The sequence below is a fragment of the Phyllopteryx taeniolatus genome, chromosome 13 (assembly GCF_024500385.1).
Source record: "Phyllopteryx taeniolatus isolate TA_2022b chromosome 13, UOR_Ptae_1.2, whole genome shotgun sequence".
Taxonomy (NCBI): Eukaryota; Metazoa; Chordata; class Actinopteri; order Syngnathiformes; family Syngnathidae; genus Phyllopteryx; species Phyllopteryx taeniolatus.
This window is the reverse complement of record NC_084514.1, coordinates 24,639,286-24,711,374: the sequence shown is the minus strand read 5'-3', so window position 1 is coordinate 24,711,374 and position 72,089 is coordinate 24,639,286. Positions and strand designations below refer to the sequence as shown.

Below are 72,089 nucleotides of genomic sequence, written 5' to 3'. Positions count from 1 at the left end.
TTGTAGAAATAAAACGTTCGTCTTTAAGAAATCCACAGTCAACTCTAAAATCGCTGAAAAAGAACAAGCTCTGTGTACAGTGATGAATGTACTTGATGATTGAACCAAAAGATGATGCCATGATAATGGCATGCCAAAGGAAAAAAGAGAAAGAAAGGAGGATGAAATTGAAAAAATAATTTTAAAAAATGAGTAAAGAAAAAAAAAACACCATTTGCGCAGGCACCACAAACTTCCTCACTTTACCCAGAACTAACATTACTTCACTTTATAAAAAGATGGATAGACAAAAAGACTTCTGAAAACAGTGAGACAGAACAAATGCAGAAAACCTTGCTAAAACTGCATCGAGGCGCTGCCAGAAAAAAATTGTCAGAAAAAAAAACAAAAAACAGGCACTATCTGTCATGGCACCTCAGCAACTGTCGCACGACCCGACGTGGGCCACTTTGCTACCCGAGCAGCAGACTAGAGGGGGGTCAGAGGTGGTTTCAGGGGTCACTGCCGGGGCGCGAACTCCATAAGATGCTTTGCATGTGGAAAAACTGGACACGTTGCACGTGTCTGTCAAGGCCCCTGCTGAAGCACAGAGTAACTACAGTTGTTACGCCTGTGGACAAGAGGGACACACTGCCAACTGTTGTCCCAACCTGCTGCCCAGAGGACGTGGAGAAACAATAGGACGAGGCAGGGGAAATGTGTACCTTTTTCTGCCCCTGTACCAGTGAACCTTGCTGATCAAGTATTTATGCATGAGTTACTGATGCATCGGACTTGCCCTGTGAACCTACTCGGAAGAGACATTTTACAGAAATGTAATGCTGCCATTGTCTGTGCAGTACAAGGCCTTGACATTGACATTGTGTTTCCAGATGGAACCATGCTGCCAGCCAAAGGAGACCTGCGTACACATGTCCTGGCAAAAAACTGTGACTCCTGTTGCTGTCATCTATTGGGGACTGCTCGACACGTGTCAAATAAATAACAGCGTGCTGCAAGCATTTGCGGCGTGGAAGCCGTGGATTGTGTCCTTGAGGGCATTCCTCCCACCCCCTGACCCTCCACATTGTACCTTGTTCTATGATAGAGAACACGATTTCATTTATCAACAAGAATTTTTGAAAAACTATCAGACACTCATGGTATTTTACCAACTGATAGAATAGTGGTGGGACGAGAGGGTGTTGCGGCAGTGGTTCACCTGACATCAGATTTATTGCTTTGGTTCAAAATGCCATTTTCTGCGCCTCACATTTCATTGGCACTTAAACGAGAAGGATAAAGAAATCTGTCGGCTGAACTCAATTGGACACATGATGAGAAAGAACTATTCATACAAATTAAACAAGAATTAAGTCAAGCCATTGCTTTGGCACTTCCTAACTATAAACTACCGTTTCATTTGGACATCTCTAACAAAACTTATACTGCCGCTGCAGTATTGTACCAACTAGTATGGGGCGAAAGAAAGGTACTACTACACACGAGTGTTTTGTTAGAACCAACAGTAGCACGTGCATCTGACTGGGAGAGGTATGCAGCAGCAGCTGCGGCTCTTATTGAAAAATGCGCACATGGTGCTTATGCACCCGCTCTGCGTACACACCACACACCCCACAACCGCTTTCAACAACTCACGACTATTTACCTTTTCAAACAAGCAAAAAATGAAATAAATTATCATTGTTAGAACAACCGCATATTCAGTTTACACCTGTCAATACTAACATGGTCGACGGTGTAACTGAAGGAATGCATTGGTGTGAGGAGAAGGCTTGAAAAGACAAAACATGTGAGGAAGAAAGTTGTTTACGGATGGTTGTTGTTATAGGAAAAGCAATGGGGAACTAGTGACTGGATGCGCTGTAATTGAAGTTGTAGTGAACGAAAGCAGTCGTTGAACGTATGAATACAACTTTAAAATAAAAATTAGCGAAATGCTGTGCACAGTCAAATATGTTATGGTTGAGAGCGCTCCCAATTGTGCTCATGTCCATCAGAGCATCTGTAAATAGTACACACAAACTCAGCCCTCTCGAAATATACCATGGTTTTTCTTTTTCTTTTCCTGGTCCAGGTTCTGGCTCATCTTTTGAGTCGCTTTCTTCCTTGTCACGACTGTCTTACTTTGATCAATTAAGAGGTGTTCTGTCCAGCTTTGCAGGCATCCAGTCGGACGGCGATAATCCACTTGCATCTGTTTGGCTTCGAGTGATAAAGAGGAAGTGGTCTGAACCAAGGTGGACGGGACCGTTCACCGTGACTGCGAGGACTTCACACGCCTACCATCTTCCTTGTCACGACTGTCTTACTTTGATCAATTAAGAGGTGTTCTGTCCAGCTTTGCAGGCATCCAGTCGGACGGCGATAATCCACTTGCATCTGTTTGGCTTCGAGTGATAAAGAGGAAGTGGTCTGAACCAAGGTGGACGGGACCGTTCACCGTGACTGCGAGGACTTCACACGCCTACCATCTTGAAGGAAAAGGGACTACCTAGTTCCACAGGTCACAATGTCGTGTTGCCAAACCACCTTGATTGTTTCAATAGTGTTGGATTTATTGCCTCGGCAAACAGGGGGAATTTAGTAGACCAACAATTCATATAGCAGGAGAAAGGGTACCAAGCAAATGTGGAATATCATTCCAAATTACAATTAATCACAAGAAAGGAACGAAGAATGCTTATGTTTTTGATTTATGCGAAGTGATTAATTGTGGAGGCTATAACAGCTCGTATAGAGGAACAGACATCTACTTATGTTTCGACCAGACGGTACAGACTCGATGCACGCAGAATTTGCCATATAGTCACACATGGTGTCAGACATTGGGACAAACCACCCATTTTACCGGCAGGTGGACCCCACAAAAATTGGTGGACAAAGGCATTAAGGGCCAGAAAAACCATAATCCAATAATCGATAGAATAAAATTCCAAAGAAATTATGATTCAACATAAAGCCCTATTATGCTAAGCATCAATGGTCAGGTAATTGGACAAACACAACGTTCATATTTAGTGATAGGAGCGGATGTTTCTGGAAGAGATCCACGTGGTCTCATTCACATCAATGTATTTGAGCAAGAACAAACCGCTAACAACCAATCAAGTTCCAAGGCTGTCGCAAACCCTCCTGTTGTACAAATACTTAACCACCCACCTAGCATAGTGGAAATTTTCAACACAGACAAAATTACATCAAATCAAATTTTAGCTGAAGCCACAGGATACACACACCAGAGCTGTGGATAGCCTACTTACAAGAAACGGCCCGGCTTGGCAATTTTGGGGATTGTATATTGTGTGCAGTCGCACGACCCACTGTATATTCAGCTCCAGGACCAATTATGGATATTGATTCACTAAATTGCATGATTGAAATATATAAAATAAACCATAATGCCCCCTCCTTGAGCCGTCACCTTGTCGTGGTGGAGGGGTTTGTGTGTCCCAGTGATCCTAGGAGCTAAGTTGTCTGGGGCTTTATGCCCCTGGCAGGGTCACCCTTGACAAACAGGTCCTAGGTGAGGGACCAGACAAAGCACGGCTCAAAGACCCCTAATGATGACGACAAACAATGGACTTTGTTTTCCCTTGCCCGGACGCGGGCCACCGGGGCCCCCCACTGGAGCCAGGCCTGGTGGTGGGGCTCGAAGGCGAGCGCCTGGTGGCCGGGCCTGCACCCATGGGGCCCGGCCGGGCACAGCCCGAAAGGGTAACGTGGGTCCCCCTTCCCATGGGCTCACCACCTGTGGGAGGGGCCATAGGGGTCGGGTGCAGTGTGAGCTGGGCGGTGGCCGAAGGCGGGGACCTTGGCGATCCGATCCCCGGCTACAGAAGCTGGCTCTAGGGATGTGGAATGTCACCTCTCTGGCAGGGAAGGAGCCCGAGCTGGTGTGTGAGGTCGAGAAGTTCCGACTCGATATAGTCGGACTCGCCTCCACACACACCTGGGGTTCTGGTACCAGTCCTCTCGAGAGGGGTTGGACTCTCTTCCACTCTGGAGTTGCCCATGGTGAGAGGCGCCGAGCAGGTGTGGGTATACTTATTGCCCCCCGGCTCGGCGCCTGTACGTTGGGGTTCACCCCGGTGGACGAGAGGGTAGCCTCCCTCCGCCTTCGGGTGGGGGGACGGGTCCTGACTGTTGTTTGTGCCTATGCACCAAACAGCAGTTCAGAGTACCCACCCTTTTTGGAGTCCTTGGAGGGGGTGCTGGAGAGCGCTCCCGCTGGGGACTCCATTGTTCTGTTGGGGGACTTCAATGCACACGTGGGCAATGACAGTGAGACCTGGAAGGGCGCGATTGGGAGGAATGGCCCCCCCAATCAGAACCCAAGCGGTGTTCTGTTATTGGACTTCTGTGCTCGTCACGGATTGTCCATAACGAACACCATGTTCAAGCATAAGGGTGTCCACACGTGCACTTGGCACCAGGACACCCTAGGTCGCAGTTCGATGATCGACTTTGTGGTCGTGTCATCGGACTTGCGGCCGCATGTCTTGGACACTCGGGTGAAGAGAGGGGCGGAGCTGTCAACTGATCACCACCTGGTGGTGAGTTGGCTCCGATGGTGGGGGAAGATGCCGGTCCGACGTGGCAGGCCCAAACGTATTGTGAGGGTCTGCTGGGAACGTCTGGCAGAATCCCCTGTCAGAAGGAGTTTCAACTCCCACCTCCGACAGAACTTTGCTCATGTTCCGGGGGAGGCGGGGGACATCGAGTCCGAGTGGACCATGTTCCGCGCCTCCATTGCTGAGGCGGCCGACCGGAGCTGTGGCCGTAAGGTGGTCGGTGCCTGTCGTGGCGGCAATCCCCGAACCCGTTGGTGGACACCAACGGTGAGGGATGCCGTCAAGCTGAAGAAGGAGTCCTATCGGGCCTTTTTGGCCTGTGGGACTCCTGAGGCAGCTGATGGGTACCGGCTGGCCAAGCGGAATGCAGCTCTGGTGGTCGCTGAAGCAAAAACCCGGACATGGGAGGAGTTCGGTGAGGCCATGGAGAAAGACTTCCGGACGGCTTCGAGGAAATTCTGGTCCACCATCCGACGTCTCAGGAGAGGAAAGCAGTGCACCACCAACACTGTGTATAGTGGGGATGGGGCGCTGCTGACCTCGACTCGGGACGTTGTGAGTCGGTGGGGAGAATACTTCGAAGACCTCCTCAATTCCACCGACACGCCTTCCCATGGGGAAGCAGAGTGTGGGTTCTCTGAGGCGGGCTCTCCTATCTCTGGGTTTGAGGTCACCGAGGTAGTTAAAAAGGTCCTCGGTGGCAGGGCCCCGGGGGTGGATGAGATTCGCCCGGAGTTCCTAAAGGCTCTGGATGTTGTGGGGCTGTCCTGGTTGACACGCCTCTGCAACATCGCGTGGACATCGGGGACGGTGCCTCTGGATTGGCAGACTGGGGTGGTGGTCCCCCTTTTTAAGAAGGGGGACCAGAGGGTGTGTTCCAACTACAGGGGGATCACACTGCTCAGCCTCCCTGGTAAGGTCTATTCAGGGGTGCTGGAGAGGAGGGTCCGTCGGGAAGTCGAATCTCAGATTCAGGAGGAGCAGTGTGGTTTTCGTCCTGGCCGTGGAACAGTGGACCAGCTCTACACCCTCGGCAGGGTCCTCGAGGGTGCATGGGAGTTCGCCCAACCAGTCTACATGTGTTTTGTGGACTTGGAGAAGGCGTTCGACCGTGTCCCTCGGGGAGTCCTGTGGAGAGTGCTTCGGGAGTATGGGGTACCGAACCCCCTGATACGGGCTGTTCGGTCCCTGTACGACCGGAATCAGAGTTTGGTCCGCATATCCGGCAGTAAGTCGGACTCGTTCCCGGTGAGGGTTGGACTCCGCCAAGGCTGCCCTTTGTCGCCGATTCTGTTCATAACTTTTATGGACAGAATTTCTAGGCACAGCCGAGGCGTAGAGGGGGTCCGGTTTGGTGGCCTCAGTATTGCATCTCTGCTTTTTGCAGATGATGTGGTTCTGTTGGCTTCATCAAGCCATGACCTCCAACTCTCATTGGAGCAGTTCGCAGCCGAGTGTGAAGCGGCTGGGATGAGAATCAGCACCTCCAAATCTGAGACCATGGTCTTCAGTCGGGAAAGGGTGGCATGCCATCTCCAGGTCGGGGATGAGATCCTGCCCCAAGTGGAGGAATTCAAGTATCTTGGGGTCTTGTTCACGAGTGAGGGAAGAATGGAACGGGAGATCGACAGGCGGATCGGTGCAGCGTCTGCAGTGATGCGGACTTTGTATCGGTCCGTTGTGGTAAAGAAAGAGCTAAGCCGAAAGGCGAAGCTCTCAATTTACCGGTCGATCTTCGTTCCTACCCTCACCTATGGTCATGAGCTGTGGGTCGTGACCGAAAGAACAAGATCCCGGATACAAGCGGCCGAAATGAGTTTCCTCCGCAGGGTGTCCGGGCTCTCCCTTAGAGATAGGGTGAGAAGCTCGGTCATCCGGGAGGATCTCAGAGTAGAGCCGCTACTCCTCCGCATTGAGAGGAGCCAGATGAGGTGGCTGGGGCATCTGATTCGGATGCCTCCCGGACGCCTCCCTGGTGAGGTGTTCCGGGCATGTCCCACCAGGAGGAGACCCCGGGGACGACCCAGGACGCGCTGGAGAGACTACATCCTTCGGCTGGCCTGGGAACGCCTCTGGATCCCCCCGGAAGAGCTGGATGAAGTGGCTGGGGAGAGGGTAGTCTGGGCGTCCCTGCTGAAGCTACTGCCCCCGCGACCCGACCCGGATAAGCGGTAGAGAATGGATGGATGAACCATAATGCTTGCTCTCAATGAGCCAAGTATGAGAATATGTGACCAAAATTACCTAAAAGTACAGTACCACTCATGGCCCATTATGCAGAAGGAAATTACACTTGTTTAAAGCATGACAGAATTAACCAGACCAAAACTGAATATGTGGGGGTATTTCCATTTTGTCATAATATAATAGATGTCACTACATGGGGAAATGTTACAGTACTGAGCAAAAGATGTTTAGGTGATTTGCCATAAATGTGTGAAATTAATGTAGTCAGAGCTGTATTACCTAACAAATGGAAAGGGACATGTACAATGATTTCATATGTTGCGTCAACCACGATAATTTTCACCAAGGATCGAATAACGAGACCAAAAACAGAAACTAATGTGAGGTCAAAGAGATCAATCAGCAATAATTGGTCAGAGGACAGAACCACATACATAGATGGTATTGGAGTGCCCAGAGGAGTTCCAAATGAATACAAACTGATTGATCAAATTGCAGCAGGATTTGAAAATATGGCCATCATCTCTGCCGTAACTCCAAACAAGAATGTGGAAAGGATCAACTTTGTTTATTACCATTTGCAAAGAGCAGTAAATGCCATTGAAGGCTTTGCTGAACAATTGGCCCCCACTTCTCTAATGGCAATTCAAAACCGCATGGCCCTTGACATGATCCTTGCCGAAAAGAATGGTGTTTGTGCAATGTTTGGTCCACAATGTTGTACTTTTATTCCCAACAACACAGCCCCGGATGGAAAAGTAACGAGAGCCCTACATGGGTTACAAACTTTGGCTGCTGAAATGGTAGATTCAACAGGCGTTTCCAACCCCCTGGAAGATTGGGCTACGGCGTGGTTTGGAAAATGGAAACACCTTGTAATGACATTTATAATTGCTATTGTTACTGCTGTTACTTTGTTTTTGCTTTTCGGGTGCTGTATTATTCCATGTATGATGACACTGTGTGTCAAGATGGTCTCGGGAGTGGTGGAAAAGAATATGAACCAGCCGGAATCACAGATGTTGATGACCTCCGAAGAAGCTACTACTCCTGAAGTTCTGCTCATAAAAGACGACGTCGTGTCCAGATGGATGAATTATTGATTAAGAATATACAGTGTCTTTTCTCTTAGCATGTTACGGGACTTGTCTTTTTCCCTCCTCAAATCAATATATGGGTAGGTTTTTGGCCTGTCTCAAGAGTAATACTGCCTTATGAAGAAAGCTTAGCTCATGACTATGTTGTTTATATGTACTCTGATAGCCTTCTACATCGAGTAGTACTGCCTAGGGTCTGTTACATAGTTCCACTATGTAAACAGGGGAATTGTTGGATTGTTCTATTTCGTACTCATGAAGCTATGTTCCATTCTCTAACAATTAAGTTCCGTTTCCAAAACACTAGGGAATACATGATTACGTTTTGTTATCCATGAGAATATGTAGTTTAGATTACTGAGGAATGAATGGTTTTAGTATGACTCCCCCATTTTTGGCTTGCTGTGGTTACAACGCCCAAGGGCAGAGATACCTTCTGCCAGTCATATCGAAACCTTCTGCTGAACAGTCAAAACGAAACCTTCTGACGTGTATAAAAGGAGTTAGCTCAAATAAATGAGGTGTGTCATTCAGTGAACCTGCACTCCGGTGTACAGTTGATTGAATGAACCCTGAGACTCAGAACTCCGGTGTCTTATTTTTTCCTCTCTTTTTGGAAAAAGAAAACGAACACGCAAGGACGATTGAAGGTTCCATGATCTATTGAACATTGACATTTTATTACGTCCTTAACACTGCTTATCTATTTTTGCATGAGGTGGCCTGAGTTGCAAACACAAATCATCCAAGTCTGAAATATCCGTAAAAGCGGTAACTTAACCTAATTCTTGTCTCTCCAACTCACATGCTACAGTAGACCCCTTTGGCAGACTGTGTATTCTTCTTTTGTCCCAGAAAGCCACTAATTTGGCTTCCTGTGTAGTCAATCGGGTCGTGTTCCCAAGACCGATCACACATTATTAGGGGCCCCGAGCGGGGCCACGAACCACAGGTTGATGACCCACAATATGAACCGCTACAGACCCTCTGATTATCTATGTTACCGGCGCTTGAACAGCAGGCTCAGGCTGCAGAGGTTTTCGTGGGGGTTGGAGGGGCTGAGGGGTTGCAGCCAGCCTGAAGACTTTTTTTTTTTTTTTGTTTTTTTCCTGCGGCACGGTATGCGACTGGTTAGAGCGTCTGCGTCACAGTTCTGAGGACCGGGGTTCAATCCCCGGCCCCGCCTGTGTGGAGTTTGCCTGTTCTCCCAATGCCTGCATGGGTTTTCTCCCGGGACTCCGGTTTCCTCCCACATCCCAAAAAACATGCATGGTAGGTTAATTGAAGACTCTAAATTGCCTGTAGGTGTGAATGTGAGTGTGAATGGTTGTTTGTTTATATGTTCCCTGCGATTGGCTGGCAACCAGTTCAGGCTGTACCCCGCCTCCTGCCCATTGCTCCAGCACTCCCGTGACCCTTGTGAGGATAAGCGGCCCAGAAAAAGGATGGATGGATGTTTTTTTCCTTCACCTGATTCTCTTTTTTTTCTAATTGGGTGGTGGCCCTTATTTTAATAAAATCTACTCTGATATTTTGCCATTTTGTCAACACAAGCTCGTAAACACATTTTTTTGTTCTTTTTCCATTTTTTTCCACAATTCCTGCTCTCGTGCCGCAAAAACATCACAGATTCTAACTGAAACCTGTAATATATTAGTTATCTCATCATTTTTAGGCAAGAAGTCAGCGTCCTGACATTTTTCCAACATCCTTTTCATCTTTTGAATGGCCTTTGACTTTTCTTTATCATCTCCGGAGATATTTTCCTCGAATTACGGCCACATTGCTTTAACTTGTTCTCCCACAATAATTTCATTATTCCCCAGATTCTCAAAACTAATCCTCATCTTTTCACCTTTCCACACAAACTTCATTATAACAAACAATATCACAATCGACAACAATACGTTTGTTATTATTATTATTTTTCATGCGGTTTGTTCTTGCTGCTGTTACTTATTTTTAGTTTGAATTTTTGGGATTTCACAAAGAGTTTTAATACTTTTATCCTGGTCGATCTGGCGGTTTACTATCACCACCCCGATGCCGTGGCGCAAAGTATTGTCGAACACCAGAGGAGCCCAGATTCGACCCCCACGCAATAAATATAATGTGAGGTTGTCGCTACCACCCTGCACGAAAGCACAATAATCTGCACCGAAAGGACCTCCTATTTGGACCGACTCGGGACAGATGGCTAGCCCACTGCCCGTTTGTCCCCCCGGCACGAGGTCCCAGACCTCTAAGGTTGTTGTTGGCCTACAATCAACCTCTCAAATTTTGTGTCCCAGACACCGAGTCCCCGACTTGACGGCTCCCCGATTCGTACGTGCGATTTCTTCTACTAATAAATGCAATCTATATTGAGCTCCGGACTACCTTAACGGAATTCAGCCACACTCCTCATTTCACAATACCCCAATTTCGCTTAACAACAAATCAGGAGAATTTGAATAAACAGGCTTCTCCTTATCTTTTATGGGCCAGCCGGGATTTTTAGTGAAGTAGAGAAGAGGAGCTAGACGACCTGATCCCAGGACACGCCTTATCACTGGAAAATAACGTTGGGATGTCACCAATTTGTTGGAAGTGTGCGTCTATTCCTTACCCTTATTGAACAACTCTCTCCACAACTTCCCGCTGCGTGTTTGTTGCTTTTCCAATGAAAGATAACCAAAGAATTGACACGAATAGAGAGTGGCTGGATCCAAGCGCAGTCGGAGGCAGATGTGAAAGGATGAATAGTTTATTGATGAACGTTAATGGCGGTGGTCCGATGTGGGTTGGCAGGCGGCGGTGTGGACAGGTGGAAGGCAGTGGTGAGCACAGGCGGCTGGCTTGGCGGCAGGAATTACGTGGATCAGGAACACGGGGGGAAAACACAATGGAACAAGGAGACACAGGAGTCAAAAAAGGAACGAGGAACAGGGTGATTTACAGGAAGTAAATGGGCCGTGGTACCACTGAAAGTAGGTGGAGACAGGCTTAAGCAACGAGATGTGGAAGGTTGGGTACATTTTCAAGGACAGTGGAAGCTTAACAGGACGGAAGTGGGATGATGATTGATGATTTTGGTAATCAGGAAAGGACCAGTGAAACAGGGACTGAGCTTACGGGATTCAGTCTGAAGTGGAAGATCGTGAGAAGAAAGCCAGACAGACTGGCCCACCTTCTATTCGGGCGTCGGGGAGCGATGACGGTCCGCGAGCTGTTTGTTGCGTGGTACGGACTGGGTCAATGCCGCACGGACGTCATTCCATACAGCCTGGATCCGCTGGAGATGATCCTTGACTGCGGGGACTGCCACTGCCCGCTCCTGCTCCTTGAACAATGGCGGTTGGTAACCATAGCAAGCCATGAATGGGGACATACTGGTAGCGGAACTGGGCGTTGTGGGCGTACTCAATCCACGGGAGGAATGAGCTCCAGGAGGAGGGGTTGCGTGCGGCAACCCAACGGAGGCCTGATTCCAGGGATTGGTTTGCCCGCTCCGTCTGGCCGTTGATCTGTGGATGATATCCCAATGACAAACTGGCTGCTGCGCCCACCGCTTTACAGAATTCCGTCCACACCAGGGATGAGAACTGAGGACCTCTGTCAGAGACAATATTGATGGGAATACCGTGGAGTCTAAAGACATGCTGGACAAGGAGGTCAGTAGTTTCGAAGGCGGATGGTAGCTTGGGGAGAGGTATGTAATGGACAGATTTGGAAAAACGATCGACAATGGTGAGAATGACAGAGTTACCTTCAGAAGGAGGTAGACCGGTAACGAAGTCCAGAGCAATATGGGACCAAGGGCGGCTAGGGATAGGCAATTGACGCAGCATCCCAGCTGGGGGCAGGTGTGAAGGCTTCCCTTGGGCACAGACGGAGCAGGCTTGGACGAACTCCTGGGTGTCTTGAACAAGGCTGGGCCACCAGAAATGCTGCTGGATGAACTGAATGGTGCCAGGATGACAGGTGAGTTTGGAGGTATGACCCCACTGAAGAATGTCAGAGCGTGCAGAATCTGGTACGAACAGGCGGTTTGGAGGCCCAGTCTTGGGATCCGGGTGAGCTTTTTGGGCCTCCTTAACCACCAGTTTGATTTGCCAAGTGGCAGCACCAATGAAGCACGAGGAAGGAAGAATGGGTTCCAGTTTGTTGGGGGTGAATAAAGTCGAGACAGGGCATCAGGTTTGCCGTTTTTGGAGCCAGGGCGGAAGGAGAGATTGAAATTAAACCTGCTCTAGAAGAGAGCCCAGCGAGCTTGTCGGGGGTTAAGGCGTTTGGCGGAACGGAAGTAAGCGAGATTCTTGTGGTCGGTCCAAATGATAAATGGTTGTTCAGTCCCCTCCAACCAGTGCCTCCACTCTTCCAAGGCCCACATAATGGCCAGTAGCTCTCGGTTGCCGACATCGTAGTTCCTCTCAGCAGGGGACAGACGACGAGTAATAAAGGCACAGGGGTGCAATTTCTGGGTCGTGGGGTCCCGCTGCGAGAGGACAGCCCCTGCCCCCGTGTCCGAGGCGTCAACCTCGACCACGAACTGGAGGGAGGGGGGGGGTGAAGAATGGGCGCACTGGTGAACAGGGTCTTGAGTCGGTTGAACGCTTGGGATGCTGCCGGGGTCCAACGAAAGAGGGAGCTGGCGGATGTGAGGCTAGTGAGGGGAATAGCGACCTTGCTGTAATCACGGATAAACCGACGGTAGAAATTGGCGAAACCAAGGAAACGTTGTAGTTCTTTGCGGGTGGTGGGAGTGGGCCAGTTAACGACTGCTTGGATCTTTGCAGGGTCGGGTTGTAGTTGACCTTTGGAGATGACGTAGCCCAGGAAGTGTACGGAGGAGAGGTGGAATTCTCACTTTTCAGGTTTAACATATAGCCGATTTTCAAGGGGACGCTGAATGACTTGGCGTACATGGAAGCGCTGTTCTTCAGGGGAGCGGGAGAAAATTAGGATGTCATCAGAATAAGAATAAGAATCTTTATTTGCCAAGTACGTCCAAAAAACACACAAGGAATTTGTCTCCGGTAATTGGAGACGCTCTAGTACGACAACAGACAATTGACAGAGAACACATTTGAGACATAAAGACATTGACAAAACCAGTCACTGAGCAATAAAGGGTTGCTAGTTATCTGGTAATGCCGGTACAATGTTTTATTTAAAAAAATGTTGACAATTGTGCAAAAAGATGCAGAGCCCTCTAGCACTTAGAGCAGTTCAAATGAGTATTATAGCAATAGTCCGGTGCAATGACCATTGTGCAAAGGGTGCCGAGACTTCAAGCGAGTAGTGCGATAACCTTGGACAATGTTGATTGTGCAAATGTTGCAGATACTCAAGCAGTGTGCAAATGGAGCAGATGCTACTCTGGCATGAGTGGCCAGTATTGGTCAACAACAGATATGCAAATAGTGCAGCGTGGCGAGACTACTACAGTGAGTGCACGAGTAATATATAATTGGCCCGACAGAAATGTGACAGCAAACGCAGACAAAAATAATTGGCAGCATGTTGCAATGGAATTGTAGGTTAGCTGTTTAAGAAGTTGATTGCAAGAGGGAAGGTATACTGGGTTCTGGTTTGTCAGGGCTGGTGGGGGGAGTATACTCAAGGTATACAAATACGAACCGGTTGAGCATGTCACGGAGGATGTCAGTAATAAATGTCTGGAAAACTGCAGGAGCGTTGGTTAAACCGAATGGCATGACCAGATACTCGAAGTGTCCGAAAGGGGTATTGAAGGATCCATTCGTCCCCCTCTCGGATACGGATGAGGTGGTAGGCGTTCCGTAGATCCAATTTGGTGAATACCTGGGTGTCACAGAGGGGTTCAAACGAGGGGTCGATGAGGGGAAGAGGAGATTTATTCTTCACGGGATCATTGAGAACACGGAAGTCAATACATTGGCGTAGAGTGGTGTCTTTCTTTGCAATAAAAAAGAAGCCGGCTCCAACTGGAGAAGAGGAAGGTCGAATGAGTCCGGAAGCCAGAGAGTCATGGATATCGTCCTCCATAGCCCTCTTCTCAGGTCGGGAAAGGTTGTAGAGACAGCTGGAGGGAAGAGGGCCCCCCGGCAGCAGATTAATAGCACATTCATACGGGTGGTGGGGGGGTAGAGAAATGGACAGGTCTTTACGAAATACGATCCAGCCATCCGGGGCTGTGACCTTCTTCGGAGACGGAAACAGTTTGAGAGGAATTTGGAGCTGGTGAATTATGGCTTCATGAATGAAATTATCATCGGCAGCGGAATCAATCAGGGCAGGGATGGGGGTGTTAAGAGCCGAAACTATAATGAAAGCGGGAACGGTCATGCGAGAAGGAGAGCTTGATGGAAGGGAGGTTTGGCTCACCACAACGCTCTCAGGTTGCGGTGAGCTTGGTCTTTTGGCCAGAGGGGACATGAGGAAATAAAGTGACCGGGTTGACCGCAGTAGATACACAGCCACTGGGCGATACGACGCTGACGCTCATGTGGATCTAACCGTAAATTAGCAACTTGCATGGGCTCTGCAGTGGCTACGGGGAGTGACGGAAAGGCGGAACACTGTGCGGGAAGCGGGTGTGAAGCTGACGGCGCAGCGTTCGGAGTGGGAGGGTTTTTGCGCGAGCGAACCCCCCTCGCTCGTGTACGCTCTCGCAGTCTGTTATCCAGGCGGATGGAAAGGTCGATAAGATCCTCGAGAGAGGAGGGCTCGTCCCAGACTGATAGCCCATCCTTAAGTTGCTCGGAAAGGCCATTGGAAAAAATCCCCCGAAGTGCCGCGTCATCCCACCCACATTTACCCGCCAATATCCGGAACTCTACAGAATATTCCGCTGCAGAATTAGCACCCTGCGTGAGCGTGAGGAGATGACGGGTGGCTTCTTTTCCTCGAATGGGGTGATCGAACACTTTACGAAGTTCCTCGGAAAAGGAATTGAATGAGTGGAGTACCGGGGAGGAGTTTAGCCATAAGGAAGTGGACCATTTAGCTGCTTTGCGGAGGAGTAGGTTAGCGTCATACGCTACTTTGGATTGTTGATAACTGTATGGTTGAAGGTTGAAAATGATTGAGCAACTGAGTAGAAACTGGCTACATGCACCTAGGTCCCCGGAGTTGGGCTCGGACGGCGGAACATGAGGTTCTTTTTACATGAGGCATGGTGGCACTGAGGCTGCGGGCTCAGAAGGCATACTTACAGGTGGAGGGTTAGCTAGCATCGTCGAAGAAAGGAGGGATAGCTGTTGTGTGAGGGAGTGTAGGGATTCCGTGAGTTCTTGGAGAGTCTTTTCTTGTTTTCCTATGTGGGCTCCTTGGAGAGTGAGTGCGTTCATCAGTGCCTCCGGAGTTGCTGGGTCCATAATGGCCGAAGTATTTTGACACAAATAGAGAGTGGCTGGATCCAAGAGCAGTCGGAGGCAGATGTGAAAGGATGAATAGTTTATTGATGAAAGGTAATGGCGGTGTCCTAGGTGGGTTGGCAGGCGGCGGGGTGGACAGGTGGCAGGCAGTGGTGAGGACAGGCGGCTGGTTTGGTGGCAGGAATTACGTGGATCAGGAACACGGGGGGAAAACACACTGGAACAAGGAGACACAGGAGTCAAAAAGGGAACGAGGAATAGGGTGACTTACGGGAGGGAAATGGGCCGTGGTACAACTGAAAGTAACTGCAATACTTCGGCGAGGATTTCCTGGCACAGGCAGGTTTATATACCGGTGGTGATAAGGCTGATTGGAGACAGGTGCTGAAAACAGAGAAGGGAGGGGAGAGAGAGAGAATGCAAAGCGCCCTCCCGGCTACAATAATGGAACTGCAGGCAGTATATGACAAGAATGAACTCACAATCATTGCAATTTGATCCGTATTTATGTCCAGAACTCAACAAGATTACAAGATCACAGACACACACACGGAACTCTGAGGCCGTTTTCCCCTGTCCGAAAGTCCCGTCACAAGTAGACAAGTAGAACTCAGGCGATTGACATCACCCACATTGACAACAATGTCACCTCGGTTACTGCATGACTTTCGGCATCGCCTACCTGCTCTAGCGAAGGACTCAAAACTTGCAGGGTCTTCTGAACCAGTGCTCAAATGCGCGACCCAAAATCTTGGCACCTTCCCTTTCCTTGACTGATGACTCGGGTTCTACACCTGACTGCTGTGCCCCCTATGTGCTAAGTTGATGCCAGCTACCTCTTTCTTTCTCCTCCGTAGAGCCGTGTTGAGTTTCTCCTTTTGTTTTTTGTTTTTTTTCCTTTTACTGAGAACTCTACACCTCGTTAATGTTTACCCTTAGTTTAGCTTCTCCCCAGTAATTTGGGGGAATTACTGATCTCACTGCCATCCCAATATACACACCAACGCACATCTATCCACACACGTTATGAGGTGGGGGGGGGGGGGGGTATTGGGGGTGGGGGGTGATATGCACTAATATTGTACTTTGTTAACTGCATTGTTGTGTGTGTTCCTCTCAACCTGTGCCATCTTCCAAAGAGATGTTGCCTAGATCCGCCATCGAGCCGGATCAAGCCGACGAAGGGGGGATATGTAACGGACATGGCACCGTGCCCCCCAAAACTCCAGACCAAGCGGCATCGCTGTCGCCGCTCCCCTGCCCAGGGAGACGACCACGAGGATGCCAGATTTAACTTCACACAGGGACACTAAATGAATTACAGACCGTCCCAAGTAGCATCAAAGATGAGACACAGACACTGGTTTTGCTGGACGCTAAATTAATTAACTTCCAGCCTGAAGAGCCTCAACAACAAAGACTCCTCTTTCCCGCTGTCTTTATAGACATTTGTCCATCCGAGCTGGGACAATGGACGGCGCACTAGCGACACCCACAGGTAGTGGAAAGACCTGCAACCCCGGATTAACTAATTACAGTCTTCACTGGAGTTGAATGTGATATAAGAGGTGGGGGTGGGGTGGGACCACCTCCTTTGCAGCTGGCCATAAAAGGCCGGAGCCCCTGCTCTTTTTCCGTCCAACCAACCTGCCGGAGACTGGCCCAGCCAGGACGCCCCATCTCGCACCACAGGGTGGCGAGGACACATCGGACCCTTCCCCACCGCAGGGCATCCTGCCAGCGCTCCGAGCTACCCTTTTTGGGCGCTCGGGCAAGCTCTGTGGGGACGGAAGCGGATAGCACACGTCCGCGCCGAACGTCTGACGAGCAGCAACACCCGGGCTCCGGCCGTCCTGCCTGGGAACCTTTTGTGCTCCCTTTTTTTCCCTTCCTCCTTTCCGCCAAATCCAACTATTCCCCCGGGTGGACTGGACCGGCCAAATATTTGGAAGCTCGACCCGTCTGCCTCACTTGTGTTCAACACACAGTCCAACATGCTGTTACTAAAAGTACAGATTAGTGCATATTTGGGTTTAAATGAATAAGAACAGGAACCCCCAACTATATGCATTTGTCACTACCCTCTCATTCCAACCTGACATCACAAGTCAGTCTCCTTTGCCAATGTTCGTCTGTCCTTTGTTTTGTTGTTGTTTCCTGCATTGTTTCCCTTTGTAGATTCCCCATGTTAGATCTCATAACATCTTCTATAAAAATTGACTATGGGCGTCAGTTGTGTGTGTTTGGGTTCGAGAAAAAAAAAAAACCTCTGGCTGTCTAGAACTCTTATCTAATTCTTGTAGCCACCTTAAAATTACGAGACTGAGGAAAAAAGGTTTGCCGTCACTTTGTCCTGTTTTATACATCTAAAAAGTGACGTGGTTCCCCTTTTCTCAATAAAATAGTTGATTTTAACGATTAAACTTAAACGCTAAACCGTAAGTAACGCAGGTGTCACTTCCGACTTATTCGTTTCTCCTAAATTGATTGCATTTTTATCTAACTCATATACGCTACAACTAACAATAATAGTGTGTTAGTATTCTGTGGTTGAATTTAAGAAATGCGCCACATTTCCTGCTTTAAGGCAGGCACTTAGGCCTCTAGCGGACACGTCATGAAAAGATGACACCCAGCACCCCAGTCTCTGGCGAGGCTCGCTCTTCCCGCGGAGTGGCGACACTCAACTTCACATACAGATGCTAAGTGAATCACCAGCCATGATCATCAAAAGCAACACACAGACATTTGCTTTGGCATGCCGACGCTAAGTGAATTACCAGCACCCGGAACAAAGGTTCCTAGTTCGCACCAAAACGCTAAATTAATTAACTTCCACCACCAGCCAGCCCGGAGGATTTCATCAACAAAGGCATCTCCACCCTGCTGTGTACCGGATCACTTGGCCAGTCAAGCCGGACAATGGACGGTGTGCTCGCGACGGAACGCCACTGCAGACGCGGGTTCATTAAACACAGTCTTTACCGGACTTGGCTGGGAGTTAATATTTTAAGAACTTTACATGAACGCCACTAGTGACTGTATTTCTGCAAAATTGAATGTCTGATGTCGAATCTGTTGTCAACTGAACCAGATGAAATGTTTCACTCCACACCACACAAATGCCACCGTGCAAATATTACAGGGTTCTCACCAAATCACATAACACTTGAAACATTCGTTACAGGAATTAAAGAGGATGGGCGTGGGACAATGCAAAGCGGGAAAATGGTCTCATTATCTTAAATCCAATAATTAATATTTGATTCCACTGGTTTTAAACCACAAAACAATCCCAAAATGGAAAATTAACACTCAGAGGCGGCCCAGCTCCCCTTTTGGTCCCGAAGGTGGTGTGAAAGGAAGGAGGGAGGGGGTAAACCAACCCCTTTTTGTCTCGCTCCGGCCGTAAAAGGGCCGGAGCTGTGCTCTGGGTCAGCTCTTGTCTCAATTTGCCGAAGACTGGCCCAGGCAGGACGCCCACCTCACCACGAGGTGGCGAAGACACTTTGGACCATCCCTGACTGCAGAGCATACTGCAAGCGCTTCGTGCTATGCTTTTGGGGGGCCTGAGCTAAAAAAATATAGTGAATATAATCTGGATCATAATTGAATATTATTACCCTTTTGTGTTAACTGTGAAAGGAACACTATCACATAGAAGTGCTTCGTTCTTATTGAATGTATTATTTCGATTACCTGATTCCCAAAGAGCAGAGGAGATCCTGGCAGAAACGATTGTACAAGACCTGCAACCTCTTTCCGTGGTGGAGTATGACGGCTTCGGGAATTTTGTGAGGACACTCGACCCCGGACACAAAATTCAAAATACAAAGTCTTTAATGGATGTTGTGCCACAATAGCAAACAATAGCCACAGAGGCATATTTAACAGTCACATGCTACATCGTCAATGAAAACTGGCAAAAGCTGGCATACATGCTAGAAAGGTGCTCTTCCTGGACAACACACGAAAGACAATATTTGTGCACAATTAACCAGAATCGCAGAAGAATGGGGTATCAGTGCCAGCTGCGAGGATGTTTTCAAAAGCAGCGCAGTTAAAAAGTCACAGAAGAAGCGCATTAAAAGCAAAAAATATAAGCGCAATACTGTTCTTAAACAAAACTTTTGTTCTGCACTTGAATGATTCCTTGAAAAAGAACTCAATAATTCTGTGAACGACACCTCAGTACGATTTTCTGATTATTGTGGACAAGCACACACACAATGCCTACTGTACCCGTTAGTACCTAACACTATATTACAATTATAAATACCGTATGCGTATAACACCACTAGAAATGCATTTTGATTTTTCACAGTGCAAAGGCAGCTCTGCTTTCGCAGAGCATAAAAAAATTGAGATAGACTCTTGTTGTTCCTCCCCACGGAAATCTTTAGTAAAAGGCAAAAGATTTATACCAGGGGTGCCCAAACTTTTTGGCTCAGGAAAACATTGGCAAACTGTTGGTGGACAAATGTTCTCCACCATTTTCATCACAGTCTTTCATAAATTCACCCTCAGTAAAAGGTTTGCAGTGCTTGGCAATCAGCGTTAGGCAGACGCAGTTGTTTCTAAACTCAGTGAAAAAATATTCAGACTTCCATTTGTCCTGGAAACGTCGGCCCTCGCTATCAACTTTCCTTTTCTTACTTCTAGTTGCCATTTTAGAAATGGGCAAAAAACAGATCATGCGCAAAACGACCCCGTGAGAGTTCAGCCACAAGTTTACTGCCATCCTGTGGTGAAATATAAAATTGCGCGTGTATTTTGTACTGCCGGGCCACATATTATTGGTTTTATGACAGAGGCTTCGGGCCAGTGGAAATATGAACACAGGCCGGATTTGGCCCAGGGGCCGGACTTTGGGCATGTCTGATCGAGATTGTCTACTGTTTTGACGCACAGCATTGTGGGAATTTGAGAATACAGTCTCTTACGTCTACGTCATAGGGACGCAAAGCAATTTATATAGCGCATTTCATACACAAGGTAACTCAATGTGCTTTACATGAGTGAAAGCAATTCAAAACAAAGAAACAAAACAGCTTATAAACATTTAAAACAAAGAGAAAAATGAAAACACAACTAAAACTGCGTACAGTGCAAGAAATATCATTTAAAAGAGGAAATGCTCTAAAAAGCATGAGAAGAAAAAGAAGAGTTTTTAACTGGACTTAAAAGCATGCACAGTGGGCATTAGCATTTCATTCATGTGTTCAGGACCTTAACCATTTAGTGATTTATAGACCAGTAACAGAACTTTAAAATCTATTCTACAGCCGACTGGGAGCCAGTGGAAATACTTTAGAATTGGAGTAATATGCTAATGCTAATATGATAATTATGAAGACGAGACACGCAAGCTCGCTGTAACAGCGCGGCTAACCAACGTGCCTACTGAAGGCCCTCGCACGTGATATAATGATGTTTTTATTATTATTATATTAACATCTCAAGAGAGTTAGCCGCAGGATTTGAATCCACATTTTGTTGGTGGTGTACTATAAATAAAAACACAGATAGACTTAATTACATACATTACAATGTGCAACGCTTAGGAAATTGGACACAAAGCAGATTTTAAGCAGTACATGGTCAACTGGCCGCCACCTCTCTGATGGCTTTCCAAAATCGCATAGCTTTAGATATGCTCCTGGCAGAAAAAGGAGGCGTATGCTCCATGTTTGGCGAACAATGTTGCACTTTTATTCCTAATAACACAGCTTCTGATGACAGCCTAACCTCTGCAATTGATGGGCTCAGAACATTAAACAAAAAAAATGAAAGAACATTCAGGGGTAGATACTTCTATTTGGGACAATTGGATGAGTGTTTTTGGACGGTATAAGGCTCTGCTATCTTCTATTTTTATTTCTATTGCTGTGTTTGCTGCTTTTCTCACAACATGTGGATGTTGTTGCATTCCTTGCTTGCGCTCTCTTAGCCAGCGACTCATTACTGCAGCTATCAAAAAAAGAGAAGTTAATAACCCCGCCCAGATGATGCCACTCCTGTCTACAGGGGAATCCCCTGAGATGCTCGATGACCCCGCAGGCATATTTTTGTAATCGTACATTCTCTTACATACTATTTAACATATCCTGGTGTCGGACTCTTTCGAGTCCGAAAGGGGGCTTGAAGGCCCTCGCACGTGATATAATGATGTCATGCTCATACATAGACTTATTTGTGCACTGTTATGTTGTGTAACCTAACCTCAGTAGCAAAATGTTCTGATAACTGTGAAACTACATGTCAGCCGCAGTACAGGATGTTTTGTGCCAAGAAGAGATATTGCTGTGACCTTGGATCCACCCTGCTCACGCTTTAAACACCGCCCTGAACACTGTATATAATCTCGCACTGAATGCTAAAAAAGTGCACATTTGAGCTCATTTGAGCAGCTGCAGCCTTTGCCTGTAGAACATTTGTGCCCAGAATATTCTGCAATAAAAGATCTTAAAGAAGTTCATTTCCAGTCTCTGATTCTGACCAACACTCTCAGCATCCGAAATTCAACGAACACGCGAAGGACTGGCGGAGAAAAGCCTCCTTCAACACTACTTAGTGGCCATATTGGGGAAGTTGACGTTCCCATTGCTTATCTTTTTCTTCAAGAATAATAATAACAATAACAGATTAAACCTATTGCGCTTTTCAGGACACTCAAATCCGCTTTACACTGATTAGATAACAATAACATTAAGGTGGGTGAATGTGTTGAGTGAACGTGAGCCTCAGGGATGGATCATTAACTGAAGAAGAAAGCACTTGAATGACTGTGAAAAAGAACTGAACGTGAACGAATGTTTTTGATGAACACTTTTGAGTGATTCAGTACACTCAAACACTCATCACGATTGGTAACATAGTACCATGCTTAATTACCACACAACTACATCGCTATTGAACACACTCTTCTTTTTCGTGAACCAACAATCAGGGGCGAGCACGAACGCAGTCCCCCACTACCAGAAATTATGCAGTGGAGATTCCCACATTTGGGGAATTCGCAGAAGTCAGCACAACTGGAGTGCAATGGCTTAGCCTCACCCTGTGTGAACCACGTTCTTGATCATGGTGTCTCTCCTGCCAGGTAAGTATCAGTTGGACTCGGCGCGAGCAAGCAAGTCATTCACGCGTACGCTATGTCAGGCTACGGTGTCGTCATGAGCACGTGAACAACCATACACACAACGGGCAAGCCGGAACATATGCAAGATGAAACGCTAATGTGTGCTCATACATGAACAAATATGCTTCTTATTTGAGAATTTCTGTTTAAATTGAGACAGTAAATGGATACCCATAATGCACAGCGGCATCGAGACACGATAAAATAACTTGAAAGTGGGGTCATTCACACCCAGAAACATATAATCCACCCATTCGGGTTTAAGAGAGACCAATGATTTGACTAATTAAAAAAATCGAATGTAAACATAATTAGAAGTATTTCTCGATGAAATAATGCATTCGTCTAGTCGAACGCCAGACACGAAAAAGACCCGGTTACAATGATGCGTCTCAAACGCTACCTTCCATCTACTGACGCCGATTGCGCATGACACAGATACAATCGGATGTTTTTTTACGCAGCAGGTGAAGAAAAGCCTTCTCCAGTGGTTCTCAACTGTTGTCACCCGCATGTTCCTAATGTTGCAAAGTCGTGACCTACTTGTACATGTAGAGTATATTATATTTGTAAATGCCCTTTCAGATGAGTTTGCTGTACCGCCAAAGTCCTATTGGCTGCCAAGACGTCCACCAGCCACACTGGGCTGCTCTGTATTTGTTTACCGAGTAAACTAGCGGCGAGAGAACAAGGAAGCGACATTTCTTGTCACTTTTCAACTATGCTCCATGTGGGAACTTAATACGCCTGCGTACTGTACCGAAAATCAGAATAACAATGCACGTAAGTTTTTGATAGTTGTCTGCGACCCATTGAATCCCGAGAGCGACCAACCCCCGAAATTAGATTCATTGGTTTTATAATGAAGTCATTGTCCAATAGCGACACTTATTGAGCCTTTCCGTAAGAACGCTGAGATCTCCCAGGTGACCTGAACATCACTTTGGAATACGAGCGGTCAAATTCGGTAAAATGAACAAATTATATGACAAAATTGCATTTTCGCCATCAACAACTGAAACAAAATGTTAATACAGACTCCTCTAAGTTGTCAATCTCCTTCGAGTGACCAGTCATAAGATTTTAAGGAAGCAAAATTGGATATGATGTCATTCACATCAACAGGTAAAACTAATTGCGAAACATGGGGCCTACTCGTGACCATGCATTTCCTTAAGACTATTATACTTAAGTATGACAACCAAACTAAATTTGTTTACGAATATGGATTTTCTTTTTCTATTGTTGTGTGTTGTTACTTGACAATGGCTGATTATAGTTAAGTACCTCACAAGGGTTGGTTTTGCTTTCACTCTGTGGTTTTTTGCATTAATTCTTGGGCAGGGCCTGCTTACTGTTTTGGGGTATACGTTGAAACGTTTAATGGAAAATATTCAAGGATTTTGACGTTTCTGGCATGCTTTTATTCGATTATTAACGCTTACGACATGAGGAACAGCAACGTTGTGGAACTAAATTAGTGGAAGGGGTGTAATTCGCCTCCTCTGCGACGATGGCGCTAGAGTCCTAATGTCAGTTCCCAAAGCAGAACACAGGAAGTATTGGAGCGAGGAAGAGCCATTGATTTCAAAATGTTGAGCAAACAGTTATTCAGCTCGTGGCCAGAACATTATACCAAAAACCTTTTTATATTCTAAATAACTCATTATTTTCTTCGGTTGTTTAAGACTTAATACACGGCTAAAGATATGTCCGCATTCTATTGGATCGACGTGGACCACGTGACCAAGGAACATGAGCATCTGACAACATTCTTTCAATATAAACGTTGAAAAACAACACAGTTGACATTCGTTTCATAATTGTTGTTTAGCGAGTCCATATGTGACTCATCTGTGATTATCCTGTCGATATGTGCCACCATAACTTTGGCTTGTAGGCTGGAGAATGAGGTCGTCTTTTCGGGCGTTATGTTGGCATCGCTTCTCGACCTTTTGGTTAAGATCAAGTGAAGTATCTGTTCTTATTAGTTTTATATCTGCTACGTTCCCTATACTATATATTAAATGGATTTTTGGAATTGGGAGATGGAATTGGGGCTTGCTCCGTCCACTCCACGCATCGACCTGGTATTACAGTACCTCCAGGAACAGTGCACCCCCACAAGATTGTCCAAATAATCCAAAACTCAACCAAACAATCAAATGACATGAGATGTGTCACGTTCCCACAGAACGGCAACTCAGAGTATCTATACAGGTTTACATTGTCTTTTTGCGTGACAGGATGAGAATATTGGAGAATGTCAAATGTAGGTGGATTTTTTTTATTTGTGTGAAAAAAGAAATGGTCAAATTGTTTGAATTGAAGACCATCTGTTAAAATGGCATGGCTTCGTTGTGACCAAAGTAGTTCACTCTTGTTTCTCTTCTGATCGTATAAATCTTTTGCCTTTTACTAAAGATTTCCGTGGGGAGGAACGACAAGAGTCTATCTCAATTTTTTGATGCTCTGCGAAAGTGGACCTTTCTCTTGTTGTGAAAAGTCCAATTTATTGTCTGAATACATAGATCTGTTTCACTCCTGATTTTGTGTTTAATACATTAATCTGATTACTGTAAAGTGTCTTCAAGCGGTTTGAGAAGTGCTGTGTAAACTTAATGGCAGTTGTGTTGTTATTAATTAAAAGGTTTTAATAATTGCATTAGAGACACCGGGGAATATGTCTGTATGCATGCATACATTTATTATGAATTTACATTTATTTTAAATGTGTGGTTGTGGCTACTAATGTTGCAAAGTCTCGACTCACTTTCAAATAAATTGAAAAGAGTAAATTATTTTGTTTCAAAGTAGACTTGACGCCGATCTCATCGGTGTTATCGTTATCGGCCGATAATTAGCATTTTATGATGACCGGCTTTCATGTCATAAGTCGACGATCCGATCAATGACGACATCGATCGGCTCCGCATTTAACTCCGCGTCTTGGTCGCGTATGAATCCAAAAGCTAGTTTATTTTTAGCCTTGTCACGTGTCTTGTTGCGCAGTCCTGTAACTATCTGACGGCCAATAAAGTTTTTTAATCTTGTCGGTGAAAAAACACGTCGTCGGTGTGTAATGTTGATTTGACCTAAACTTATGTCAGTGGCCAATCCTTGAATGCCCCCTAGAGGTCATTGGTGTTTTAACTTTTGTCTAAAATGCGAGATAATCATTTGAGCTGGGATGGGCTCCTGCACGCCCGCGACCCTTGTGAGGATAAGCTGTACAGAAAATGGATGGCTGGATGAATACAGTATACAGTACACAAGTATATACAATAAATGAACAAGTCATGTAAATAGACACATTGCTCCATCTTGTAATCAGATCGGTGATCGGTTATCGTTTATTTTTAAGCTTGATCGGCCCCAAAAATCCTGATCATGTAAAGCCTATTTAAAAGCAGCCTCTGAAAACATGAACAGTGTATTATATTTTTAAATGATGTTTCAAATGAGTTTGCTGTACCGCCAAAGTCATACTGTTTGCCATGACGTCCACCAGGCAGGCTCTATTTGTTTACAGAGTAAACAAGCGGCTGGAGAACAAGGAAGCGACATTTTGCGTCACTTTCTACTGTGCTCCATGTGGGAACTGAATATCCCTCCGTACTGTGCCCAAAATCAGACTAAGAAAACATGTAAATTGTTTTGTGCCTGGTTGATTCAAGTGTTACATGTGATGGAAAACAACCAACCCAAAACTTAAGTTATTTTAAACTATTTGTGAGGAGCACCGTTCCTGGAGATACTGTAATACCAGGTTGATGCGGTCGCATTGACCGGTGACACGTTCTCTGTTTCTGCCTCTCCGATGGTGTTTGATTAGACAAGATAACGGCCAGTCATCATAAAAGACGGGATGCGGTGGTATCGGAATACATGTCGTGTAGTGTTGCCACTGTCTGCCCGAGATACGACAAGATTTGATGGCTGTTGTCTGACATAGTGCAATCAGGAAAGACCAAATTTGTCTTGTCGTCTGATCCAGGCAATAAACAAACTCGCATGTTGGTGGATTCTTTTCATGAACTTTGGTAATTTGCTGTTTTAGGACTCAGGCTATTATTTAAGCCATGCAGTACAATTGTGATATCACACAGGTAGCAAAATTCATTCATGAAGCTGTGTTTGCTTCATCATTATTTTTGACCAATGATCAGGGGAGTGCGCGAACGCAGTCCCCCACTACCAGAAATTATGCAGTCAAGATTCCCACATTTGGGGAATTCACAGGAGTCAGCACAACCGGAGTGCAATTGCTGAGCCTCACCCTGGGTGAACCACCTACTACATCACTATTGAACACACTCTTCTTTGTCATTAACCAATGATCAGGGGAGAGAACGAACGCAGTCCACTACTACCAGAAATTATGCAGTCGAGATTCCCACATTTGGGGAATACGCAGGAGTCAGCACAACCGATTTTGATCATGGTGTCTCTCCTGCCAGGTAAGTATGAGTTGGACTTGGCGCGAGCACGGAAGTCATTCACGCGCATGCTATGTCAAGCGACGGTGTCATCATGAGCACGTGAACAACCATACACACAACCGGCAAGCCGGAACATACGCTAGATGAAACGCTACTGTGTGCTAATACATGAAGAAATATGCTTTGAGAATTTCAGTTTAAATTGAAACAGTAAATTGATACCCATAATGCACAGTGGCATCGAGACACGATAAAATAACTTGAAAGTGGGGTCATTCACACCCAGAAACATATAAACCAACCATTCGGGGTACACCCTGAACTGGTTACCAGCCAATCGCAGGGGACATACAAACAAACAACCATTCACACTCACATTCACACCACCGTGCTGCCATGATTTAACTAATTAAAGAAAATCGAATGTAAACATAATTAGACGACTTGACGAAAATAATGCATTCGTCGAGTCGAATGTCACACACTGATGACACTTTCGGGTACAACAGTTTGATGTGCGTCTCAAAACGCTACTGCCACCTACTGTGACCTATTGCGCATGACAACCTTGGCGAACACTCAAGCAGGCGAGAGTGGTCTTAACAGTGGTTCTCAACTGTCACCCGTATGTTCCTAATGTTGAAAAGTCGCGACCCACTTTCCTATAAGTTGAGAATAATAAATTCTTATTCTTCTTCTTTTCCTTTGGGCTTGTCCCTTTAGGGGTCGCCACAGCGCGTCATCCTTTTCCATGTAAGCCTATCTCCTGCATCCTCCTCTCAAACACCAACTGCCATCATGTCTTCCCTCACGACATCCATCAACCTTCTCTTTGGTCTTCCTCTAGCTCTCTTGCCTGGCAGCTCCATCCTCATCATCCTTCTACCAATATACTCACTATTTCTTGTCTGGACGTGTCCAAACCATCCAAATCTGCTCTCTCTAACTTTGTCTCCAAAACATCGAACCTCTGCTGTCCCTCTGATGAGCTCATTTCTAATTTTATCCAAACTGGTCACTCCGAGAGCGAACCTCAACATCTTCATTTCCGCCACCTCCAGCTCTGCTTCCTGTTGTCTCTTCAGTGCCACGGTATCTAATCTGTACATCATGGCTGGCCTCACCACAGTTTTATAAACTTTGCTCTTCATCCTAGCAGAGACTTTTCTGTCACATAACACACCTGACACCTTCCTCCACCCGTTCCAACCTGCTTGGGCCCGTTTCTTCACTTCCTGACCAAACTCACCATTGCTCTGGACGGTTGACCCCAAGTATCTAAAGTCCTCCACCCTTGCTATCTCTTCTCCCTGTAGCCTCACTCTTCCCCCACCACCCGTCTCATTCATGCACATATATTCTGTCTTACTTCGGCTAATCTTCATTCCTCTGCTTTCCAGTGCATGCCTCCATCTTTCTAACTGTTCTTCCACCTGCTCCCTCCTTTCACTGCAGATCACAATGTCATCTGCGAACATCATGGTCCACGGGGATTCCAGTCTAACCTCATCTGTCAGCCTATCCCTCACCACTGCAAACAGGAAAGGGCTCATGGCTGATCCCTGATGCAGTCCCACCTCCACCTTAAATTCGTCCGTCACACCTACAGCACACCTCACCGCTGTTCGGCTGCCCTCGTACATGTCCTGTATTATTCTAACATACTTCTCTGCCACTCCAGACTTCCGCATGCAGTACCACAGTTCCTCTCTGGGTACTCTGTCATAGGCTTCTCTAGATCTACAAAGGCACAACGTAACTCCTTCTGACCTTCTCTGTACTTTTCCATCAACATCCTCAAGGCAAATAATGCATCTGTGGTACTCTTTCTATGCATGAAACCAAACTGTTGCTCGCAAATACTCACTTCTGTCCTGAGTCTAGCCTCCACTACTCTTTCCCATAACTTCATTGTGTGGCTCATCAACTTTATTCCTCTATCGTTCCCACAGCTCTGCACATCACCCTTGTTCTTGAAAATGGGCACCAGCACACTTTTCCTCCATTCCTCAGGCATCTTCTCACGCGCTAGAATTCTATTGAACAAGCTGGTCAAAAAACTCCACAGCCACCTCTCCTAGATGCTTCAATACCTCCACAGGAATGTCATCAGGACCAACTGCCTTTCCATTTTTCATTCTCTTTAATTAATGCCTTTCGAACTTCCCCTTTACTAATCATTGCCACTTCCTGGTCCACCACACTTGCCTCTTCTACTCTCCCTTCTCTCTCATTTTCCTCATTCATCAACTCCTCGAAGTATTCTTTCCAACTAGCTAGCACACTGCTGGCACCAGTCAAAGTCAACATATTTCCATCTCTATCCTTAATCACCCTAACCTGCTGCACATCCTTCCCATCTCTATCCCTCTTTCTGGTCAGCCTGTAAAAGATCCTTTTCTTCTTCTTTAGTGTCCAACCTGCCATACATGTCATCATATGCCTCTTGTTTGGCCTTTGCCACCTCTACCTTTGCCCTGTGTCGCATCTCAATGTATTCTTTTCGCCTCTCTTCGGTCCTCTCAGTGTCCCACTTTTTCTTTGCTAACCTTTTTCCTTGTGTGATTTCCTGTACTGTGAGGTTACACCACCAAGTCTCCTTCTCTCGTTTCCTGCCAGAAGATAAACCAAGTACTCTCCTACCTGCCTCTCTGATCACCTTGGCTGCAGTGGTCCAGTCTTCTGGAAGCTCCTCCAGTCCACAGAGAGCCTGTCTCGCCTCTTCCCAAAAAGCTGCACAACACTCGTCCTGTCTCAACTTCCACCACATGGTTCTCTGCTCTGCCTTTGTCTTCCTCATCTTCCTCCCCACCACCAGAGTTATCTTACACACCACCATCCTATGCTGTCTAGCCACACTCTCCCCTACCACTACGTTACAGTCGGTAACGTCCTTCAGATTACATCGTCTCCACAAAATGTAATCCACCTGCGTGGTTCTACCTCTGCTCTTGTAGGTCACCCTATGTTCCTGCCTCTTCTGGAAAAAAGTGTTCACTACAGCCATTTGCATCCTTTTTGCAAAGTCTACCACCATCTGTCCCTCCAATTTCCTTTCCTGGATGCCGTAGTTACCCATCACTTCTTCATCACCTGTCATGGGTGTGTGCTCCGGTTTTTGTCTTCCCCTGTTTCATACACATGTGCTCCTGAGAGCATCTTCACCACCTGCGCCTCGTTCAGCCTAATTACTCCTTGCATTTAACCTCGTGTCTCATTCTTTCTCATCACCAGTTCGTTGTACCTTGTCGTCGCGTTCCAGCATTCCTTATTTCCACGTCAAAGACTGACAGTAAGACCAGACCGTGTTCCGATTATTGACCTCGCCTTTTTGCCTCATGTTTTTGGATACTGTTGCCTTTTTTGGATTGCCTGCCTGTGTACCGACCTCTGTCCATATATTAAACCTCTCTGTTTGAAACTGTCCATTTGTTTTGGAGTCGTGCATTTTTGGGTACTATCCTCTGTTACGTTCATGACAGAACAAACTAGCCATAACATGGACCCAGCAGACTCTGACCCGGTGCGCAAAGCCCTTCAAGCGCAGGGTCATCGCCTCTCGAAGCAGGCTGAACAGCTTGCTGCCCTCCACCTTCATCTAGAGGGACTGTCAGAGCATCAGGACAATATCAGAATCAGAATCATCTTTATTTGCCAAGTATATCCAAAAAACACACAAGGAATTTGTCTCCAGTAGTTGGAGCCGCTCTCGTACGACAACAGACAGTCTATTGACATAGAACACTTTTGAGACATAAAGACATAGACAAAAAAAAAAAAAACAGTCACTGAGCAGTAAAGGGTTAAGAGTTATCTGGTAATGCCGGTACATTTTTTTTTTTGACAATTGTGCAAAAAGATGCAGAGTCCTCTAGCACTTAGAATGACTAATATTTCAATAGTCCGGTGCAATGACCATTGTGCAAAGGGTGCCGAGACTTCAAGGAGTGTATGCGGTTTAAAGTGACGAGACGTGTGATAATCTGGGACAATGTTGGTTGTGCAAATGTTGCAGATACTCCTCAATCAGTGTGGAAATGGAGCAGATGCTACTCTGGCATGAGTGGCCAGTATTGGTCAACAACAAATATGCAAATAGTGCAGCGTGGTGAGACAACTACAGTGAGTGTACGAGTAATGTATAATTGGCCCCACAGAAATGTGACAACGAACTCAAGTCAAAAAATTGCGAGCATGTTGTAATGGAATTGTAGGTTAGGTGTTTAAGAAGTTGATTGCAAGAGGGAAGAAGCTGTTGGAATGTCTGCTAGTTCTAGTTTGCATTGATCAGTAGCGCCTACCTGAGGGAAGGAGCTGGAAGAGGTGGTGACCGGGATGCGCAGGGTCCGAGAGGATTTTGCACGCTCTTGTCTTAGTTCTGGCAGTGTGCAAGTCCTCAAGGGTAGGTAGGGAGGTACCGACAATCCTTTCGGCAGTTTTGATTGTCCGTTGCAGTTGGAGTTTGTCCTTTTTTGTAGCAGCACCAAACCCGACTGTGATGGAAGAACACAGGACTGATTCGATGACTGCTGTGTAGAACTGCCTCAGCAGCTCCGGTGGCAGGCCGTGCTTTCTCAGAAGCCGCTGGAAGTACATCCTCTGCTGGGACGGAGTTGATGTTGATCGCCCACTTCAGGTTCTGAGAGACTGCAATTCCCAGGAACTTGAAGGTATCGACGGTTGACACAAGGCAGCTGGACAACCTGAGGGGCAGGTGTGGCGAAGGATGCCTCCTGAAGTCCACGCCCCAGTGCTGATGCTGCGTGTGGATGAGGTGGCCTCCCCCAGCCAGACCTGCTGTGTCCTGCCCGTCAGAAAGCTGTAAATCCACTGGCAGATGGCAGGTGAGACGCTGAGCTGGAGAAGCTTGGATGAAAGGAGTGCAGGGATGATGGTGTTGAACGCTGAGCTGAAGTCCACGATCAGGATCCTCGCGTAGGTCCCTGCACTGTCGAGGTGTTCTCGGATGAAATGCAGTCCCATGTTGACTGCATCTTCCGCAGACCTGTTCGCTTGGTAGGCAAACTGCAGGGGGTCCAGCAGGGGACCTGTGACACTCTTGAGGTGGTCCAGCACGAGATGTTCAAAGGACTTCATGACCACAGATGTCAAAGCAACAGGCCTGTAGTCATTTAGACCCGAGATTGCAGGTTTCTTGGGGACTGGAATGATGGTGGAGCGTTTGAAACAGGATGGTACTTCGCACAGTTCCAGAGATCTATTGAAGATCTGTGTAAAGACTGGAGTGAGCTGGTCCGCGCAGACTTTGAGGCAGGATGGGGACACATGGTCTGTGCCTGCCGCTTTTGTTAATCTTTTGTTGTTTGAAGATGCGTCTCACATCCTGGATGGATGGATGGTTAACGCAGAAGTCAGAGGTGTGATTGTGGTCTGTGATGTGGCTGGCTGGGTGGGTGTGAAAGTGTCCTTTTCAAATCTGCGGTAGAAGGTATTCAAGTCGTTGGCCAGTGTGCTATTGTTCTCAGCTTGGGGGGATCGTCGCTTGTAATTAGTCAGCGATTGGAATGCATGCCAGACTGATTTAGTCGTTAGCGCTAAACTGTTTTTCCAACTTTGCTGCATAGTTCCTCTTTGCCATGTTAATTTCTTTAGTCAGCTGGTTTCTAGCTCGATTATACAGGGCCCTGTACGTGGTTGAGTTTAGCTTTGTTAAAGTCCACGAGAATAATGAGGGGTGAGTCCGGGTGTTTTTTTTCAATTTCGTTGACTTGTTCGGCGAGCATTAGCAGCGACTCCAAATGCGGGCTGCAGTGTGTGCTGTGCTCCGTGACGTCCGTACACCATTTTTCGTTGATATAGAAGCATATCCCGCCCCCCTTTGTTTTCCCCGATGATTCCATGTCGCGATCTGCTCGATGAATATCGAAGCCGGGAAGCATGACGGCGCCATGGGGTACAGCGTCGCAAAGCCAGGTCTCCGTTACGCACATGGCGGCGGAACGTCCGAAGTCTTTACTGATCTTTAACAGAAGATGAAGCTCGTCCATTTTGTTGGGTAGGGAGCGTACATTCGCGAGGTGGATCGACGGGAACGCCAATCTGTGTCTACTCTTGCGGAGTTTCACCTGAATTCCCTCTGTGGCGCCGTTTCCGTCTCCATGCGTTGAAAACCGCGGACGCCGCCCCGGTAAGTATCTCGGGGAAAAAACTGAGCGGATTTGCGAAAGTTGGTGAAAGTGAGTCGTGTAATGTCTCCAAAGACGAACGAAAAACACAAAAACAAAAACAATACTAGAAAGCGCGTTTTACCGAGGCGACCAGACTGGTAGGCGCCATCTTGGTTTTTTGGGGATGAGACCGGTGGCCTCACAGTTTGAAGTGCGAAGGAATATGCTTCAGAAGAAGGAACCAGCTGGCGCAGCACCCGATGCCGCCACTGTACCATCGTTTCCAGGTGAAGCAGTCACCGTGCAGCCACCTGCCACCTACGCTGCTGTCTGCCCACAGCTCTCTCGACCGAAAAGGTTCTCTGGAGATTCTGGCACTATTAAACCGTTTATCACTCAGTGCGAACGCCACTTTGAGCTGCAGGCAGCTGCCTTCCCCACCGAGCGGGCAAAGATCGCTTTCGTCATTTCCCACCTGACTGGTCGTGCGGAGGCGTGGCCTACTGCTGAATGGAGCCGCAATTCCGCTGCGTGTCATTCATGGGCTTTGTTCGTAAATACTATGGAGAAAATTTTTCAGTTTTCCACACCAGATTGTGAGGCAGCTCGCTCCCTTGTCACCTTACAACAAGGGAAGCCCAGGGTGTCAGATTACGCGATTGAGTTTCGCATTCCAGCAGCTGAGAGTCAGTGGAATAATAGGGCGCTACTCGATGCATTCATCCAAAGAATTCCATACCGGATCGGTCGTGGCCCGGGTTAACAACATCCGCCACCGCGCCGTCAACCTGCAGGGCGCTGTTGGAAATTCAGCTACTGTGGATCGAAGTCAAAGAAGAAGAAGAGGTGGAAAGCGGGTTCTTCGGCAGAAAGAGAAGAGGAAAACACAGAGCCTAGAACTGAATGTGGGGACTTTGAATGTTGGGACTATGACAGGAAAATCTCGGGAGTTGGTTGACATGATGATTAGGAGAAAGGTTGATATATTGTGTGTCCAGGAGACCAGGTGGAAAGGCAGTAAGGCTAGAAGTTTAGGGGCAGGGTTTAAATTATTTTACCATGGTGTAGATGGGAAGAGAAATGGAGTCGGGGTTATTTTAAAAGAAGAGTTGGCTAAGAATGTCTTGGAGGTGAAAAGAGTATCAGATCGAGTGATGAGGCTGAAATTTGAAATTGAGGGTGTTATGTGTAATGTGAATAGTGGCTATGCCCCACAGGTAGGATGTGACCTAGAGGTGAAAGAGAAATTCTGGAAGGAGCTAGATGATGTAGTTCTGAGCATCCCAGACAGAGAGAGAGTCGTAATTGGTGCAGATTGTAATGGAAATGTTGGTGAATGTAATAAGGGTGATGAAGAAGTGATGGGTAAGTACGGTATCCAGGAAAGGAACTTGGAGGGACAGATGGTGGTAGACTTTGCAACAAGGATGCAAATGGCTGTAGTGAACACTTTTTTCCAGAAGAGGCACGAACATAGGGTGACCTACAAGAGCAGAGGTAGAAGCACACAGGTGGATTACATCTTGTGCAGACGATGTAATCTGAAGGAGGTTACCAACTGTAAGGTAGTGGTAGGGGAGAGTGTGGCTAGACAGCATAGGATGGTGGTGTGTAAAATGACTCTGGTGGTGGGGAGGAAAATTAGGAAGACAAAGGCAGAGAAGAGAACCATGTGGTGGAAGCTGAGACAGGACGAGTGTTGTGCAGCTTTTCGGGAAGAGGTGATACAGGCTCTCGGTGGACGGGAAGAGCTTCCAGAAGACTGGACCACTGCAGCCAAGGTGATCAGAGAAGCAGGCAGGAGAGTACTTGGTGTATCTTCTGGCAGGAAAGGAGAGAAGGAGACTTGGTGGTGGAACCTCACAGTACAGGAAATCATACAAGGAAAACGGTTAGCTAAGAAGAAGTGGGACACTGAGAGGACCGAGGAGAGGCGAAAGGAATACATTGAGATGCGACACAGGGCAAAGGTAGAGGTGGCAAAGGCAAAACAAGAGGCATATGATGACATGTATGGCAGGTTGGACACTAAAGAAGGAGAAAAGGATCTATACAGGCTGGCCAGACAGAGGGATAGAGATGGGAAGGATGTGCAGCAGGTTAGGGTGATTAAGGATAGAGATGGAAATATGTTGACTGGTGCCAGCAGTGTGCTAGGTAGATGGAAAGAATACTTCGAGGAGTTGATGAATGAGGAAAATGATAGAGAAGGGAGAGTAGAAGAGGCAAGTGTGGTGGACCAGGAAGTGGCAATGATTAGTAAGGGGGAAATTAGAAAGGCATTAAAGAGAATGAAAAATGGAAAGGCAGTTGGTCCTGATGACATTCCATTTTTGACCAGCTTGTTCAATAGAATTCTAGTGCGTGAGAAGATGCCTGAGGAATGGAGGAAAAGTGTACTGGTGCCCATTTTTAAGAACAAAGGTGATGTGCAGAGCTGTGGCAACTATAGAGGAATAAAGTTGATGAGCCACACAATGAAGTTATGGGAAAGAGTAGTGGAGGCTAGACTCAGGACAGAAGTGAGTATTTGCGAGCAACAGTATGGTTTCATGCCTAGAAAGAGTACCACAGATGCATTATTTGCCTTGAGGATGTTGATGGAAAAGTACAGAGAAGGTCAGAAGGAGCTACATTGTGTCTTTGTAGATCTAGAGAAAGCCTATGACAGAGTACCCAGAGAGGAACTGTGGTACTGCATGCGGAAGTCTGGAGTGGCAGAGAAGTATGTTAGAATAATACAGGACATGTACGAGGGCAGCAGAACAGCGGTGAGGTGTGCTGTCGGTGTGACAGAAGAATTTAAGGTGGACGTGGGACTGCATCAGGGATCAGCCCTGAGCCCCTTCCTTTTTGCAGTGGTGATGGATAGGCTGACAGATGAGGTTAGACTGGAATCCCCGTGGACCATGATGTTTGCAGATGACATTGTGATCTGCAGTGAAAGCAGGGAGCAGCTGGAGGAACAGTTAGAAAGATGGAGGCATGCACTGGAAAGAAGAGGAATGAAGATTAGCCGAAGTAAAACAGAATATATGTGCATGAATGAGAGGGGTGGTGGGGGAAGAATGAGGCTACAGGGAGAAGAGATGGCAAAGGTAGAGGACTTTAAATACTTGGGGTCAACCGTCCAGAGCAATGGTGAGTGTGGTCAGGAAGTGAAGAAACGGGTCCAAGCAGGTTGGAACGGGTGGAGGAAGGTGTCAGGTGTGTTATGTGACAGAAGAGTCTCTGCTCGGATGAAGGGCAAAGTTTATAAAACAGTGGTGAGGCCAGCCATGATGTATGGATTAGAGACAGTGGCACTGAAGAGAAAACAGGAAGCAGAGCTGGAGGTGGCGGAAATGAAGATGTTGAGGTTCGCTCTCGGAGTGACCAGGTTGGATAAAATTAGAAATGAGCTCATCAGAGGGACAGCCAAGGTTCGATGTTTTGGAGACAAAGTTAGAGAGAGCAGACTTCAATGGTTTGGACACGTCCAGAGGAGAGAGAGTGAGTATATTGGTAGAAGGATGATGAGGATGGAGCTGCCAGGCAAGAGAGCTAGAGGAAGACCAAAGAGAAGGTTGATGGATGTCGTGAGGGAAGACATGATGGCAGTTGGTGTTCGAGAGGAGGATGCAGGAGATAGGCTCTCATGGAAAAGGATGACGCGCTGTGGCGACCCCTAACGGGACAAGCCGAAAGGAAAAGAAGAAGAAGAAGAAACACAGTGAAAAACGTGTGCGCCTTCTGACCAGAAATTTAGGAGTTGTGACAGTCCTTGAGTGTCTATTTTCTTGTTTTCACCGACCAGCCTTTGTCCCCAGGCAGCATGTTTCCTTTTCACTGATCATGTGACGCTGCATGCTGACTATTCAGTGGCAATATACACTGTGACCAGTAGGTGGTAGTAACATGCCACAGAACTTGTAGACATTACACTTTAAGACTTGGAGACATTGCCATTTTCTCTGTAGGAACATAAAACTCTGTACAGAAAGAAACACTTTTTGTGACAATGCCTTCCTGAGGAAGGATCACTGGATGTCTCGGTTCCAATGATGCATAAGACTTTCTCAACCGCCCTTCAACCCTAAGCAGGTCGTTCACAAGGATGGGATCAAGTTGGTACATCTTATGAGTTTTTGGTAGTTTAGCTGATTTTTGACTGAACCATTTCAGCTCTTCTTCAAAGGCCTGTCTTTGTGCTGCCTGGATGAGTACAAAGGCAGCAATTTTTCTCTCCTCCACACTCATGTGCTCTGACTTGTCTCTCTTTACCATTCTTTTAATCCTTCCAACAACATTGAGGGCTATATTGCAGTCAGAGAATCTTGAGAACCTCTCAAAAAATCTCTCTGTCTCAGGGGCATTTGTCTTCAGGACTTTTACCTCTGGGTACCCAACAAGAAGCTCTGAGGAATGTTGGTTTTTGTCAATTTCTCGATCGCATAAAAACTTAGGTCCAGAGAGCCAGTTTGAGTCGATCAGGTCTGCCACCTTGAGACCCCTAGAGGCATGATCCGCTGGATTTTGATCAGTTTCAATGTAGAACCATTGTCTTGGATCTATGATGTCTTATTTTCTGGACGTGATTAACAACAAAGACATGAACGTGCCGAGCTTCATTCTTAATGTACCAAAGCGCAACTCGAGAATCTGTCCAGAAAAACTCCTCATCTATCTTCAGCTCAAGCTCTGCTCTGAGGAAGTTACTTACTCCGGCAGAAACTGGCTGCAGTGAATTCAAGGCGCGGGATGGTGACCATGCTTGTGGGTGCCACTCTGGCTTTACCCATGACCAGTGTACAATACACTACTTCATCAGCAACAATCCTGATATATGAACATTGCCCATAGCTATTGCTACTAGTATCTGAAAAATGATGCAGCTAAATTTTTTGGATCGTGCTGAGGTTCTCAGGAATGAGACAGCTTGGTATTCGAATTTTTGGAAGATTTTCCAAGTTGGAGAGACATATTTTCCACTTGGTCTCAAGTGCGAGGGGGACAGGCTCATCCCATCCAACACCAAGTTTGCACATCTGTTGCAGCACTTGTTTTCCAGACAAGATGTAGGGAGAGAGAAATCCTAATGGATCGTACACGCTTGCAACTGTTGCTAGGATTCCTCGCTGTGTGGCTGTTTTTTCTTTGAGGACCACATTGAACGAGAACACATCGGCCTCTACGTCCCATTTTACTCCAATCCGCTTTGCATTGGAACCTCAGTGTAGTTCAGATTCCCATCTTTCCTGTCACTGGCACATTCTGTCTGTGGAATCGCTTCCAGGACCTCTTTGTTATTCACACAAATTAGTGTAAGCGCAACTTTCCTTTAGCACAGATTTCTTGTGCTTCTTTGACCAGCTGTTTTGTTTTGTTGACTGAATCAACACTGATGAGCCCGTCATCCACATAGAATTTTTTGTGAATGAAGCTGGCTGCCAAGGGGTAGTCCTTTTCATGTTCACTGGCAAGGTGCTTCATGCCATAGTTATGCCACATCCTGGAGATGCTGCTGCTCCAAAAAGATGCACTCGCATGCGATATTCCTTAGGCTCAGTATCTGTGTTCCCATCTTTCCACCACAGGAACCTTATGAAGTCCCGATCTTCTTCGTTGACATGAAATCGGTGAAACATTTTTTTCATGTTGCACATGACTGCAATTTGGTGTTCGCGAAATCTGCACAACACTCCTACCAGAGCATTGGTCAAATCCAGACCTGTGAGTAGGTGGTCATTTAGAGAGGTGCCTTCAAATCTGGCAGCGCACTCAAAGACAACTCTAATTTTCTCTGGCTTCCTTGGATGGTACATCCCATGGTGTGTAATGTACCATCCTTCGATGTGCCATCTGCTTCTTCCACGTCACCATCTTCAAAGACACTGTCCATGAATTTCATATAGTCCTCTTTGCACTTGGGATTTTTCTCCATTTTTCTTTTTAAATGCTTCAGGCGAGCTGGAGCCAGCTGCTTGTTATTCGGAAGCCGTGGACGCTCTCTGAAGGGTAGAGGCATTTCCAGATGACTTTCCTTGTTGTGGTGAATGTTTCCATTCAAGAGCTGTAGGAACTGAATGTCCTCTTAATATATACACTCCCTTCTTTAGGGTTTGTGTCTAGAAAATCATTTTCCAATGCCTTGATCTCAGAGGCAGGTGTGATGGATGGAAGCTCTTTTACCGAAATGCGATGGCCGACCCGTTACATCCATTGAACTGGTCCAAGTTTTAATGGATCCCACGATACTCCAGCCTAAGTCTGTTTTGACTGCATATGCATCATAATCATTTCATTTAATCGTATGACTTCCCTTGGTTTCAGAGCCCTTGCACAATCATAACCTATCAGGAGTGCTGCAGGACAGTCCAACAGATCTCCTCTGCAATACCGAGAAGGTGCGTCCACCTTTTCGCTGTCTCACGAGTTGGAATACTGTTTTGCTCCAGTGGAATGTATTCTCGAGTGTATGTAGGTGGCAGCTAAATGTACTCTTGGGAATGGTACCCTCTTACTCTTTAACTTAACAGGTTCTGTGTTTGCTTGAGTTTTTTCACAAATGTCTTGGTCAATGAACGTATTAATGTTTTGTGTGTCCAACAGTGCTTACACCAAGATTTCTTGGCCTTTCTCTGCTGCCCAAGAGAGCCACACTGGAACCATCATTGAAGTGCAATCACTGTTGCCCACTCTCACACTGCATGAAACGGTTGAATCACTTTCCTCTTGTGGTGGTGTTTCAGGCTTGTCTGCTTGAGGACGTTCTTCATGGAGCAGATAGGGGTGGCTTCGCCTGCAAATATTAAAAGTGACTATGTCGACAATTTTTGGAGATATTGCCAACTCTGTGGCAACCAAAGCACATATTGTTGTTCATGATGAACTGTTTCCTTTCTTCAAAAGACATTTCCGAGTTGCAGAGGGGCTAGGTTTGGAACCTTTATCACCCTGTGATGTACCAGTGGCCTTTGGATTTTTAGACACCTTTGTTGATGCCACCAGGACACTGGCCTTCAGACGTTTTTTCTTTTTCAGGTTTTTCGCATATGTGCTTTAATGCATACAGGGGTGATACTGGATTGCATGATATGCTTGCCTCTTCGACCACAAAATCTGCAAATTCTGTGAAACCCGGATATGTCTTCCCTTCATCCAATGTTTTAGTGACATGCCGGTTCCAGCGGGTTGTTGCCCAGTCAGGAAGTTTCAGTCGTAATTTTTGATTTTCCTCAGAATCATCTAAAACCCTGAGACCTTGCACATGGGGCATAGCATTCTTACAGGAGATGAGGATATCACTAAACTCTCTTAATTTAAGGGATTCTTTTGATCCAATCTTTGGTCAGCTGCTCAGTTTTTCACAAATTCTTTGAACTACAAACTGGTGGCCATATCATTTGTTTGAGGCATCCCAAGCCTGTGGGTATGCTTCCTCATCACTTCGATAAAATGTTCCTTCTAACACACGAATTGCTTCTCCGCCTATGTATTTTTTCAAATAGAACAGTTTATGTGCTGGATCTGTACAGCTTGTCTCAATTAGAGCTTTAAAGCAGGTGCGCCACACAGTGAATTTGAGTGGGTCTCCTGTAAATATGAACGGCTCTGGTACTGGAAGTCTGGTCATTGCCAGGGATTCTTTCAATGCTGGAACGAGTGAGACTTCACCTTCATTTGGCTCTACTTTCTTGTCACAGTGAGAGACTGGATCACTGTGTGTGTGTGGGGGGGGGGGGGGGGGGGGTATTGTTGCATTTACCTTCAGAGAAATGGGGGGTTGACATGTGTCCATTTTCTTGTTTTCACCGACCAGCCTTTGTCCCCTGGCAGCACATTTCCTTTTAATTGATCATGTGACGCTGCATGCTGACTATTCAGCGCAATATCCAATGTGACCAGTCGGTGGTCGTAACACGCCACAGAACTTGTAGACATTACGTTTAAAACAAGACATTTTCTCTGAAGTAACAGAAAACTCTGTACAAAAAGAAACACTTTTTGTGACAGCTACAGTAGACTACTTTACACCTTGGACTGGTTGCCAGTCAATCAAAAATATATGAAAACTACTAAAAACTAGTTATCAACATATTCTTAGGTATTTGTGTCATTATTGGTGTTTCAATTAGTAACCATTATATTTTATCCTGACAGCAGCAATTTGTACCATGTACTGTCTGCAGACATTTCCTCCCACTTGTTCTTGACCAGATTAGCCATATTTATTTTCGATATCTTTGTATATTTGTGCCACTGCCTGATATCTTCACCTCCTCTTTGATGTCACTGTGTGTGTGAGTTTTTGTGTGTGTGTGCGCGTGTGTGTATTTGGGAATCGGCACTTAAAACAGTGTATAATTTTTTACATGAAGATTATAAATTCATTATTCATTATTGATATGTTTCGGATATTCGATAGTGTCAGATTTCGCTTATCCGCAGGACTAATCGGGAGAAATGTCCTGACCGACTCTCCGTTTAAAGGGTCAAGCCTCCCCCTTTCTCCTTACCGTATCCTACTCCGTACGCGCAAGGGGACGGGAGCTTTTAAGCCGGTGTCGAGATAAATTCGCCTAGGTGTGCTAACTGCCTTTAGTTTTACGGAGCCAATCCGATCTGCTCTCACTTATCACCCCTTGATGAGTAACCGCACCGAGTGAAAGGATAATAATGTGAGTACTCCGTTTTTACAGCAGCTCCATCTCTATGAATCATTTGCACTTGTCATTGACCTAGTAAATTTAACAATCCTTGTTAGGACCGTACGGATTTGTTTTTGTATTAAGCCGAAGTGATATATATGAGTTACTTTTGGGATGGTGTTACAACCAGGTGATATTAATGTCGTCGACGTTCAATCACTTATAAGAGGTTGAGTGATAAAAATGAGACAATTCCCATTATAAGAATGACAAAGATAGAATAAAATTAAAACAAGGTTTTTATTTCAGTGATTATTTAAAGTTAAAATAATAATATGACAATAAGGGTTTGTAATGTAGAGTAAACAATGAAAATAATGATAATAACAAAAAGGAAAAGAAGTAGAAATAGTTAAAAGTATTAAATCATAAAACAATTATTACCTTTTGAGTGAGCTTTAAGGAGTGATCAAGTCCTACGGAGCCATAATGCCAATTAATAATAAGATAATTTGGAATATAAGAATCCCTGGACAGCTGACTAGCTCTCTTCCCTATCCACGCAATGTCAATGGCGGTTCTATTAGTTACCTTATTATAATATTCTTTTAGTCTTACCCAATTAAAGAGGAGAATTCAAAAATGAAGAGCTATCCAAGTAGCCTGATGAATTCCTCCTGCCAGCATGTCCCTTGTCATTGCGAGAGAAAAGAGCATGTGTCTCCCTATCCTTGGGAGGATAAGAGAGCCCCATTTATCAGCGTGTGAGGCTTTTATAACCTTGGTTGGTTTTCAGACCTCCCCTCTTCTAGAATATTCCTTCGTTTACAACATGTCCTGACATGCGCTCCTCGCTGTCGGCCTGTCCTGATACGACCTGAGTGGAAAGTACCTTCTATCTCCACTTCAGAGTGTCCTGACTTGACCCGAGTGGAAAGTACCTTCCACCTCTACTTTAGCGTCCTGACTTAACCCTTATTTGCTCACTCAAATAGGTTCTCAGTAAATACATTCAATTACAAGCACATTTCATATGTCTTGAACTCAACCAATACATCTCATCACACCATGTTAATCTCTAACCAATCTGCAATACATGAGTATATGTTAAATGTCAAATAAATGTATATACTTTCATGTGAATACAATTCCCTCATGCATTCAACAGGTTTGTTCTTTTCTTTGTAGTACATCTTGCGCTGCTTTGCCTGAGAGAGAAAATCTTACACAGGTTACAGTTTTTGCACAAAAGCAGTTTCAAAGCATTTTCCATTAGTAATACAAAAGTAAGAATAATGTATAACAGCCTTACCAGGCTTGAAGTACTCATTATCAATGATTCTCAAAAAGAACATCAAAGTTATAACATCAAAGAAAACATAAAAGTTATATCAAGGATATAAAATCAAACAAATGGTTATAAGTGGTTGACTTCAGTACGTGTTTGTTTACTATGATACGGGGTTTAATAGTATTAAGATATTAAGAAGACTTATGCTTGACCTGGCGACTCATACTCATAATCTAAATTTGGTTTGGCGACCTCTGGTGGTTAACCCAGGAATTGAAACTGGGGCTGAGCTCACTCACATTGAACCCAGCCTCATAAGCCAATTACGACTTTTTGCCCCATCGCTTCATGTGGCTTGGCAGCCCACTTGACAATAGGTAAGCACCAACAACAACATGTATCAGAATCAGAATCAGAATCATCTTTATTTGCCAAGTATGTCCAAAACACACAAGGAATTTGTCTCTGGTAGTTGGAGCCGCTCTAGTACAACAGACAGTCAATTTACAGAACACTTTGGAGACATAAAGACATTGACAAAAAACAACAACAAACAACAATTGTGCAAAAAGATGCAGAGTCCTCAGTTCGAATGGCTAATATCGCAATAGTCCGGTGCAATGACCATTGTGCAAAGGGCACTGAGACTTCAAGGAGTGTATGCGGTTTAAAGTGACGAGTACTGCGATAATCTGGGACAATGGTTGTGCAAATGTTACAGATACTCCTCAATCAGTGTGCAAATGGAGCAGATGCTACTCTGGCATGAGTGGCCACTATATGCAAATAGTGCAGCACGGCGAGACAACTACAGTGAGTGCACGAGTAATACATAATACAGAAATGTGACAACGAACTCAAGTCAAAAAATTGCCAGCTTGTTGTAATGGAATTGTAAGTTAGCTGTTCAAGAAGTTGATTGCAAGAGGGAAGAAGCTGTTGGAATGTCTACTAGTTCTAGTTTGCATTGATCGGTAGCGCCTACCTGAGGGAAGGAGCTGGAAGAGCTGGTGACCAGGGTGGGGAGGGTCCGAGAGGATTTTGCACGCCCTTGTCTTAGTTCTGGCAGCGTGCAAGTCCTCAAGGGTGGGTAGGGGGGTACCGACAATCCTTTCAGCAGTTTTGATTGTCCGTTGCAGTCGGAGTTTGTCCTTTTTTGTAGCAGCACCAAACCAGACTGTGATGGAAGAACACAGGACTGATTCGATGACCGCTGTGTAGAACTGTCTCAGCAGCTCCGGTGGCAGGCCATGCTTTCTCAGAAGCCGCAGGAAGTACATCCTCTGCTGGGCCTTTTTGAGGACGGAGTTGATGTTGGTCGCCCACTTCAGGTCCTGGGAGATTGTAATTCCCAGGAACTTGAAGGTCTCAACGGTTGACACAAGGCAGCTGGACAGCGTGAGGGGCAGCTGTGGCGAAGGATGCCTCCTGAAGTCCACGATCATCTCTACAGTCTTGAGCGTGTTCAGCTCCAGGTTGTGTCGGCCGCATCACAGCTCCAGCCGCTCCGCTTCCTGTCGATATGCAGACTCGTCACCGTCCTTGATGAGGCCGATGACAGTGGTGTCATCTGCAAACTTCAGGAGTTTGACAGTCGGGTTCGCTGAGGTGCAGTCGTTCGTGTAGAGAGAGAAGAGCAGCGGAGAGAGGACACAACCTTGGGGCGCCCCAGTGCTGATGCTGCGTGTGGATGAGGTGGCCTCCCCCAGCCTGACCTGCTGTGTCCTGCCCGTCAGAAAGCTGTAAATCCACTGGCAGATGGCAGGTGAGACGCTGAGCTGAAGAAGCTTGGATGAAAGGAGTTCAGGGATGATGGTGTTGAACGCTGAGCTGAAGTCCACGAACAGGATCCTCGCGTAGGTCCCTGCACTGTCGAGGTGTTCTAGGATGAAGTGCGGTCCCATGTTGACTGCATCATCTGCAGATCTGTTCGCTTGGTAGACAAACTGCAGGGGGTCCAGCAGGGGACCTGTGACACTCTTGAGGTGGTCCAGCACAAGACGTTCAAAGGACTTCATGACCACAGATGTCAAAGCGACAGGCCTGTAGTCATTCAGACCCGAGATTGCAGGTTTCTTGGGGACTGGGATGATGGTGGAGCGTTTGAAGCAGGATGGAACTTCGCACATTTCCAGTGATCTGTTGAAGATCTGAGTGAAGACTGGCGCGAGCTGGTCCGCGCAGACTTTGAGGCAGGATGGAGACACGTGGTCCGGGCCTGCCGCTTTGTTAATCTTTTGTTGTTTGAAGATGCGTCTCACATCCTGTTCATGGATGGTTAACGCAGAGGTCAGAGGTGTGATTGTGGTCGCGGGTGCGGCCGGGTTGGTGTGTGGTGTGAAACTGTCCTTTTCAAATCTGCAGCAGAAGGTATTCAAGTCGTTGGCTAGTGTGCTATTGTTCTCAGCTTGGGGGGATCGTCGCTTGTAATTAGTCAGCGACTGGAATGCATGCCAGACTGATTTAGAGTCGTTTGCGCTAAACTGTTTTTCCAACTTTGCTGTATAGATCCTCTTTGCAATGTTAATTTCTTTGGTCAGCTGGTTTCTAGCTCGATTATACAGGGCCCTGTCCCCGCTCTGATATGCGTCCTCCTTAGCTTGGCGAAGCTGCTTAAGTTTAGCAGTGAACCACGGCTTATTGTTGTTGAATGTGCGAAATGATTTTGTTGGAACACAGACCTCTTCACAGAAACTGATATAGGATGTGACAGTGTCCGTATATTCATCCAGGCTGCCAGCTGAATTTTCAAAGACACTCCAGTCTGTGCAGTCTAAGCAGCTTTGAAGTTCCATCTTGGCTTCATTTGTCCACTTTTTGACTGTTTTCACTGTAGGCTTCGCACATTTAAGTTCTTGCCTGTACGTCGGTATTAAGTGAATTAAGCAGCGATCAGACGAGCCCAAGGCTGCACGAGGTATAGCACGGTATGCGTTTTTTACCGTGGTGTAGCAGTGGTCTAAAGTATTATTTTCCCTGGTAGGACAGTCGATGTGCTGCTTGTATTTAGGGAGTTCGTGGTTGAGTTTAGCTTTGTTAAAGTCCCCGAGAATAATGAGGGGTGAGTCGGGGTGTTTTTTTTCAATTTCGTTGACTTGATCGGCGAGCGTTAGCAATGCGGCGTTCATGTTAGCTTGAGGCGGAATATAGACGCCAGCGAGAATGAATGATGCGAACTCACGTGGGGAGTAGAATGGTTTACAGTTTACGAATAGCGACTCCAAATGCGGGCTGCAGTGTGTGCTGAGCACTGTGACGTCCGTACACCATTTTTCGTTGATATAGAGGCATATCCCGCCGCCCTTTGTTTTCCCCGATGATTCCATGTCCCGGTCCGCTCGATGAATATGGAAACCGGGAAGCATAACAGCGCCATCGGGTACAGCGTTGCAAAGCCAGGTCTCCGTGAAGCACATGGCCGCGGAACGTCCGAAGTCTTTACTGGTCTTTAACAGAAGATGAAGCTCGTCCATTTTGTTGGGTAGGGAGCGTACATTCGCGACGGGAACGCCAATCTGTGTCCTCTCTTGCGGAGTTTCACCTGAATGCCTGCTCGCTTCCCTCTGTGGCGACGCTTCCGTCTCCATGCGCCGAAAACCGCGGACGCCGCTCCGGTGAGTAACTCGGGGAAAAAACTGAGCGGATATTCGAAAGTTGGTGACAGAAAGTCCGGAGTAGACTCCTTGATGGTTAGCAGGTCTCCCCTTGTGTAAGTGAGTCGTGTAAGGTCTCCAAAGACGGACGAAAAACACAAAAAACACAAAAACAAAGACAATACTAGAGAGCGCGTTACCGAGGCGACCACACTGGTAGGCGCCATCTTAGTTCCATCTTAGTTCCTTGTGCAAACATCTTGTTTGCACAAGTGTTTCAAAATTAACAATGTATTTAATGCCGTTACTGTAATGAGAAATATTGAAGTATATATGGAAATAAACATTTATATTCATCAGATTTTCAGGTTGTGCCTTTATGGAGTTCATTCCATTTACTTGCATTTGTTTACGGGCAGATGTGCCACAGCAAGTGTGGCTCAGAAATCAGATCAGAAATGGGCCTTGCCCTACTGACAATTCGGCGTTGTTCTGATTTGAAACGAATGGGACAGTTGAACGGAAGCGGCTTGGTTGTAACATAGCTAATGTTGAATTGATCACAACAAATTTACTCTGATTCAGAAAATGATTTCATTGTATTAGTTGGTGGTTAGCTGTGGTGAAAAACAAACAGTTCAAGTCTATTTCAAGCCTACTTTTACCACTGTCCCATTAAAAAAAAAATATATATATATATACACTATTTATATTGCTGTCATATGTCAAAATTGATCAAATTAGACTTAAACGGTATGTAGGAGAGTACATGATAAGCACCATCTTCTACAGTATAAATAAAGCTGCAGTAGTATAAGGTTGGATTAGGAAGTAGGAGCATATGTAAAATAAAGCGGAAGTGAAAATGAGTGCAGCACAATGTGCGTGTGGGGACAGACGTCCCCAGTGGAGCAGGTTAAAATGAGAATATAGTCAAAACAAAAACGTGAGTTTTCCTTTATTTGCTTGTCTTCTTTGTCTTATCCCAAAGCATTTTTAAAAAGATTCTACTCTCTGTGTATTTGGGTTAAGAATGAGCTATGTGAGTAATGTCTCTGGTTTCAGAAAATGTACTTAGTGTTAGGTCGCACATAACAATAGTTAGGAGCCTAAGCTTCATGGTGACAGGGTTGATGATCTTTGTGATGGGGAAGGGCCCAACGAACCTGGGAGCGAGCTTCCGGGACTCCACCCGGAGTGGAATATGCTTGGTGGAGAGTCAAACTTGCTGACCCACTTTGTAGTTTGGGGCCGGGATCCTCCGACGGTCAGCAGCGGTTTTGTAGGACCGTCCCTGGTGCAGCAGCATCTGGCGGGCTCGCTCCCAGGTCCTCCTGCAGCGTCTCACCAAGGTCAATGCCGCTGGAACTGTGGATTCTGGAGCTATGGCAGGAAATAGAGATGGTTGGTAACCATGCACAACGTGAAAAGGCGATAGACCAGTGCATGCAGAGGGGAGGGAATTGTGAGAGAATTCGACCCAAACCAGTTTCTGAGACCAGGATCGTGGCTCCTGTGACGCGAGACATCGGAGCCCAGTCTCCAGGTCCTAGTTCAGCCTCTCGGTTTGGCCGTTGGTTTCAGAGTGAAACCCAGATGACAGACTGACGGTAGCACCTATGAGATTGCAAAACTCCTTCCAAAATTGCAAAATGAATTGGGGACCCCTATCGGATACCACATTCTTGGGGAAACCATGGAACTTGAATACCTGGTGTATCATCAGGAAACGATCTTGTCTTTTGTAGTTTTAATATCTTTGCAAAGAGAGAGACAGTCAAGAGGTTTGCGTCTCTACCCGTCTCTGAGACACATATGCGAAAGCAAGGCCGAATTAAACTGAAAAAATGCGAGGGGAATGAGGAAAGGAAAGAGACCTATTCAGTTATCTCATCTTATCCTTGAGAGAAAAGGGAGGTTGAAGAATGAATGAGAAGGGAAGTGCACACATCAGTGAAAATGAAAAATTGTTTTCTAACACAACTCAGGTTATTCACGTCATTGCTGTCGCATGCTGTACATCATTGCTGTCCTCATTACCACATGTTACATCAAACTATTAAGCGACTAAGTTCATTTGAAAAAGGCCACACAAGAACAAAGGACCATTGACGTAATAAACGACAGTATAGATTATATTTTGTCATTTTACCATAACATCTCATTTTAGGCTTGTGTTTGGCTGTTTTTCATATTAAATAAACAGCTGAAAGGGCATCAGCAATTGTGGCTCTCCTTACCCACTTGCAAGGGCCTTAAAGTACCTTAAAAGCAAAAAAATCGATCAAGCATTATCTTGTACAGTTGTGCTCCTAAGTTTACATAAGATGTTTACATAAGAATTTATGATTTCTTGGTCATTTTTCAGAGAATATGAATGACAACACAAACTTTCACTCGCCAGAAGAAAGCCATTACTAAGCGAATGCCACAAAAAAAAAAAAAAAAAATCACACTTACAATATGCCAAACAGCACAGAGACAAGCCTCAAAACTTCTGGAACCAAATCATTTGGAGTGATGAGAACATATATAAATAATATATATTATATATATATATATATATATATATATATATATATATATATATATATATATATATATATATATATTATATATTTTTATATATTTATATATATATATATATATATATATATATATTATATAACTATACTGCCCTCCCAAACAGACTTCGGGACCTGTCATGGATGGTCGCCCATGAGGTTCTCCCAGTCAGGTCCGTTATGCACTTCCGAGGTATTTCGGCGCACGTAACCTGCTCCCGGACCAGGTTGTGGCGCCCCCCTGAGTCGGTGAGGAATCTACTGTGGGAGTGCAGTGTTGCTGTAGACCTGTGAGCGACAGCCGGCCACCTGCAATTCCAGGATTTACCAGCAAAGGAGGTCCTAAATGCACATTTTGTGCTTTATGGGGTGAGCCAGTCCATGAAGACGAAGGAAGATTTTGAGAGCCAGTGGCTCACCATTGCCGCCATCAAAGACGCCATCTGGACCTCCAGAAACTTGTTGGTAAGGAGGCACAGACAGACCCAACCCCTCCCCCCCCTCCCCCGTGCCTGTGCTCCGAATGGCTGCAGCCACCATCAAAGCTGCACGCGACAGGCCAAGGACACAGCCACCAAGAAGTGTCGTCTGTGCCCACCCGGAGGAGGGAACCGGACTTAAACAGAAAAGGTCTAGGCAGCGACGACCAGGCTGATGCTGCGTGTGGATGAGGTGGCCTCCCCAGAAAGCTGCAAATCCACTGGCAGATGGCAGGTGAGACGCTGAGCTGGAGAAGCTTGGATGAAAGGAGTTCAGGGATGATGGTGTTGAACGCTGAGCTGAAGTCCACGAACAGGATCCTTGCGTAGGTCCCTGCACTGTCGAGGTGTTCTAGGATGAAGTGCAGTCCCATGTTGACTGCATCATCCGCAGACCTGTTCGCTTGGTAGGCAAACTGCAGGGGGTCCAGCAGGGGACCTGTGACACTTTTGAGGTGGTCCAGCACGAGACGTTCAAAGGACTTCATGACCACAGATGTCAAAGCAACAGGCCTGTAGTCATTTAGACACGAGATTGCAGGTTTCTTGAGGACTGGAACGATGGTGGAGCGTTTGAAACAGGATGGTACTTCGCACAGTTCCAGAGATCTATTGAAGATCTGTGTGAAGACTGGAGCGAGCTGGTCCACGTAGACTTGAGGCAGGATGGGGACACATGGTCTGGGCCTGCCACTTTGTTAATCTTTTGTTGTTTGAAGATGTGTCTCACATCCTGTTCATGGATGGTTAACGCAGAAGTCAGAGGTGTGATTGTGGTCGGTGATGTGGCTGGCTGGGTGGGTGTGAAAGTGTCCTTTTCAAATCTGCAGTAGAAGGTATTCAAGTCGTTGGCTAGTGTGCTATTGTTCTCAGCTTGGGGGGATCGTCGCTTGTAATTCGTCAGTGATTGGAATGCATGCCAGACTGATTTAGAGTCGTTAGTGCAAAACTGTTATTCGAACTTTGCTGTATAGTTCCTCTTTGCAATGTTAATTTCTTTAGTCAGCTGGTTTCTAGCTCGATTATACAGGGCCCTGTCCCCGCTCTGATATGCATCCTCCTTAGCTTGGCGAAGCTGCTTAAGTTTAGCAGTGAACCACGGCTTGTTGTTGTTGAATGTGCGAAATGATTTGGGTGGTACACACACATCTTCACAGAAACTGATATTGGATGTAACAATGTCCGTATATTCATCCAGGCTGCCAGCTGAATTTTCAAAGACACTCCAGTCTGTGCAGTCTAAGCAGCTTTGAAGTTCCATCTTTGCTTCATTGGTCCACTTTTTCACTGTTTTCACTGTAGGCTTCGCGGATTTAAGTTCTTGCCTGTACGTCGGTATTAAGTGAATTAAGCAGTGATCAGACGAGCCCAGGGCTGCACGAGGTATAGCACGGTATGCGTTTTTTACTTTAGTGTAGCAGTGGTCTAAAATGTTATTTTCCCTGGTAGGACAGTCGATGTGCTGCTTGTTTTTAGGGAGTTCGTGGTTGAGTTTAGCTTTGTTGAAGTCCCCGAGAATAATGAGGGGTGAGTCCGGGTGTTTTTTTTTCAATTTCATTGACTTGTTCGGCGAGTGTTAGCAGTGCGGCGTTCGTGTTAGCTTGAGGCAGAATGTAGACTCCAGCCAGGATGAATGATGCGAACTCACGTGGCGAGTAGAATGGTGAACTCTAATCGTTCTCCTCGCGAGTATATAAACCATCTCTTGTCTTCCTTCCTTGTTTATTAAATGTTCTAGGTTGTTTGAAACTGACAATATATGTGCATGAATGAGAGGGGTGGTGGTGGAAGAGTGAGGCTACAGGGAGAAGAGATAGCAAGGGTGGAGGACTTTAGATACTTGGGGTCAACCGTCCAGAGCAATGGTGAGTGGGGTCAGGAAGTGAAGAAACGGGTCCAAGCAGGTTGGAACGGGTGGAGGAAGGTCTCAGGTGTGTTATTGTGACAGAAGAGTCTCTGCTAGGATGAAGGGCAAAGTTTATAAATTAGAGACCGTGGCACTGAAGAGACAACAGGAAGCAGAGCTGGAGGTGGCGGAAATGAAGATGTTGAGGTTCGCTCTCGGAGTGACCAGGTTGGATAAAATTAGAAATGAACTCATCAGAGGGACAGCCGAGGTTCGATGTTTTGGAGACAAAGTTAGAGAGAGCAGACTTGGATGGTTTGGACACGTCCAGACGAGAAATAGTGAGCATATTGGTAGGATGGAGCTGCCAGGCAAGAGAGCTCGAGGAAGACCAAAGAGAAGGTTGATGGATGTCGTGAGGGAAGACATGATGGTGTTCGAGAGGAGGATTCAGGAGATAGGAGGATTCAGGAGATAGGCTTGAGTGTTCGCCAAGGTTGTCATGCGCAATAGGTCACAGTAGGTAGCAGTAGCGTTTTGAGACGCACATCAAACTGTTGTACCCGAAAGTGTCATCAGTCTGTGACATTCGACTAGACGAATGCATTATTTTGCGTCAAATTATGTTTACATTCGATTTTCTTTAATTAGTTAAATCATGGCAGCACGGTGGTGTGAATGTGAGTGTGAATTGTTGTTTGCTTGTATGTCCCCTGCGATTGGCTGGTAACCAGTTCAGGGTGTACCCGAATGGTTGGTTTATATGTTTCTGGGTGTTAATGACCCCACTTTCAAGTTATTTTATCGTGTCTCGATGCCGCTGTGCATTATGGGTATCCATTTACTGTCTCAATTTAAACTGAAATTCTCAAATAAGAAGCATATTTCTTCATGTATTAGCACACAGTAGCGTTTCATCTAGCGTATGTTCCGGCTTGCCGGTTGTGTGTATGGTTGTTCACGTGCTCATGATGACACCGTCGCTTGACATAGCATGCGCGTGAATGACTTCCGTGCTCGCGCCGAGTCCAGATCATACTTTACTTAGTAGAGAAAACACCATGATCAAGAAGGTGGTGCACCCAGGGTGAGGCTCAGCTGTTGCACTCCGGATGTGCTGACCTCTACGAATTCTCCAAATGTGGGAATCTTGACTGCATAATTTCTGGTAGTGGGGGACTGCGTTCGTGCTTTCACCTGATCATTGGTCAAAAATAATGATGGAGCAAACATAGCTTCATGAGTGAATATTCCTATCTGTGTGATATCACGATTGTACTCCATCGCTTAAATAATAGCCTGAGTACTAAAACAGCAAAATACCAAAGACAGGTTCATGAAAAGAATCCACCAACATGTGAGTTTGTTTATTGCCTGGATCAGACTACAAGACAAATTTGGTCTTTCCTGATTGGACTATGTCAGACTACAGCCATCAAATCTTGCCGTATATCTGGCAGACAGTGGCAACACGACACGACATGTATTCCGATACCACCGCATCCCGTCTTTTATGATGACTGGGCGTTATCTTGTCAAATCAAACACCATCGGAGAGGCAGAAACAGAGAACGTGTCACCGGTCAACGCGACCGCATCAACCTGGTATTACAGTATCTCCAGGAACGGTGCTCCTCACATATGGTTTAAAATAACTAAGTATTGGGTTGGTTGTTTTCCATCACATGTAACACTTGAATCAACCAGGCACAAAACAATTTACATGTTTTCTTAGTCTGATTTTGGGCACAGTACGGCGGCATATTAAGTTCCCACATGGAGCACAGTAGAAAGTGACACAAAATGTCGCTTCCTTGTTCTCTAGCCGCTAGTTTACTCTGTAAACAAATACAGCCTGCCTGTTGGACGTCATGGCAAGCAGAATGACTTTGGCGGTACAGCAAACTCATTTGAAACATCATTTAAAAATATAATACACTGTTCATGTTTTCAGAGGCTACTTTTAAATAGGCTTTACATGATCAGGATTTTTGGGGCCGATCACCGATCACCAAGTTTAAAAAAAAACGATAACCGATCACCGATCCGATTACAAGATGGAGCAATGTGTCTATTTACATGACTTGATGACTTGACATATGAGCCCATCCCAGCTCATATGATTCTCTCGCATTTTAGACAAAAGTTAAAACACCAATGACCTCTAGGGGGCATTCAAGGATTGGCCACTGACATAAATTTAGGTCAAATCAACATTACACACCGACGACGTGTTTTTTCACCGACAAGATTGAAAAACTTTATTGGCCGTCAGATAGTTATAGTACTGCGCAACAAGACACGTGACAAGGCTAAAAATAAACTAACTTTTTCGATTCATCCACGACCAAGACGCGGAGTTAAATGTGTCACCGATCAAGAGGTCATTGATGGGATCGGCGACATATGACATGAAAGCCAGTCATCATAAAATGCTAATTATCTGCCGATAATGATAACACCGATCAGATCGGCGTCAAGTCTACTTTGAAACTAAATAATTAACTCTTTTCAATTTATATGAAAGTGGGTCGAGACTTTGCAACATTAGTAGCCACATGCAAGCTGAATGTATGACAGAACTGAATGACTATGTCATTGTCCGCCATGCCATTTTAACAGACGGTCTTTCAATTCAAACCATTGGACGATATTTTTTTTCACACAAATAAAAAAATCCACCTACATTTGACATACTCCAATGTTCTCATCCTGTCACGACAACGTAAACGTGTATAGAAGCTCTGTGCGTTCTGTGGGAACGTTACACATTTCATGTCATTTGATTGATTGGTTGAGTTTAGGATTATTTGTACAATCTTGTGGGGGTGCACCGTTCCTGGAGATACTGCAATATCAGATCGATGCGTGGAGTGGACGGAGCAAGCCCCAATTCCATCTCCCAGTTCCAAAAAGCCATTTAATATATAGTCCCCGGATAGATATTAAACTGATAAGAACAGATACTACACTTGATCTTAGCCAAAAGGCCGATAAGCGATGCCAACATAACGCCCGAAAAGACGACCTCATTCTCCAGCCTACAGCCAAAGTTATGGTGGCACATATCGACGGGATAATCACAGATGAGTCACATATGGACTCGCTAAGCAACAATTATGAAACGAATGTCAACTGTGTTGTTTTTCAACATTTATATTTAAAGAATGTTGTCAGATGCTCATGTTCTTTGGTCAAGTGGTTCACATCGATCCAATAGAATGCGGACATATCTTTAGCCGTGTATTAAGTCTTAAACAACCGAAGAAAATAATGAGTTATTTGGAATATAAAAAGGTTGTTGGTATAATGTTGTGGCCACGAGCTGAATAACTGTTTGCTCAACATTTTGAAATCAATGGCACGGCCTCGCTCCAATACTTCCTGTTTCCTGCTTTGGGAACTGACATTAGGACTCTAGCGCCATCGTCGCAGAGGAGGCGAATTACACCCCTTCCACTAATTTAGTTCCACAACGTTGCTGTTCCTCATGTCGGAAGCGTTAATAATCGAATAAAAACATGCCAGAAACGTCAAAATCCTTGAATATTTTCCATTAAACGTTTCAACGTATACCCCAAAACAGTAAGCAGGCCCTGCCCAATAATTAATGCAAAAAACCACAGAGTGAAAGCAAAACTAACCACTTGTGAAGTACTTAACTATAATCAGCCATTATTACTTGACAACACACAACAATAGAAGAAAAAAATCAATATTCGTAAACAAATTTAGTTTGGTTGTCATACTTAAGTATAATAGTCTTAAGGAAATGCATGGTCACGAGTAGGCCCCGTGTTTCGCAATTAGCTTTACCTGTTGATGTGAAGTGACATCATATCCAATTTTGCTTCCTTAAAATCTTATGACTGGTCACTCGAAGGAGATTGACAACTCAGAGGAGTCTGTATTAACATTTTGTTTCAGTTGTTGATGGCGAAAATCCAATTTTGTCATCTAATTTGTTCATTTTACCGAACTTGACCGCTCGTATTCCAAAGTGATGTTCAGGTCACCTGGGAGATCTCAGCGTTCTTACTTCAACTTGGTCAACGTAATTAAATGCTTAACCGTGCACACCCAACAATCATATGACATGAAGTGTGCAGAATGGAGTGTAAAACCAATGAATCTCATTTCGGGGGTTGGTCGCTCTCGGGATTCAATGGGTCGCAGACAACTATTAAAAACTTACGTGCATTGTTATTCTGATTTTCGGTACAGTTCGCAGGCGTATTAAGTTCCCACATGGAGTATAGTTGAAAAGTGACAAGAAATGTCGCTTCCTTGTTCTCTCGCCGCTAGTTTACTCGGCAAACAAATACAGAGCAGCCCAGTGTGGCTGGTGGACGTCTTGGCAGGCAATAGGACTTTGGCGGTACAGCAAACCCATCTGAAAGGGCATTTACAAATATAATATACTGTACATGTACAAGTAGGTCGCGACTTTGCAACATTAGGAACATGCGGGTGACAACAGTTGAGAACCACTGGACAAGGCTTTTCTTCACCTGCTGCGGAAAAAAACATCCAATTGTATCTGTGTCATGCGCAATCGGCGTCAGTAGGTGGCAGTAGCGTTTTGAGACGCACATCTTTGTAACCGGGTCTTTTTCGTGTCTGGCGTTCGACGAGACGAATGCATTATTTCGTCAAGAACTACTTCTAATTATGTTTCATTCGATTTTCTTTAATTAGTCAAATCATTGGTCTCTCTTAAACCCGAATGGGTGGATTAAATGTTTCTGGGTGTGAATGACCCCACTTTCAAGTTATTTTATCGTGTGTCGATGCCGCTGTGCATAATGGGTATCCATTTACTGTCTCAATTTAAACAGAAATTCTCGAATAAGAAGCATATTTGTTCATGTATTAGCACACAGTAGCGTTTCATCTAGCGTATGTTCCAGCTTGCCGGTTGTGTTTATGGTTGTTCACATGCTCATGACGACACCGTCGCTTGACATAGCGTGCGCGCAAATGACTTGCGTGCTCGCGCCGACCATACTTACCTGGCAGGGGAGACACCATGATCAAGAAGGTGGTTCACCCAGGGTGAGGCTCAGCCATTGCACTCCGGTTGTGCTGACCCCTGCAAATTCCCCAAATATGGGTATCTCAACTGCATAATTTCTGGTAGTGGTGGACTGCGTTCGTGCTCTCCCCTGATTTTTGGTTAACGAAAAATAAGTGTGTTTCCAATAGCTATGTAGTCGTATGGTAATTTAGCATTCTACTATGTTACCGATAGTGATGAGCATTTGAGTATACTGAATCGCTCAAAAGTGTTCATTAAAAACATTTGTTCACGTTCAGTTCTTTTTCACAGTCATTCAAGTGCTTTTTCTTCAGTGAATGATCCATCCCTGAGGCTCACGTTCACTCAACACATTCACCCACCTAAATGCTATTCTTATCTAATCAGTGTAAAGCGTATTTGAGTGTCTTGAAAAGCGCAATAGGTTTAATCTGTTATTATTGTTATTATTATTATTGAAGAAAAAGCTAAGCAATGGGAACGTCAACCTCCCCAATATGGCCACTAAGTAGGCACGTTGGTTAGCCGGGCTGTTACAGTGAGCTTGCGTGTCTAGTCTTCATAATTATCATATTAGCATTAGCATATTACTCCAATTCTAAAGTCTTTCCACTGGCTCCCAGTCGGCTGTATAATAGATTTTAAAGTTCTGTTACTGGTCTATAAATCACTAAATGGTTTAGGTCCTGAATACATGAATGAAATGCTAATGCCAACTGTGCATGTTTTTAAGTCCGATTAAAAACTCTTCTTTTTTTTCTCATGCTTTTTAGAGCATTTCCTCTTTTAAATGATATTTCTTGCACTGTATGCCGTTTTAGTTGTGTTTTCATTTTTCTCTTTGTTTTAAATGTTTATAAGCTGTTTTGTTCCTTTGTTTTGAAATGCTTTCACTCATGTAAAGCACATTGAGTTACCTTGTGTATGAAATGCGCTATATAAATTGTTTTGCGTCCCTATGACGTAGACGCACTACGTAAGAGACTGCATACTCAAATTCCCACAACGCTGTGCGTCAAAACAGTAGACAATCTAGATAAAGAACGGGAAAACTAAGCGTCTATACAGGTTTACATTGTCTTTTTGCGTGACAGGGTGAGAATATTGGAGTATGTCAAATGTTGGTGGATTTTTTTATTTGTGTTGAAAAAAAAAAAAGTCCAATTGTTTGAATTTAAGACCGTCTGTTAAAATGGCATGGCGGACAATGCAGTTCACTCTTGTTTTTCTTCAGATCGCATAAATCTTTCGCCTTTTACTAAGGATGTCCGTGAGGAGTAACGAAAAGAGTCTATTTACATTTTTTGATGTTCTGCGAAAGCGGAGTTGACTTTGCACTGTGAAAAATCAAAATGCATTTCTTGTGGTGTTATATGCACATGGTATTGAAAATTATAATATAGTGTTTGGTATTCACGGGTAAAAAGTCAGTACAGTACTACAGTAGTCATTGTGTGTGTGCTAATCCACAATAATCAGAAAATCGTAATAAGGTGTCGTTCACAGAATTATTGAGTTCTTTTTCAAGGAATCATTCAAGTGCAGAACAAAAGTTTTGTTTAAGGACAGTATTGCGCTTATATTTTTTGCTTTTAATGCGCTTCTTCTGTGACTTTTTAACTGCGCTGCTTTTGAAAACATCCTCGCGGCTGGCACTGATACCCCATTCTTCTGCAATTCTGGTTAATTGTGCACAAATATTGTCTTTCGTGTGTTGTCCAGGAAGAGCACGTTTCTAGCACGTATGCCAGCTTTTGCCAATTTTCATTGACGATGTAGCATGTGACTGTTAAATATGCCTCTGTGGCTATTGTTTGCTTTTGCTGTGGCACAACATCCATTAAAGACTTTGTATTTCGAATTTTGTGCTCGGGGTCGAGTGTCCTCACAAAATTCCCGAAGCCGTCATCCTCCACCACGGAAAGACGTTGCAGGTCTTGTACAATCGTTTCTGCCAGGATCTCCTCTGCTCTTTGGGAATCAGGTAATCGAAATATCCATCCATCCATCGATTTTCTGAGCCGCTTTTCCTCACTAGGGTCACGGGCGTGCTGGAGCCTATCCCAGCTGTGATCGGGCAAGAGGCGGGGTACACCCTGAACTGGTTGCCAGCCAATCGCAGGGCACATAGGAACAAACAACCATTCGCACTCTCAGTCATGCCTACGGGCAATTTAGAGTCTCCAATTCATGCATGTTTTTGGGATGTGGGAGGAAACCGGAGTGCCCGGAGAAAACCCACGCAGGCACGGGGAGAACATGCAAACTCCACACAGGCGGGGCCAGGGATTGAACCCGGGTCCTCAGAACTGTGAGGCTGACACTCTAACCAGTCGGCCACCGTGCCGCCCGGTTTCCTCCCACATCCCAAAAACATGCATGAATTGGAGACTCTAAATTGCCCGTAGGTATGACTGTGAGTGCGAATGGTTGTTTGTTCCTATGTGCCCTGCAATTGGCTGGCAACCAGTTCAGGGTGTACCCCGCCTCCTGCCCGATGACAGCTGGGATAGGCTCCAGCATGCCCGCGACCCTAGTGAGGAGAAGCGGCTCAGAAAATGGATGGATGGATGTTGAATCATAATTTCTTTGGAATTTTATTCTATCCATTATTGCATTATAGTTTTTCTGGCCCTTAATGCCTTTGTCCACCATTTTTTGTGGGGTCCACCTGCCGGTAAAATGGGTGGTTTGTCCCCATGTCTGACACCATGTGTGACTATATGGCAAATTCTGCGCGCATCGGGTCTGTACCGTCTGGTCGAAACATAAGTAGATGTCTGTTCCTCTATACGAGCTGTTATAGCCTCCACAGTTAATCACTTCGCATAAATCGAAAACATAAGCATTCTTTGTTCCTTTCTTGTGATTAATTGTAATTTGGAATGGTATTCCACATTTGCTTGGTACCCTTTCTCCTGCTATATGAATTGTTGGTCTACTAAATTCCCCCTGTTTGCCGAATGCAAGTTGAGGCAATAAATGCAACACTAATGAAACAATCAAAGTGGTTTGGCAACACGACATTGTGACCTGTTGTTGGATTTATCTTACCCAACATTATAAAAAATAGACACAAAAGGAATGAAGACACTGGTTTCTTTTTCTCATGAGGAGGGCGTATGGGAGATTGTTCAGATCACAGTCTCTCAACACGCTCTAACCAATCTCTCCCGTCGCTCCTGCATTTATTTGAAAATAGGAGGGTTTTTCCCAGACATAATGTTCTAAACAATAAGACACAACACAAAACATTGGAACAACACCTGTCACGTCCCCGACCACATCCGATCACGTCCTTGGTCCAGGCGCCCTTCCATCGGATGATGCTGAGTCATCTTTTTGAAGGCGAGACATCTAAAATCGTCCATAATACTAATGCAAGCTAAGCAAATAAATGATAACTTCTAAAATATATTTAACATTTCCCTCCTGTTTATCATGTATTTTGCACAAATTCTCATACCATCTTACAGTCACTTCATTTCGATTTTTAACTGGAGAATCATTTTTATGAAACAAATACATTTACACTCAGAGTAAACTTGTCATACATGAATGTTGTAGTTTAAACATCGTAATCATCTGCATCAGGAAACAAATCAGTTAAAGCAAAATCGAAAACATAAGCATTCTTTGTTCCTTTCTTGTGATTAATTGTAATTTGGAATGGTATTCCACATTTGCTTGGTACCCTTTCTCCTGCTATATGAATTGTTGGTCTACTAAATTCCCCCTGTTTGCCGAATGCAAGTTGAGGCAATAAATGCAACACTAATGAAACAATCAAAGTGGTTTGGCAACACGACATTGTGACCTGTTGTTGGATTTATCTTACCCAACATTATAAAAAATAGACACAAAAGGAATGAAGACACTGGTTTCTTTTTCTCATGAGGAGGGCGTATGGGAGATTGTTCAGATCACAGTCTCTCAACACGCTCTAACCAATCTCTCCCGTCGCTCCTGCATTTATTTGAAAATAGGAGGGTTTTTCCCAGACATAATGTTCTAAACAATAAGACACAACACAAAACATTGGAGCAACACCTGTCACGTCCCCGACCACATCCGATCACGTCCTTGGTCCAGGCGCCCTTCCATCGGATGATGCTGAGTCATCTTTTTGAAGGCGAGACATCTAAAATCATCCATAATACTAATGCAAGCTAAGCAAATAAATGATAACTTCTAAAATATATTTAACATTTCCCTCCTGTTTATCATGTATTTTGCACAAATTCTCATACCATCTTACAGTCACTTCATTTCGATTTTTAACTGGAGAATCATTTTTATGAAACAAATACATTTACACTCAGAGTAAACTTGTCATACATGAATGTTGTAGTTTAAACATCGTAATCATCTGCATCAGGAAACAAATCAGTTAAAGCAAAATCATCATTATCATCATTATCATCATACAGTAATGGATACATCAGCTCCATACGGTTCTTCATGTGGGTTATGGCTGTGGTGATTAATTTACTGATTAATGCCCGAATGCATGGGATACAACAACATACACACAATGTCAGAATGGCTGCAGAAACAGCAATTAATATCAATATTGGTGAAATTAGGGTTTTATATTTACCAAAAACGTCCATCCAGCTGTCCCACAAGGAGTGTTGATTGAGGGTCCGTAGACCATCGATGGCTCTGGTCAAGCTGCCATCTGAAGCAGTATTGTTTGTTCTCATAACATACCGCAAACACCTCCCTCTCTTGCGAGGAGCATGTCGACAGCTATGCGGCCTTGGAACGTCCTTGAGCTGCTCGTGCACAGCTTCCAACCCACTCTGAGTCCAATTTCCTAATCTCTGTACATTGAAGTGGATATAGTTTATCCCATCAACATTTTTATTAATCGTACACCAAGAGCATATGAAGTATTCAAATCCTCCTGCAACTTGGTCAGCTAATTTGTATTGATTAGGAACCCCACGAGGAACACCTATGGCGTCGATGTATGTTTTATGTTGGATAATTTTGCCTCTGCCAGGATAAATCTCTTTTTTGTCAAGTATGTCCAAAACACACAAGGAATTTGTCTCCGGTAGTTGGAGCCGCTCTAGTACAACAGACAGTCAATTTACAGAACACTTTTGAGACATAAAGACATTGACAAAAAACAATTGTGCAAAAAGATGCAGAGTCCTCTAGCAGCAGTTTGAATGACTAATATCGCAATAGTCCGGTGCAATGACCGTTGTGCAAAGGGCGCTGAGACTTCAAGGAGTGTATGCGGTTTAAAGTGACGAGTAATGCGATAATCTGGGACAATGGTTGTGCAAATGTTGCAGATGCTCCTCAATCAGTGTGCAAATGGAGCAGATGCTAATCTGGCATGAGTGGCCAGTATATGCAAATAGTGCAGCATGGCGGGACAACTACAGCGAGTGCACGAGTAATACATAATTGGCCCCACAGAAATGTGACAATGAACTCAAGTCAAAAAATTGCCAGCTTGTTGTAATGGAATAATACAATCTTGTGATAATTGTGCCGGAACTATGCGCAACAAAGGCCTGGGACCCATGCAAACAACACAATCTTTTCTCGCTACATTTGCTGCTTGTTCCATCAATAGTAACCAATTGTTATTTTGTCCTGAAACTCCTGTGACAATAAGGAACCAATCATCAGTAGTTATGTTGTTAACCATTAAAATTTGTCCACTTTTCTTTGAAGTTTTCAATGGCATTTTTGGTTTAACACGGTTCCTATAACACAATACTACTTGGAAGTGGGGATCTTTTCCACCAGAATAGGCCCACAAGCTCACTATCAAACACATTGGGTGACTTGATTTGTATTTCAATATTAAACTATGGGCCGTTTTGCTTAGGTTAAACTTCTTTCTATGTTCTTTTGCTGTTCTTTTTGACCAACTGGACCAATCATAACCTGTTTCACCAATGAGGTGTTCCCATCCAAAGCCTATAGTTGCATACCAGTCATATCCAAATCCCTAATTCTGCCCATTCTCTTGAGCATCATTGGTGAGAGCCGCATATGGAATTATGATTAAAGCAGCTTGATTTTGGGGGGCACAAAATATTAAACCGTTTTGCCGCATTTGGAGGCCATGCCCACAATTTTGATCATCAGCTGTACTCCTTTTGATACGAGTTAATGATTCAAATTTTTTTTATTATTGGGTTTGTCATATTGGTCCAGTTGGTAGGTGATTTTCTATCTAAAAAATGGGTTTTATCATTGTGGGTGGGACGTCCCATGTACCACAAAAACAAAACCAACACCATAGTAGCCAAAGTTGCTACGTAACAATTTATCGAATCTCATAACCAACGTGGGTGTGCCTTTCTGCTGAGTTCTCGCTAAAAGGGTTGGTGTCTTTTTTCTTCACTGACCAGCAAGCGTTTTCAGAATCTAGACATCTGCTCCCGCTCCGTTATCAGACTTTTGCTCACCTTCCCAATTTGAGTACTCAGCTGAAATGACTCTTTTACAGTGTGTTAAATGAACCCACGTGTTTCTTTCTGCTATTTTTTTTCGTGCTGTAAAGTGTCCATCTATCTGTGCCACCATCCCTCCGGTTGAGACATGTGACACAGCATGGCTCAATATAGCAGCCCATTTGAATAGGTTTTTATTTTTTATTTTTTTCTTCTGTGCTAATGTAAATTTCATTTTGTAGTTTTTCACTTTGTTTTTCCCAATAATTACGTTCTTGTTGTGGAATACTCACATTGGCTATCAGTATAGATTGTACCATCTTTATTTGTCATTAGTTTGCATGCCTCGGTTAATGCTACTAATTCAGCAGCTTGTTCAGCCAATTCCTGTCAATCATGCTGCGTGCCTTCATCAAGTAAGGGTATTAGTGTGGCTGGATTTAAGGTTGTGCATCGCTCAACAGTCAAATGTGGTTGTGACAGCAAGATGGCCATGCAAGATAAATGTCTTGCAGGTGATAAAAACGCCATATTGGTTTTGCAATAGGAGAGCAGAAAATGTATGTGGGACCTTAAGGGTGAACTGCTCTCTTCTGCCATCAAGGCTGCCACAACTGCGCTGACACAATGTGGTAATGCACACGTTACGTTGTCCAATTTAGTTGAAAAATAAGCTATTGGTCTTAGCTTATCACCGTATTGTTGTGTAAGTACAGAGGTCATGCAATAGCTTTTACAATCTACCATTTGAATGAATGTTTTATCATTAAATTTGGAAGGCCTAGCGCAGTAGTCGACACCAAATGTTGTTTAATGTCACAGAAGGCCTTTTCTGCCTCTGTACTCCATTAAACAGGTGATGTCATTTTAAGGTTGTCTTCATACATTAATTTTGACAATGGTGCAACAATTTCTGCATAGTTTGGAATCCATGCTCTACAATAATTTGTCAGACCTAAAAATGTTTCTTCATCTGTGGTTTAAGATTTTTTAAGACTATAGCTTTCCTGTCTTCTAATATAGTCCTTCCTCCTACACTGAAATTATGGCCTAGATATTTGACTTGCCTTTTACATCATTGCAATTTATTTTTGTTAACTTTATGTCCCTCTTCTGTTAGATGATGCAGCAAGGCCAATGAATCCTTGCATGTCTCTCCATCTGTAGATGCCAGAAGACATGCGTGTTGTCATAACTAATTAGTTGGACTTTCACAGTAACCTTGCGATAATCTAGTAAATGTATATATATTTTTTTTTTTTTCTCAAATGTGAATGCAAACCAAAATTGACTGTTATTTTCTATTGGTACTGAAAAGAATGCATTACTTATGTCCACTACTGTAAACACAGTAGCGTCTGGTCTTAATGAATTTAACAATGTGCGTGGGTTTGGTACGCATGCTGCTCTCTGTATTACTGCAGCTCATCACATTCTTTTTTTAGCTTCTATTTTTGTGATAAGCTGCAAGGCTGCAGACAATAGGGCCTTTCCCACGTTTAACGGTGGTTTGTCTTTTATTTTTTATATAATTTGATTCCTGCAACGCGGCTATTTTTTGTGTATTTAACCAACCATTAAAGCCGTGTTCGGTTATTCCTGTCTCTAAATATTAAATTTTATCAGGATCCTGTTTTTTTTTTTTTTTTTTAATTTAATTTAATGAACCTCCAACCTTTACACTGCAGTGTATTCCTGTTTTTTATTTTACTACTTCCTTTCCCCATTTGAAAGAATTTGGTTCAGTGTAATACTACCTAGGGTAGTCTAGAACACTGTTTCTTTTCAGTAGGACGGTGATTCAAATTTACTTTCTGTGGTAATTCTCACTTCAACTCTTTCGAGTGGAGAATTCTTGCCTTTGCATCCACAAAAGTCCACCGTTTACTTTCCCACTGTTTTGGTATGGAATGAAAAACCTAGTGGTTTCCCATTTCCCATTTACACTCTCATTCAAACAGTTTTCATTCACACTGGCTCGTCAGAGGACTCCGCCGTCCTATACGGAATTTAACTACGTCTGTCAACAGCTCATTAGAGGACTCCGCCGTCCTATACGGAATTTAACTACACCGCCACGAAACTTTCCTAGTTTCTTTATTTCACCCGCCATTGATTAGTATTCACAGGGTTTATTAAACACGGAATTTAAGTACGTACAGGACTCCGCCGTCCTCGCGGAATTTGTGGACTCCGCCGTCCTTTTTCCTAAAAAAAATGTAAAAATTTAACTCACCAGTCGTCTTCAATCCTGTGGATTGTCGTCAACCTTCAGATCCCAGTTGAGGAGAACGAAGACCAGTCCCGTAAAGGGTCTTACTTGCCGGTCTCTTAACTGGAAGTCGGCTCCACAACTGGAATCCTCGGGTGTGTTGACATCCGGCTCGAAGGACCAATTTAATGTTGGATTTATCTTACCCAACATTATAAAAAATAGACACAAAAGGAATGAAGACACTGGTTTCTTTTTCTCATGAGGAGGGCGTATGGGAGATTGTTCAGATCACAGTCTCTCAACACGCTCTAACCAATCTCTCCCGTCGCTCCTGCATTTATTTGAAAATAGGAGGGTTTTTCCCAGACATAATGTTCTAAACAATAAGACACAACACAAAACATTGGACCAACACCTGTCACGTCCACGACCACATCCGATCACGTCCTTGGTCCAGGCGCCCTTCCATCGGATGATGCTGAGTCATCTTTTTGAAGGCGAGACATCTAAAATCGTCCATAATACTAATGCAAGCTAAGCAAATAAATGATAACTTCTAAAATATATTTAACACCTGTGGAACAAGGTAATCCCTTTTCCTTCAAGATGGTAGGCGTTTGAAGTCCTCGCAGTCACGGTGAACGGTCCCGTCCACCTTGGTTCAGACCACTTCCTCTTTATCACTCGAAGCCAAACAGATGCAAGTGGATTATCGCCGTCTGACTGGATGCCTGCAAAGCTGTACAGAACACCTCTTAATTGATCAAAGTAAGACAGTCGTGACAAGGAAGAAAGTGACTCAAAAGATGAGCCAGAACCTGGACCAGGAAAAGAAAAAGAAAAACCATGGTATATTTCGAAAGGGCTCAGTTTGTGTGTACTATTTACAGATTCTCTGATGGAGATGAGCACAATTGGGAGAGCTCTCAACCATGACATATTTGACTGTGCACAGCATTTAGTAAATTTTTGTTTTAAAGTTACATTCATACATTCAATGACTCCTTTCGTTCAATTACAGCCCATCCAGCCACTAGTTCCCCATTGTTTTTCCTATAACAACAACCATCCGTAAGCAACTTTCTCCCTCCCTTCAATGGTTCCGACAATAAATCTGAACGACATGCTTTGTCTTTTCTAGCCTTCTCCTCACACCAATGCATTCCTTCAGTTACACCGCACCACACGTTACTATTGACAGGTGTAAACTGAATATGCGGTTGTTCTAACAATGATATTTTTTCATTTTTTGCTTGTTTGAAAAGGTAAATAGTCGTTAGTTGATGAAAGCGGTTGTGGGGTGTGTGGTGTGTACGCAGAGCGGGTGCATAACCACCACGTGCGCATTTTTCGATAAGAGCCGCAGCTGCTGCTGCATACCTCTCGCAGTCAGATGCACGTGCTACTATTGGTTCTAACAAAACACTCGTGTGTAGTAGTACCTTTCTTTCGCTCCTTACTAGTTGGTACAATACTGCAGCGGCAGTATGAGTTTTGTTAAAGATGTGCAAATGAAACGGTAGTTTATATTTAGGAAGCGCCAAAGCAATGGCTTGACTTAATTTTTGTTTAATTTGTCTGAAGAGTTCTTTCTCATCATGTGTCCAATTGAGTTTTGCCGACAGATTTCTTAATCCTTCTCATTTAAGTAGCAATGAAATGTGAGGCGCAGAAAATGGCATTTTGAACCAAGGCAATAAATACGATGTCAGGTGAACCACTGCCGCAACACCCTCTCTTCCCACCACTATTCTATCAGTTGGTAAAATACCATGAGTGTCTGATAGTTTTTCAAAAATTCTTGTTGATAAATGAAATCGTGTTCTCTATCATAGAACAAGGTACAATGTGGAGGGTCAGGGGGTGGGAGGAATGCCCTCAAGGACACAATCCATGGCTTCCACGCCGCAAATGCTTGCAGCACGCTGTTATTTATTTGACACGTGTCGAGCAGTCCCCAATAGATGACAGCAACAGGAGTCACAGTTTTTTGCCAGGACATGTGTACGCAGGTCTCCTTTGGCTGGCAGCATGGTTCCATCTGGAAACACAATGTCAATGTCAAGGCCTTGTACTGCACAGACAATGGCAGCATTACATTTCTGTAAAATGTCTCTTCCGAGTAGGTTCACAGGGCAAGTCCGATGCATCAGGAACTCATGCATAAATACTTGATCAGCAAGGTTCACTGGTACAGGGGCAGAAAAAGGTACACATTTCCCCTGCCTCGTCCTGTTGTTTCTCCACGTCCTCTGGGCAGCAGGTTGGGACAACAGTTGGCAGTGTGTCCCTCTTGTCCATAGGCGTCACAACTGTAGTTACTCTGTGCTTCAGCAGGGCCTCGACAGACACGTGCAACGTGTCCAGTTTTTCCAAATGCAAACCATCTTATGGAGTTCGCGCCGCGGGAGTGACCCCTGAAACCACATCTGACCCCCCTCTAGTCTGCTGCTGTAGTAGCAAAGTGGCCAACGTCGGGTCATGCGACAGTAGCTGAGGTGCCATGACAGATAGTGCCTGTTTTTGTTATTTTTTCAGACACATTTTTTCTGGCAGCGTCTCGATGCAGTTTTAGCAAGGTTTTCTCCATTTGTTCTATCTCACTGTTTTCAGAAGTCTTTTTGTCTATCCATCTTTTTATAAAGTGAAGTACTGTTAGTTCTGGGTATAGTGAGGAAGTTTGTGGTGCCTGCGCATATGGTGTTTTTTATTTATTTATTAATTTTTTAAAATTATTTTTTCAATTTCATCCTCCTTTCTTTCTCTTTTTTTCGTTTTGTAATGCCATAATCATGGCATCATCTTTTGGTTCAATCATCCCCACCGATGCAAGTACATTCATCACTGTACACAGAGCTTGTTCTTTTTCAGCGATTTTAGAGTTGACTGCGGATTTCTTAAAGACGAACGTTTTTTTTTTTTTTTTAGAAGTTTTATTTCTACAACTAGTCTGTCTTTTAGACGGTGTAACTCAGGAAAAAAAGGCTCAGTCTTTCAGATTTTTCCTTCTTCCTCATTTTTATCTAACCACTTACTTATTTTTTCTCTTTCCTGTTTCTGTTTCTTCTCCCCTACATACCTTAGTCCTGTATAGTGTAACAGTAACTTTGTGAATTTCCACCTTTTCCCCCTTCGTGATCTGAATCTCCCAATACCAATTCGTTTTTTTCTACCAATTGACTATGTTTGTCAAAATTTCCTTCCATCCATCCATCCATTTTTTGAGCCGCTTCTCCTCACTAGGGTCGCGGGCGTGCTGGACCCTATCCCAGGTATCATTGGGCAGGAGGCGGGGTACACCCTGAACTGGTTGCCAGCCAATCGCAGGGCCCATATAAACAAACAACCATTCACACTCACATTCACAACTAGGGGCAATTTAGAGTTGTCAATTATACCTACCAAGCATGTTTTTGGGATGTGGGAGGAAACCGAAGTGCCCGGAGAAAACCCTCGCAAGCACAGGGAGAACATGCAAATTCCACACAGACGGGGCAGGGGATTGAACCCCGGTCCTCAGAACCAGTTGGCCACCGTGCCGAAAAATTTCCTTCCATCAATAAATATGGGGAGAATTCGTTGAAAAGTGACAGTCTCAGTGACAGATATTTCAAGTGTGAGAAAGGAATCTTCTACCACAAGTGGCGCCTTTTTCCTTGGGGTTTCCCCACACTTAATACATCTTTTTAATTCACTTCGGAATTCTCCGAACAGTTCTTTCGGCGTGTACTAAAAATGCCTGAAAGAATTTTCGACACATAAATAACACTGTATTATTCTTGTCCTGCAAGACCTTCCCTGGTCTCTAACCAGAGGGATTCTTCACTTCTAATATTTACCTTTTAATAGTGGTAAATCTTCCCCGACTGTCGTCAGGGGATAACCTTCCCCAATCTGTTGTGATTGGAGGGTAACCTTCCCCAACCTTTGTTGTAGGATTTCTCTATCTCGCGAGTCACACAAAACTTATGATTAGATAAAATTACTTGTCTCGGACTCACAAATAATTTGGTCACTGTCAATGTGCAAAATTTTGTTTAAAAGGTTTCTGCTTACCTTAGTTTGTGAGCGCCCTGTTTGTGAGTCCAGGCCAAGTAGTTGATGACCAAAATTAACCTCTCCTATCGGACAAATCACGATGCAGGGTCACCATCTGTTAAGTACGTAATAAAATGTCAATGTTCAATAGATCATGGAACCTTCAATCGTCCTTGCGTGTTTGTTTTCTTTGTCCAAAAAGAGAGGAAAAAATAAGACACCAGAGTGCTGAGTCTCAGGGTTCATCAATCAACTGTACACCAGAGTGCAGGTTCACTGAATGACACACCTCGTTTATTTGAGCTAACTCCTTTTATACACGTCAGAAGGTTTCGTTATGACTGTTCAGCAGAAGGTGTCGATATGACTGTTTGCCAGAAGGTATCTCTAGCCTTGGGTGTTATAAAAATGGGGGAGTCATACTAAAACCATTCATTCCTCAGTAATCTAAACTCCTACATATTCTTGTGGTTTGGAAACGGAACTTAATTGTTAGATAATGGAACATAGTTTCATGAGTACGAAATAGAACAATCCAACAGCAGCGAGCGCAGAGCGGGGCAAGTCAGGAGGGTTTGGGGGAAGCTTATCAGTTATTAGAGGAGGCATCTTGCGAGGATGGGACCGGCTAGCGGCCAGTGTGGCAATCGCAGATAAAGAAGGAGTGAGGCGCCTCGAATGCAGTAGCAAATAGCGGAAACAAGCAACAGATGGCAAGAAAAAGGAAGAGGACTGCCTCGAGGAAGAGAGGGATTTTGGTAAGTCTAAGAATTTAAAGAGCAGAAACAGGAAGTTCCTGGGGTCCTTGCTGGTGAGTTCTGCCTATCCATGCCAACTAATCTATACTTCATTTTCTATTTTGGACCGTTTATGTTTAAGTGAGAAACTATCTCCCCCTACCGGGGGAGGTGTAATTTTTATGCAATGCTTTACAGACACTATGCAGGGAATTTACAGACACTATGCAGGGAACTCGCTCTGGGAGACTTGAAAGCAATTGTGGGAACTAAATTCACCTATCAGGAGCTGCAAACACTGGGGGGGATCGCCCTATAATCTTCTATTGGAAGATGAAAGAGAAGATGGAAGATGGAAGATGGGTGAGACCGGAGTTGCCATGCGTGAAATGTTCCCCGCTCCACTTGGGGTTTTGTCCAACTATGTCTTTCAGATGGCCGACAGAGAAACTAGTCTTGCTTATTTGTCACGCACGCACAGAGATTGGTCGGAAGCGTTGGGAAGTGATCCATCAGCTAGTCCGGTAATGACTCAACTTTACCGAGAGGCGGTGCTCCGAGGCGCGTCCCCCCCCCCCCCCCCCCCACCCCCCCCCCCCCAGTGGCTGAGGCTATGAGAGACAACCTAGCCATGACAACAGCGACACCGGCTGACTGGAAAACACGCTTTTTACATCACTTAGCCAGACATTGAAAAAAAAGTTCATAAAGATAAGGATACCTTACTAATAAAATTGTTCCATCTACAGGTCTAGCAGGCAAAATGTGCAAACACACGGTCTACCAAAAAAAGGAGGAACAATTGTTGCAGTAAAGGACCACCACCGCCGCTCCACCTGCTCCGGCTCAGACTCCAACTGAGGCACACCATTACCAATTGGGACCGTCATGCCAGATCTATCAGCGAGGGTGTGGACGAGGAGTGAGAGGAAAGGGTGGAGTGAGACCGGGGGGGCTGATGGGTTGTGTTATAACTGCGGGATGTGGGGTCACTGGGCAAGGGGTGCTCTTGCAGTGTTGAGTTGGATAAGTGCTGCCATAGTGCCTCCGCTTACCAGGCCAACTCCGCACCCTGCGATGCTCCACCAGCCGCCAAATGCCTATCCGGCACCGCCACTACCATGTCAGTACTCTGCTCGCCAATAGGGATGCCCGGGAAGCCTCGATGTGCAGGGTTTGGCAGACCCCTGCATTCTGGTGAATGTAGATGGACATCATTTCTCCAAGATGGTTGACAGTGGCGCTCGCTATTATACACTGAGTGAATTGCGTCCTCATGTTCCATTGACCAACAGGAAAGTCACCCGAAGCCTATTCCTGTGCAGGTGGGGATGGGACTGAAATTGACTGTAATTCAGTGTTGTTACGTTCGCAAACGTTTCGTTCAGAAGAACGAATCTTTTTAGACAACGAACTGAACCGAAGGAGTTTATGAAATGATTCGTTCTTATAGCTTGGTCGCTGTGAGGCAAGCGAGTAGGCTGGGAGTGGAAACAGAACTGTTGAAGCGTTCTGTCACTCACTTCTGAATCTTTGGCTAATGACCAATGAGCAGCCAGATTAGGCAGCGCCGTGCAGGCAGGGGAGGGACTTAAGTGAACTTGAGTGATTCGTTCAGTGAAATGGGGCCTCATGTACAAAAGGTGCGTAAGCACAAAAACGTGGCGTTCGTTCTTTTTCACGGTAAAGTTCAGATGTATCAAGAGTGACATGACCGTGGAAACGTGCGGTCCCTCACGCCAACTGCATGGCTGGCGTACGCACGTTTCTGCAGCTTTTGGTAATTTGGCGACACTTAGAGGTGAGGCTGGGAAACTGTTCTCATAAATCTGCACACCAGAGACACATGAATAATTAGCACTGATGAACAATTCATGCCCAGCAACATTTGATTTCAACAATGCAATTGAGGCAAGGACTGAGAATTCATTCGTTAACCAGTGTATTTAATGAACCGCTGATATTTGTGAGGACACCTATTAATTGATCGAGGCGATTATTTATGCCGCCTATTGCCCTCACAATCGCTTCGTGACTCCAGCACATGCACTGAAAAAAAGAGTCCTTTGAATTTGGTCGGGGTTCCGGTGGGGGACTCGGTTGTTCCTCAATTCATTCGTTAACCAGTGTATTTAATGAACCGCTGATATTTGTGAGGACACCTATTAATTGATCGAGGCGATTATTTATGCCGCCTATTGCCCTCACAATCGCTTCGTGACTCCAGCACATGCACTGAAAAAAAGAGTCCTTTGAATTTGGTCGGGGTTCCGGTGGGGGACTCGGTTGTTCCTCACTGAGGACCATGGGATGGTGGTGTCTCT

General features: G+C 45.0%; 1 long non-coding RNA gene, 6 other non-coding genes and 4 pseudogenes across 7 annotated transcripts; 5 read left to right on the top strand and 6 right to left on the bottom strand.

Annotated features, from left to right (window-relative positions):
• Nucleotides 1-19,531: 19,531 nt before the first annotated feature.
• LOC133488392 (U5 spliceosomal RNA) lies at nt 19,532-19,638 on the bottom strand (annotated as a pseudogene).
• A 2,506-nt stretch (nt 19,639-22,144) lies between these two features.
• LOC133488384 (U1 spliceosomal RNA) lies at nt 22,145-22,308 on the bottom strand. The gene has a single exon (XR_009791646.1). It is a non-coding gene; the product is annotated as a U1 spliceosomal RNA (small nuclear RNA).
• A 1,970-nt stretch (nt 22,309-24,278) lies between these two features.
• Nucleotides 24,279-24,463, top strand: LOC133488388 (U2 spliceosomal RNA). The gene has a single exon (XR_009791648.1). It is a non-coding gene; the product is annotated as a U2 spliceosomal RNA (small nuclear RNA).
• Nucleotides 24,464-24,713: 250 nt separating this feature from the next.
• Nucleotides 24,714-24,827, top strand: LOC133488390 (U5 spliceosomal RNA). Its single transcript, XR_009791649.1, has one exon. It is a non-coding gene; the product is annotated as a U5 spliceosomal RNA (small nuclear RNA).
• Nucleotides 24,828-26,505: 1,678 nt separating this feature from the next.
• On the bottom strand, nt 26,506-26,647 carry LOC133488386 (U1 spliceosomal RNA; annotated as a pseudogene).
• Nucleotides 26,648-26,680: 33 nt separating this feature from the next.
• On the bottom strand, nt 26,681-26,807 carry LOC133488387 (U1 spliceosomal RNA; annotated as a pseudogene).
• A 25,540-nt stretch (nt 26,808-52,347) lies between these two features.
• LOC133488385 (U1 spliceosomal RNA) lies at nt 52,348-52,512 on the top strand. Its single transcript, XR_009791647.1, has one exon. It is a non-coding gene; the product is annotated as a U1 spliceosomal RNA (small nuclear RNA).
• Nucleotides 52,513-54,135: 1,623 nt separating this feature from the next.
• LOC133488389 (U2 spliceosomal RNA) lies at nt 54,136-54,314 on the bottom strand (annotated as a pseudogene).
• Nucleotides 54,315-56,316: 2,002 nt separating this feature from the next.
• On the top strand, nt 56,317-56,480 carry LOC133488383 (U1 spliceosomal RNA). The gene has a single exon (XR_009791645.1). It is a non-coding gene; the product is annotated as a U1 spliceosomal RNA (small nuclear RNA).
• A 1,084-nt stretch (nt 56,481-57,564) lies between these two features.
• On the top strand, nt 57,565-57,677 carry LOC133488391 (U5 spliceosomal RNA). The gene has a single exon (XR_009791650.1). It is a non-coding gene; the product is annotated as a U5 spliceosomal RNA (small nuclear RNA).
• A 9,033-nt stretch (nt 57,678-66,710) lies between these two features.
• On the bottom strand, nt 66,711-69,292 carry LOC133487680 (uncharacterized). Its single transcript, XR_009791424.1, has 3 exons — nt 69,190-69,292; nt 69,047-69,111; nt 66,711-67,031 (listed from the first exon to the last, which is right to left on the bottom strand). It is a non-coding gene; the product is annotated as an uncharacterized LOC133487680 (long non-coding RNA).
• Nucleotides 69,293-72,089: the final 2,797 nt, after the last annotated feature.